This window comes from Zingiber officinale, unplaced genomic scaffold (genome assembly GCF_018446385.1).
Source record: "Zingiber officinale cultivar Zhangliang unplaced genomic scaffold, Zo_v1.1 ctg79, whole genome shotgun sequence".
In the NCBI taxonomy this organism is placed as follows: domain Eukaryota; kingdom Viridiplantae; phylum Streptophyta; class Magnoliopsida; order Zingiberales; family Zingiberaceae; genus Zingiber; species Zingiber officinale.
This window is the reverse complement of record NW_024589974.1, coordinates 91,778-162,398: the sequence shown is the minus strand read 5'-3', so window position 1 is coordinate 162,398 and position 70,621 is coordinate 91,778. Positions and strand designations below refer to the sequence as shown.

Genomic DNA, 70,621 nt, shown 5'->3' with positions numbered 1-70,621 from the left:
CGATTCAATCTAAGTGAACAGGATGTAGTTCAGGTGAAGCTCACTTTGTCTACTATCTATATTGATTTAGCATCCTCGATGACTTTCTACTGAGTCACGGTAACAAGCTTTCTCATCTTATGACACTATTACAATGAGTCTCCAGTGATGCTTTAGCAAGTATATGCCTCAGAAAAAACAAGCCCATAATTTTTTTTGTTTGCTAACAAAGTGTGGCTAACCACCCTCAAAATTTCATCATCGTCATCAGGTTGTGTTTAAGACAACTATTAGGAGTTGGCTACAAGGGGTTGACTACATAGATCTTATACCACCATTGAGCTCTATGCAGGCTTATATATTTGAAGCCTCAAATACAAGTATACAATGAAATTTCACTTTCTAGCTCTGGTGAGGGGGGTTTCTCAAGAGTTCCACTACAAATTTGAAATGATGAGGAGAGCGAGTGGAGCTACCCTAAACCATAAAGACTGCCAACCAAATATGTTGGTTTCATCATTCCTTTCTCGTATGTGATGCATGTGGGAAGCTAAACTAAGCTCAAACAAACAAGCATATTGCCATTATCCCTTTTTTTTTTAAGAAGAAGACTTGTTATTTCATGACTAAAAAATAGAAGCAGCAATTCAACCGAAACTATATCGAAGATTTTTAAGTTACGATGTTCAAAAATTGGTCTTTTTCTTGGGAACTTCAGGTTTTGGGGCAGGTGGTCATGAACCAACTTTATCATGTTAACAAAGCAAAGGTAATTTGTTCAAATTCAGCTTCTGCCAATAATATGTACCTGCAGTTCATGAGCTAGACTTGATGTTGTCGAATACCGTCAGTCTAGGGCCAACCATACATCCAAGGTGAGTGTTAAGGATATAAATCTATTGATTGATCTTTTTTCCTAACATTTTGGATTTTGGAATGCGTGGTTATCCAATCAACCTTTATAGACATGATAATTAAAATCAAAAGATTATTTCAACAAATTTATCTAGATAAGTATCATAGTTGCCTATGAGAGAAAACATACAGTTTAAAAACCAAAAAGGGAGGAAACTATATCACAGGACGAACCGAATTGAAGAACAAATCCAAAAAAAATACAGCTTAAGCGCTTTCTATGCTATGGCAAATAACGAACGCACGAAAGCGGAGAACAATCTCAAATCTCACTGCGACAAATATGTGAAACACGTTAAACACAAACGTTGACCCCCAAAATATAAACAAGTATCGCCCACGAGCCATCAGTATCAACAGAAACTTGCAAAACATAGAAGATCTAGCGAGTAAAAGATCCAGAACAGGATTCGAATTTTCGAAGGTTTAGAAAGCTCACGATCGCGCTCTGCGTTCGGTTGTGCCCCCATCCGCCAGAACCCCGAGAGAAAATCCCCACCATCGCCTTCCCTTCGTCCTCTGTCACCTCCACCTCCAGAACACATCGCCGGCAATAAATTGAAGGGCTCGAGGAGGAAGTAAAGGCGACACGCAGCCGCGCGTCGTGTGCGATAGAGCGACGCGTCTCAAGAGCGGTTAGCTGATCCGAGCCTGCAGTAGAAACTAGAGATCAGGTTACCGCTTTGGACTAGAGGTTTGTTTACTCGCCTAAAAGAAAAGGCGAGATTTTAATATCAAGGTCATTTTGATATTAGATAGACGGCTATTCGCCTATTGGATAAATTTATAAATTTAAAAGTCAATGTTTAAAATATTTATTTTTAATAAAATTTAAATTTTAATAGTTTTAATTAATTCTTTTGAATATTTTATCATATTATATTTGGAGATAAAATAAAACTTTTTTTATTAATAATTAAAAAGTAAACCCTCACTCATTTTTTGTATTCAACTTATTATTTTTATTTACTTGATCTAAATATATATAATTAAATAAACTATATATATATAATTCATAATTATTAATTAATATTAATTTGGGTTGAATAGATTGGAGTAAAGTGTTTTTTTTTCAAATTTTGTCCATTTTTTTATTTTCAATTGTTTTTTTAAAATATTCTTAAAATGTTTAAAAACAGCAATCTTCAATGCAATTTACAATTACTGGCTACCTAATTGCCCACCTCTTACGGGTTACCGTATCTTCTCAACTCTTTTTGGTTTCGGCTTTGGCTTCGGTTTCATTTCTCTAGAATTTCCTCTCGCCCAAGTAAACACAGCATGTTTCTGGTAGTCTTGACCATGTGGCATACCCAGGTGCATATCTCAACTGTTCGATTACCCAAACTGAGAACGTACGTCTCATTTTCCACATGCACCCCCAATCGCCTACTCCAATTAAAAGTTAAAACTAGCGTTCCGTCTCCAAGACTTGGTGCAATGGTAAGTGAACTCCCTCCCGTATGCATACGGATAAAATATCTTTATAATTTATTTATCTGTATTTAGTTATGGATCAATAATATTCAGAGCCCTCTCAAAGTTCCATGAGGTTCTAGGTCAAAAAAAATTTAAGTCTTTAATATTTTTTAATAAAATTTTCTCTCACTATTTTTCATTCGGACTTGGGACCGACAATGATGAGTTTAATTTTTTTTAAATAAAATATTAATTTAAAAATAGATTTTTATATAAAATTTAATTTTCTAACTTTTTAAGATGTAAAATTATTAATTAAAATTTTATATTCAAATTTTGATAATATTTTTTTTTCAATTGATAAAATTGTTAGATTATTTAATCTTTTCTTGAGACATTGTTGAACATAAATAAGACTTTATTAATTTTAATTTTGAAAAATCTCTTTATACTGGTATAGTTAATAATATTTTATAAGCATGCATTAAGAAAAGAATTTAATTTTTTTATAAGGTTTAATACCTAGTGCGGTTTTTAATTCTGGATTTGCTATTTCTTTTAAAATTTTTAATTCTAAAAATAAATCTAAACCATCAATATCAGATAACATGTATATGTTAAAAAGTTTTCAAGATTTAAACATTTTATTTTAAAAAAATTAAAATTATCTTCATATATTTTAAATTGTTCAAATCTACTTTGAAGTGAATAAATAGTATGGTCAATAATATAATTAAATAATTAATTTTAAAAGATTATTCAGGTGAAAGTTTCACCTCATTAATTTTATTCTCATCAAATCGTTTATTTCTTCTAATTACATGTTTTTCACGAAATTTTTATTCTATATTCATTTCATTTACAATTTCTTTGACAGAAATCGCAGTAGATATGAATCCATTTTCTCTATAATCATTAAAAAAAATAAAAAAAGATCTTTTAACTGATCTAATGCAATAGTAATGTTCATATATTTATATTGTAAAAATTTACTATCAGTATTAATTGCAAATAATATATCATACCAAATAATCATACCTAATAAAAATTTAAAATTTTCAAACCCATGTGTTTCTAAAGAATTTGCTTCACTTTTTGTTTTATGATCTTCACTAGTTTATGCAAATTTATATAAAGCTTCTCTTATATGTGGGGTTTGATATTTTATTACTTTAACGCTTTCAAGATGACTTTCCCAACGTGTTTGTGATAATGGTTTAAGAGTTAAATTAGAAACTTGGTATTGTAAAATTTTTCATCTTTTTATAAAAGAAGAAAATAATGAGTAAATATGTTGTATCATATCAAAAAATGTTATAGCACTAGGACAAGAATTAGTCCTATCACATAGTATTAAATTAAGACTATGATAACCACATGATGTATAAAAAACTTTAAAATTTAGATCTAACAATCTCTTTTATACGCCTTGTTGTTTACCTTTCATATTAGCCCCATTATCATATCCTTGTCCTCTTATATCATTTACATCCAGTTCAAATTTCTTTATTACATTAATAAGCGTATCAAAAAGACTTTTTCCTGATGTATCATCTTTTTTTAAAAATTCTATAAAATATTCTTCTATTTTGATTGGATTTGTTGAAATATCTACACATCTTAATATAAGAGACATTTGTTCTTGATGACTTATATCGGGAGTACAATATAAGTATAACTGAAAAATATTTTGCATCTTTTATTGTTTTAATTATAATATTGTTTACTTCTTTTCCTAATATATTTATTAACTCATTTTTTATATTATAACCAAGATAATGATTATGAATTTTACAATTTTTAATACATTTAAGGTGTTCTTGCATTATTTGATCAAATTCTGTAATCATTTAAATTAAACATAAAAAATTTCCATGGTTATCATGATAAATTTTCTCATTTGTATCAAATTATTTTTTGCAAGATTTTTGACTACAGCAATAATTATTCCAATGTTCCTTTTCCTTATTTATTTTTTCTTGTAAATTTTGATCAATGGTTTTATTTTTGAGCAATCTCATTTCAATATCAAATCAAATATATATTCATATTTATAATATGTTCACTGCTTATTTCATGATTTTTAAGCTTGACACTAAGATTTTTCTAATATCGACACCCTTCATTTGCTAATTGATTTTTGATTAAAAAATTTACAACAAAAATAAAATACTTTGTCTAATTCTTTTAAATATATTAATCATTTGCTATCATGTTTCTCTCTATTTGACAATTTTTGAATATAATAAATCATAGAAAAATATCTAGAATTTTTATCGTTTGGAAAAGACCCTCATAGAGACGGGAACAACAACGGTTTTAAATAAAAACCGATGTCTTTAAGTATTTTACACCGATTTTTCAAAAAACCGATGTCTATGAGCGTAGATTTTCGCTCATAGACATCGGTTTTTTAGCCGATGTCTATGAGCACTTTTTTTTCATTAATAGATATCGATTTTAATCGTGATTTTTAAAATCCTGTGTTTATGAACCAAATTTCTGACAGACTTTCTTAGCGCGCTTTCTTGTGGGCTTCTCGCCCACCATAAATAGAAACTCTAATCCTCGCATCCTCCTTTTAGGAGTTACCATTTGAAAGACGAGCAATAGATCTCTGGACGGCGGCGGTCGTCAGCGCTATCACGGTCTACTGGTTCGTGTGGGTGATGAGCTCGGCGGAAGTGAAAGGTAAGCGGGCAGTGAACCTTAAGATGGGATCGATCATGCAGGATAAGGTGCAGGACAAGTACAAGCAGTACTGGTCCTTCTTTCTCCGCTCTAAGGAGGGCATTGTCGCCGCGTCCGATGACGATAACGTCCCTGCCTTCATCGACACCTTCTACAACCTCGTCACAGACATCTACGAGTGGGGATGGGGGCAGTCCTTCCACTTCTCGCCCTCACTTCCCGGCCGCTCCCACCGGGAAGCCACACGCATCCACGAGGAGCCCGCCGCTGATCTGAGAGATGGGGATCTCATCTCTCAGAGAAGCCAGAGAAGCCACCGCAGCGATCTAGCAATCGAAGGCTCGCCTTCTCCATTAACGATGTGCGACGAGTCGCCTTAGGGCTTCAAAGGCCTCCTGATCGGTCTAATCTTGTTCAATCCGATGCCAATCTCTCGTCGATGGAGGACCAGCTTGGGGATGGGTCGGCGCCTAGTTCCAGTCCCATGTTGCTGAAGGCTAAAACAGTCCTTCCTGAAAAGTATGCTCTTCTTTTTACCCCTTTGACTTCACATGTGCGATTCTAATCAAGATAGCTTTCTCTGATTCTAGTATATACAGATTAATAGGAAACGCAATCGTCTTATATTTTTAATTTTTTAGAGTAATCATGCTTGAGTGGCATTTATCTTAGAATCTCAGTTATAATTAATTAGTTCATTTTGTGATTAGATACGAGTTGCTGTGTGAATTTTTCAATGCCATGGAGGCCTCCATTCGTTTACATAGGCTAAAAGGGGCATCGATGCTTACCTTTTCCAACGTCTGCAACACTATGCAACATTTGACAGAAAGGTAAAAAAAATTCTGGCACTATGAATTGGGCACTTCAATTTTGTCATGAAGTGGTTTAATTGCTTATTCAATTGTGTTTTTAGTTTTCTTATGAGGTTGTTCTTCAAAGGTTCAGGCATTTCACCTACACGCATTTAGCACAGTTAAAATACATTCTACCTGAAGCTATAAGTCTCAAGAAGATTCTTGTTCATGATGAGCATACTTGCTGCATGAAGCCAGAGCTTCAAGTTAATTTGCAAGTTGATGCTGTCGAAAAGATCATCAAGGGAAAAAGTGAAACTGGGTATACAGTCTTAATGACTGTTTTCAGAGAAAGGCTTCTTGGTTTCGTCAATGAACATCCAGAGGTAATGGAACCAAGTTTGTCCCTTTCCTTCTGCTAAATTTAGATATATTTTTTTTTTCAATTTTCAATCAAGTGTTTAAGTTAATAAATGATCATCATAGTGTTCAGTTCTTCCTTGAATTTACATGGTATAGCACCCAATGATTATATTATCTGTATTGAGGATTGTTCTAGAACCATTTCTGATTGTAAGTTTTGTACATCAGGGAGATGCGGTGCCAGAGGAGGTACATCTGATCCTTTGCTTCCTTCTTCCAGTATTGTTGTTGCTGAGATGTAGGAAGCGATTTGTCGTGTTTGATCCAGCTGTTCTATGAGTCCTTTGACGAGTCGTTTGAGGGCCGGTGGATCATTTCCGACAAGGCGGACTACCAAGGTAGATTGCTTCTGGATCTATTATTAATTCTCAGTAGATCGTTCATTATCAGATTAAATATTCATCTTTCAGTTTCTTCTTCATATTATCATGATCGGATAGATGAGTCTGTGGACAATGTCCACAAATCTAGAAATGACGAACAAGAAGCATGAGGGATTAGGGAATCTGCAAGCTCTGATCCATCAATGGTTTGGGATCAGCCGAAATCTGGCCATTTCCAGTGAGTCCTGGTCAAATCTTGAAAACCATTTATATGCTTATCAGATCCTCATGAATCCTCTTGAATTTATTCTTTCCAGACTAAACAAGGAGATGATTGATACTTTGTTTGGCAGAAAGACAACAATGGCCACAAAGGGGATTGCTGGTGGTCCATTAGATCCTTCCTTGGCCCAAGAAAGCAGGATCCTTGATCCTAACAAATCTCAGAACATTTCAAATTTGCTAAAGGATTTTAATTTGACGAAAGAAAATGTCTGTGAGGCTAGCTTAGAAGGTATCAAACCACCCTTTGACATGTGCAACTGGAAATTCTGTTAAGTCTATGCTCTATCTGTTTGCCTGATCTGCTTTACTTATTGCTTATGCTAAGGCTAGCTAGTTGGTGAATAATATCATCATTTTTAGCTCATTTCGGGATGAATTTCTTAATATAAATTTCTCTTTAAATCTTATGATTTGGTAGGTGGCATTATTAATTACTTTATAAGAGATCTTTTCTTTTAAAGTATATTGTGTATGACCTTATCTTGTGTTTGCCTTAAGTGTATTTTCTGAATTTTGAGAACCAATTTTTTTTTTTTGTACATCTACCATCAAGTATGACCCAACTTTATTAGATGCTATCATGTTTTCATTAACATTATATCTGTAAAGGTAAAGCTGAGCAAACAACTAAAAATTACCAGCAAAAGGTTACTTATCTCATTTTCAATCTCTATTTGAGTAGAATTTACAGCATCTTTAATTTTCCTTATGTAAGCAACAAACTGCTTTATATCCATATTGACTATTTTATTCTATTCAGGTAAGAGAACTGGAGAATCAATTAAATGGTGAGAGGATAACCAAGAAAGATGTTGCAAAGTTCCCAAAGCCTCCAGTGACTCCTTTAAGATGGAGGCCTCCTTTACAAAGAATCACCAATCAGTTGTCACCCTCAGGACATCAAACAAGCAGACGTGCCCATGCAGTAATAGATAAAGAGAATTGTCTATTAACAAATAAAACTACTGGGGAAGATTTAGTTAAATCTTTGCACAGAGCAAGAAGGATAACGTTGGCACCAGTAAGAAGAATATTTGAGTACTATCTATTACCTTTTGATGTTGTAAGAAGAATAGTTATGTGTAATTTGTGGATACTGACTTGATGTGCACAATATATATTATCTTTTTTATGTTGTAAGAAGAATATTTATGTGTTGGTTATATAGATATTGACTTGGTGTGTTTAGATACATCGGTGTATTTTTATTTATGATTTTCTTAGTGAATTAATAATATTAACTTAATTTTATGATTTGCTTGGTGATAATATTGATTTTTCACTATTTCGAAAATTGAATTTGTGTCGTTAAACAATACTGATATTACATCGGTTTTCCACCGCTGCAAAACCGGTGTCATTAACTAATATTACATCGATCGTATACCGCTGTCAAAACTGGTGTTATTAACATATAATATTACATCGGTTTTACACCCGATGTCATTAAGTGATACTATACCGGTTATAACCCGATGTCTAAAATGACAGACCTTTTACATCGCCTTCATAGACATCGGTCGAAAATGTAATAGACACCGGTGGAAAACCGATGTCTATAAGGATTTTTGTTGTAGTGACACATCTTAATATAAGAGACATTTGTTCTTGATGACTTATATCGAGAGTACAATATAAGTATAACTGAAAAGTATTTTGCATCTTTTATTGTTTTAATTATAATATTGTTTACTTCTTTTCCTAATATATTTATTAACTCATTTTTTATATTATAACCAAGATAATGATTATGAATTTTACAATTTTTAATACGTTTAAGGTGTTCTTGCATTATTTGATCAAATTCTGTAATCATTTAAATTAAACATAAAAAATTTCCATGGTTATCTTGATAAATTTTCTCATTTGTATCACGAAATGACAAATTATTTTTTGCAAGATTTTTTACTACAACAATAATTATTCCAATGTTCTTTTTCCTTATTTATTTTTTCTTATAAATTTTGATCAATGGTTTTATTTTTAAGCAATCTCATTTTAATATCAAATCAAATATTCATATTTATAATATGTTCACTACTTGTTTCATGACTTTTAAACTTGACACTAAGATTTTTCTAATCTCGACACCCTTCATTTGCTAATTGATTTTTGATTAAATAATTTACAACAAAAATAAAATACTTTGTCTAATTCTTTTGAATATATTAATCATTTGCTATCATGTTTCTCTCTATTTGACAATTTTCGAACATAATAAATCATAGAAAAATATCTAGAATTTTTATCGTTTGGAAAAGAAATATTGATTTCTCTAATTAAACTATTTTCAACTAATAAATCTATTAAATTTGTATTTATATTTTTTTTTCTATTGTGCTAAATTATATATATTTTGAATAATAGTTCATCAATATTATTAAAAAATTATCTTCATAATCTATTAGAGCATCTACATCAGTTTCCCTATCAATATTTATAAAATTTAAGGTAAATCATCAACTTTATTAATCAAGGAATTTTTTTAGGTAAAATATAAAATTTAATGTAAAATGTATATTTAGAATACATCAATTACAATCATTTTCTTCGTTAATATTAATATTTTATAAATTTGATTTGTGATCTTTAGAAAGTTCTTGATTGATTTTTTTTCCTAAAGTATTATCTCATGTGGAAATTCAATTAGTTTTTGATTTAAATTTTCAATTTGATTATTTTCTAAGTTTTGATTTTGATTATTAATAATAAATCTATGCATCTTTTTGAGATTGAATAAATTCTTTTATTTTTTTTCATACGTTTTATATATTCAGAATCATATTTTTTTCACAGACATATTTATATTAAAATAATAATAAAAAAAATATAAGTTCCTACTATTTTATCAAAATAAAATTACGTATAATTAAATCAACAATAAAGCCTGATTTATGCCGATATTTCAAATTTTGACTATTACCTGCACAAATATAATAAGAAAATATAAAATATTGAATTTTGATTAATTTAAATAGTTTATAATAAACTGTACTTAACAAGTATATAACAAATCAGATAAGTGCACATAAAGAGTATTAAAAATCTATAAATCATATTTTATGATTTTTTAATTGCATAAATCAGGTTTGTAATTGTAGTAATTTGCTTGCAACGACAAAGAAAAAATGGGAAGAAAAAATTTCATATAATTACAAATAATCTATTTTTACAACGATATTGTTGGTGCAATTTCCAGTAGGTCAAGGTTGACCTAGTTGACCAAGCGTAAACCTTGGTCATGGTTTCGATGTTTGACCATACAGAAAGACATGTAGATGGACAATGCAGGTGCAGTTGTCCATGCGGAGAGATATTGATCAGGGTCTGATCAGGTTGGATGAAGAAGAGTCAAGTAGGTCAAGGTTGACCAGATACTTGACTGGGAAGTCCTAACTGGGATGTTAGGCAGTTCGGAAAGTCCTGGTGAGTGAAGCCAGGCAGTTCGGAAAGTCCTGGTGAGTGAAGCTAGGCAGTCGGGAAATCCTGGTGAATGAAGCCAGGTGAAAATCCTAGTGAGTGAAGCTAGGTGAAAGTGAAAGTCCTGGTGAGTGAAGGCAGGCAGTGGGAAAGTCCTGGTGAGTGAAGCAGGGCAGATTAGAAATCCTGGTGAGTGAAGCCAGGTGAAAACCCTAGTGAGTGAAGCTAGGTGAAAGTCCTGGTGAGTGAAGCCGGGCAAGGGAAAATCCAGATGGATCAAGGGTGATCAGACATCTGGTGTTGTGAAGGTCAAGTAGGTCAAGGGAGTGACCGGATACTTGGCACGAAGAGAAAAGTCCAAGTGGGTCAAAGAGATTGACCGGACACTTGGTGGGGAGTCTTAGCAGGTCAAGGGAGTGACCGGATGCTAAGCATGATGTGCCAACAGGTCAAGGTTGACCGGATGTTGGTTTGGAAGGTTTGGAACTTGGTTTGGGCAAAAACCAAGCTCTGGATCGATCAGTGGATCAATCTAGTGATACACTGGATATCTGGATCGGTCTGGTGACCGATCAGTAACCAAACAGTTGCCTATTGAGTGTTATCTGATCGGTCTGCAGACCGATCAGGAAACAACGATCAGAAGGCAAGAAGTTCGGGAGAAAAGGAAGGGAATGCATGTTGATCGGTCCCTGGACCGATCAGAGGAAGCTCTGATCGGTCCCCAGGACCGATCAGAGGTACCCTGGACCGATCAGGCTTCAGCCTGATCGGTCCAGAACTATCCGTTGTGAGCCAACGGTCTTCTGTCTTCTGGCTTCTTCTTCGCAGGTGGATGCAGGTATAAGAGGGCTGAGGGATTCTACAGTGCAGTAACTCTCTCACTCTTTTTCTGGTCCGAAGCTTCTGCTTCTTCAATGCTGTGCTCTTGAGCTTTGCTGAGCTCCGAAGCTTCGGGTGAGCTTCTACGACTGAGTTGCTTGTTGGCATTCGTTCGTGAAGTTGGTGCTTCATCCGGGACTTCAGTCGACGAGAAGGCAAGCGAGTATTTGTACATTCATTGTGTATTTTGTTCTTGCTCTTCTTTGTATTTCCATATTGCTGTTGCAAGTTATTGTGGCGAGGTTTCTCCACCCACAAGGAGAACTTATTAGCCGGTTCTCCGGGGACTCATCCACCGATGGATTGATAGGGCTCGTCCACCTTACGGACACACCGAGGAGTAGGAGTATCACCTCCGAACCTCGTTACATCATTGTGTTGAGGTTTGCTCTTCCTTATTTTCGTTTCTATTGTCTTATTTTCCGCTGCGCTAACCTGATTTGTAGAAAGAAACGAACGATTTGGGGCGGCTATTCACACCTCCCCTCTCTAGCCGAGTACATCGATCCTAACAGATATTTGGGTTCATTTCATCCATAATTTATTATTTATATAGAACAATAAAGATTATTTCAATAAAAAAGAAAAGATCGAAAAAAATATTACCAGGCGATTAAGAAAGGCGAAGGACGTCTTTTGAGATTGAGAGAATCACCGAGAAGGATAAAAAATATAGAAGGCAAAGGATATCTTCTGAGATTGAGAGAATCATCGAGAAGGATAAAAAATTTAAAGGATGAGATTTGAAAAAAAATGAATGAGAATATGAGAAGAAAAATGTGATGAAAAAAAATTAAAATTCGAAAGAGATTTATATAGGATTATAAGAGAATATATAATACAAAATTATAATGAATGTATGTATACGTTGCAATTAATTGTTGTTGACTCTTGTACACGGACATCAAAGAGTCCAAAATTTCAACAGCGGTTATAACAGAATGTATACATTGGAATTAATTGTTGTTGACTCTGGTACAACATGGAAGAGTCCAAAACTTCAACAGCTGTTATTAACTATTATGATGGAGAATTAAGTTTTAATTATTAAATCTATCCAAAATTTTTTAATACAAGTAGGCCCCAATAAACTTCAACAACTACTATGCCTTAAGTCGGGCCTATAATATTGAATCGTCTGAAATGAGTATTTTTACCTTTTATATTCATGGAAAGCAAACTGACTAAATGGTTGTGATTTCGAATCACTCGTAATATTGAGTTGTCCTTTATGATTTATTTATGTTTCTCAAAATTATCCAATAGCCTATGAGAAATTTTTATAAGATAGGATTAATTATCTCTAGGTGAATGAAGAAATACTTAGACGATCCCGTGCTTCTCGTATCGGTAAGGCGATATGGACGTACATTAGAAGACCACAGTTCAATCTTGGAGAATGAGTTAGTGCTGAATTTATTGAAAAACTTGGACTAGGCGACTATGGACCGACTACACTGGAGGAAACCGTCCACCAATTTATCTTTCTACACAGAGTACTCAGTTCAACGTTTAAATCTTCAAGAGCACTGCCATGGCTTTATCGGGATTTACTCACATGTTTCGATAGAAATTTCTATGGGCCGAACAGGCCTCCAGGATTTCTCGAATGGTAAGAATTGAAACCTGAGTTATAGAAAAACAAAAAAAATTCTTAGACAGCAGATTTAGGGCTTTCCAGTTAAAATCAAATTCCCGCCTTGGCTAACAGAAACCTGACTCTGCTGAAACACCAATCAAGAAATGGTTTCTTCCTATTGGACATGACGCGATCTTTCGGTTGATTCGGTGTGCGATCGTCATCCAATGACGTCTAAATTTTCTGTCCGTCCAAGTTAAAAGGACAGGAGATCCGATCCACTTATCAAGGTTTTCGATCCCGCTCCTCACTTTGCGGAACCCTAAGAACCCTAATTCCCCACTTGATCACTCTCCTCCTCTTATCTTCTTGTCGCCTCGGCGTCGGCCGAAATGGTGGGAAGTCCTTCCCCGGCCGGATCGCCAAGGACCGTCTCGTGCCGCCGTTCCACCTCGAGCTCCCCGGCTGCGCCTACTGAAGGGAATTCCTTCAGTTGTGACCATGGGGATTTGTTACCGCGGATACTGAGGTCGTCTAAGGCGCCTACGGATACTTCTGGCAGTCATTCCTGCGTTTCCCGTCGGAATGCGAAGCATAGTCGCCCGCCAAAGGCACCGAAGCTCTTGAAATCGCCCGTGCTTGGCTCGGAGTGCTTATCTCCGTCTGGAAATGGGGACTCCGAGATGCACTCCTCTAATTCGGTGGTTCAGGATATGGAAATCGGCATCCCTCCCAGCTTTCTTCCGTTCTCCAACAAACCTGACACCGGATTGGACCGCGCTCCTGCCAACAACCAGGGTTACGAGGCCAATCTTCTGACTTCAGACGCACAGGAGGTTGAAAATGACGACTTGCTCGACTCACGGTTGACATCTACAGCTGAAAACTCTATCTCAAAAGCCGAAGCAAGCATGGGTGAACTTTCCATTTCCCACAACTTTGATGCTTCTTCTGCTAACCAAGAGGCTGTCGAGCTTGCTGGTTCTTCGATGAAGAGGCACAAATTGTCAGAGCCATCAGTAGAGTCTTTGGATAGCCTGCAGCGGAAGCCATCTAAGATATCAGGATTGGCTAGCCATGGGCAAGGTCCTGATCCAGTGAGCAATTGTGATCGAGAAAATGGTTTTGCAGTTCATAGGAAACGAGAAAATGGCAAAGGCGACTTACGCCATTCACCAAGGCTATCCTCTGTAGATAATTCTAGTTCAGATACTACAGTGAACAATAGTGTTCGCACTGTCAAACATAGGCATAAGAGGTCAATTCAGAAAGGCAGATTAAGGTCACCAAAGAAGTTTGAGAGTAGCGAGGACACTGATAAGTGCTTCTTTGTTGGGGAGCCCATACCCGAGGAGGAAGCAAGGGAAAGGTGGCCCTATCGCTTTGTGTACCAGGTATTTGTAGTGGTGTCCGTCTTTGCGTATGTAATTTTTGCAAAATTTTGACATAGGAATGCCTTTTACTATATTCAAATTATTTTTCTTTGCCTCTATTCACCTTTGAAAATAAAACTTCAACAAGATGGATGTAAGCATGATTTTATTGGAATAAAGGAGGCGACATTCAGAATCTTCTTTTTGTAGGGAAAAGTTCCCCAATCTACCTGTGTCGGTTGCACAAGTTGACTGCTAAGAAGGATTTCTTCTTTTTTCTTCTTTTGTTTTTTTTTGAAGATGCTATAAAATATTATTGCCGATTTCCTTGTGTCTTGCTAAATGCTGTTCCAAAAGCATTCATTTTGACATACTTTCCCAGCAGTTTATCTTTAAAATCATTTATTTTTGTGAATTTATGGATCTTTTTGTTTAATCAAAGATAAGAATTATTATTTGCTTGGGCTGATAACCTGGCAATTTCCATGACTTGCCAACAAAAGTTCTGCTTCTCTTTGCTTTTGCTACGTTTCCAGGATCTTGGGTATTTATCATTATTTCTAACTTGGATTTTGTAAGATGTAGTTTGCTGCTTAGAATGCCCATCCTTCCTTTATTTATTCTTTAATGGGATTGATGAGTTCCTTTTGATTTACTACAATCATATTTAGGTGTATGATTTATTGCTGCACCTCTTACATTGCTAAAGGTTTGTATATAATCTATTTATTCTAACTACCTATGAGCTATTAGTTAGACTGTTGGTGGCTTAACAAATCATTCTCCCAATCAATTCCAATTTTTTTCTTCTTCTGAAAGTTCACTTTGCCTATCTTCTTTGGTTAGCAAGCCACTTTTAGCAGTCACTGATGAAATTGCACTACTCTTTTCTTGCATCTTTGTCATGTGTAGGCAACATCAGTATGGTAAGTTATGGTTTGTTGGGATACTTTTTAATTTTGATTACTCTTCACAGTAGGATTTTATTGTCCTTTTATTGGTCTAGTCTTTCCCATCATTGACGATCAGTTTCTTATTTTTCTTTCAATGTATTGGTTTTGCAGGACAAGAACCCAAAGAGACAGAGAAGTGCCTCTAGGTCTATTTACTGTAGATACTTCCATGGAAGGTGCGTTTAACCTATTTATGTCAATGTTTCTGACAGGTATTTGTTTTCTTTTTGATTCAGCATTGAAGATGATGATGAAATTCCCCTTGATGTTAAATGGCACTACATGCAAGCAAGCATATTGGGGTGTTTATTTGATATTGGAGATTGTGCATATATTAAGGTGAGTGATTGTTTATAGTCTATCAATTATTTGAATCATAATTCACTTTTTGTCGTTTCACAACATTTCATTTTGTTTTTAGTTTATGGAAAATATTCGAGTGGGTGTTACTTAGTTGTCATACATTTAACTGTTCTGGCAATCATGTAAATCAGCAACCATTTTATTCAGATAAACTGATGGTTCTTGTCCATACTTAATCTGCATGGTTGAAAAGGTGTTGTCTGCTTTGATCGCTTGGCAGAGAATGAAATGATTCCATGACACATTAAAGGAATGCATCTCTTTGATAATAATTTCCATCATATTGGATGTAACATTACCCACGTCAAAATCTGAAAGCAGACAACATAGATCTAGATTAATTATTTGTCTTCTCTTGGCAACTCAATTTGAGGGCATAACATTTGATGCTATCATTACTTTACACTTCTGCTATTTGTAAATCTGAAAGCACACAATGGAGATCTAGATAAACTATGTCTTCTCATGACAATTCAATTTGAGGGCATAATACTTGATGCTATTGTCACTTTACACTTCTGCTGCTTGTTCGGTCAAAGTACAATTGCCATTTTCTTTAAGATGCTCCAGACAATGCTATCTTGCAGGATCAGTGTCAGTACATACAGACATAAGAGAAGTGACTCAATAAATTGATGGGTTAATGATTTGCTCAAAATGCTTGGGTCCAAGTTATTAATGGCTCACTCAGATATTCTTCTGAAGCTTTTGTGTGCCGACAACTCATTATATGCAGCTAAACTAGGGTGTTGCTTTCTACCCCACTTAATGGCTCGATAGCCTTATTAAGATTGAACTCTAACTCAATGCCCACATTCATCTTAACCAACTACATGTGAGGCCTAATAGTGGCTCTTCTATCACACAGGCAATCCTTTTTTTACTAAATCTCACCATCGACAGGATTAAGTTCTACTGTCTAGATCCAAATAGATGAGATAATGACCCATTAACTTATTTTTCCATGAATCATTGGCCCAAAATGTATAAGCCCATGTCCATAATAGCACATTAATTTTTTCTTGTAAATCATCAATTTGGATATAGACAATAGTAAAGCACAAATGAAATGTTTGGGAAAAAAGATTTAGCATTTGTTTGGTTCCCAAAAATGTTTCATTTTTTTCACTTATGTGAATATGGAAGTTTGGAACTATGAAAGTATGAGAACATTTATAGCCTATATTTAATTTATGTTGAACTTGGACGAAGGTTTAAGATGTCAATATTTGAACTATTCTCAAATTTTGTCAAGATGATCTATATTAATACCTTTATATGCTGACATATAACATAGGAAGATCTATATAACTGACCTCATTTAGTGAGATAAAAGTTTGATTGTTATTGTTGTCATATAGCTAACACATACTATGAATTAGGTAACTTCAACTATGATATAATCCAATTTGGCTTTATCGAGTTACATATGGGTGCACAACGAAGGGGAGCCTTGGCGCAACGGTAAAGTTGTTACCATGTGACTAAAAGGTCACGGGTTCGAATCCTGGAAATAGCCTCTTGCAAAAAGCAGGGTAAGGCTGCGTACAATGGATCCTTTCCGGGTTCGAATCCTGGAAACAGCCTCTTGCAAAAAGTAGGGTAAGGCTGCGTACAATGGATCCTTCCCCGGGACCCCACATGGAGGGAACTTCGTGCACTGGGCTGTCTTTTTTTTTTTTTTTTTTTTTTATATATGGGTGCACAACGAATATCTTGAGCTTATCCATATTAACTTTGCCTATTAGTTCAATTATCATAATCAAGGTTATCACAATTGAAATCCTACCTAGGAACATGGTTCGTAGGTTTGAATCATAGGATCAAAGTGTATGATCGTAAAATTCTACAATTTTTAAAAAATATTTAAAACGATATTTTACATTTATCATTTATCACATATATTGACTTTCACTATATTTCAATATTATTACACTATATAATTAAAATTATTGCTATAGTAAATATATTGAAAATATAATAAATGCTTAAAATGTTCCATCTTTATATAATATGCATCAAGTAACAACTTGCTAAGATGAATGATAAATATAAGTAGCTGAAAATAACAATAGTTAAATATGAATGCTAAAATCAATAACTAAAAAGATTTGAGTCAAAAAGAATTTTATATAATTGATATCTTTCAAATGGTCATATGACATAGATTTTTTTTTCTATAATAAATGCCAATCCTTTTTAAATGTAAGTTTGTTCCAATCAAGGTTGAGGACAGAGTTCCTAATAGGAGCAATGAGAAAAATAAGGGTTGCATTGTATGGTTTTAAGATCCTAGCCCAGTTGAGATCCTATTTGAGATCTGGATTGTTGAGGTTCGTCTAGATTGTAGGATCATGGGATCTTAAGGTCCAGATTGCAATTTTACTACCATGTTTTCAATATCACTTGGAATAGACTAACAAGGAGATCTAATCCATTTGATATTTCATTTAGTCCATTTAGAAGTATCAAATAAAATTATAAAAGAATGATATCCTTTGATGGAAGAAACTGTTACAATTATAAAGAATGATCATTTGATGGAATGAATAAATAACACATGGAATGAGCTTCATCTGAATTTTAGACTTGAAGTTGAATAAGAATGAACTATTTCATGTTTTCAACCAAGGAGAACTTTCAGTTGCTCTTATTCTTCAGTTATTGAAACTGATTTTTCACATCTTGGTTAAGATGATGAATGTGAGGATGAAACTTACAAATATTTTAATGATGTTGTTTTTCATAAATATTACAAATTTTCACTTCAAAGGTTGTTGTTTTTCTCGCACGTATGCATTTTGCTATGTGTTAGAAATTTTAATTTTATTTTATTATGAAAAATATACATTCTGAGTATTTGGTTATTCACTGTGTCGTTGGTCTATTCTAATCTATTAAACACTTTTTTTAATAATGGTATTTTATGCATTTGCATATTCAAATAAACTGTGCAGTTTGACCCTTTTGCTTTCTGCTGTTTTGTAAAACCTTAATACTCTTGATATGTGTAATATGGGTGTTGTTTGAAGCTTTGATAGGATAAATCAATATTATGTCGTCTCAATATCCATCTAGATGACCAGATCTACAATAATTGTATGCTATGCTGTTTCAATTATTTACCTCCCAATTTCATAGTCATTTATACTTTTGAATTAAAAAAAAAACTTATCCAATGAATTCTGTATTGTATGCTCGTTCAGATATACATGCTAGTATTTTTTGCTTTCAAAACATACTCAGCTTCTACTTACCATCACTGTTTTGAGATGATAGAAGGGCTACTGTTGGGCAGTGCATGTGTTAGCTGATGTTTGACCGACCTATAATTGATGTCAATATCATGTCAAGGGATAGACCAGTTTCGCCTTGTTATTTCTTACTGATTTAGACAGCAGTTAAACTAATGATCAATTTCCTTTATAGGGTCCTATGGACAAGCCCAATTATATTGGCAGGATTTTGGAATTTTTTGAAACAAAAAATGGAGATCACTACTTCAGAGTGCAATGGTTTTTCAGAGCAGAAGATACTGTGAGAATATTGCCTTAACCTTACAGTTTGGAGTTGATTTATATTTCCTTAGTTTTCCATTTTTCCTAATTGAGATAGAGTTGGAAAATTGAAGTATCACATAAATAATGGAACATATTTATGTCTGTTACTCTTTGTCATAGGTTTTGAAAGATCATGCTGCAGGCCATGATAAAAAGAGGCTTTTTTACTCTGATCTACAAAATGATAACTTACTAGATTGCATTGTCTCTAAAGTTCAGATTACAGAAACTCATGCTGTAAGTGATAACTGTGTCTCTCTTTTATTTGAACATAAAACATTTGTTTTAGTTAGTGTAAATGCCTAATGTAACATCATCAATAGTTAAGTCTTTCTTTACATTATTATTTCTCACTTTTTGTTGCAGGAACCCTTGGAATCTAAATCAGTTCCTTCATGTTATTATTATTATAACATGAAATATTCAGTGGATTATTCTTCATTCTGTAATATTTGGAACAGTAAGTAGTGTTGTTTTTTTTCTACTGATTGTTGCATTAATTTTTGTTTGGATTTCTTCCATATATTTATTTACTGTATATTATAGGCATGTTATAAGGTGAGAACTTACAGTTGATCTTGCTTTACATTGTCTCTAGGCATCTACCATTGCATTGCAGCGGTGACATTTGTTTTATCTTTAGTTTTGTAAGATTGCTTTTTTACATATTGAAAGCCACATTCATTGGCCATTACATATTTTCGTCGTTAACTTTCCAACTCTGCTGGTATACTTATATTCCTTCATTTTTCACTCTTTGAATGATTTAGATTTCCATTTTTTTCTTATGCAAATCAACTAAACATTTTTTATATAAACTTATTTTCCCTTTATAAATTTAATTCCATATTTTACTTAATTTAATTATTTCCATTAGTAATAATTTAACAAACTTAGTCTGAGACCAGATTTATTTCAAGGCAGAGCATCATTTTTTTTATTGTTTTGTGCAATTCTATATTTTTTTGATTTGATTTCTTCAACTTGCAAGTTTGCTGATTGAGGTGTGCAGCCTTGTGAAATTTGGATGAGACACATGGTCTATCTTGGTGCTGTATCAATTATTATCAATCAATTCCCACTACTCTCATAGAGGATGATACCATGTATTACCAAAATTACCATTGGACCTAGATTTTATTGATTGCAATCTTACAACTGACAGTTTGCTGTGGGTTAAATATGTGAGATTTGGTCAAGTATTGGCATAGAGACTTTCAGTGAACATCGAACATCAATAAACATGGGGCCCTTTGTGAATGATAAACTAAACAGTAATCTTTCATAGATTGGATGATTCACTGGACTGACAAGATTTACTGGATACTAGTTGGGATATGATAATGATTCTATCAACAATTGTTATAGTGTCATCATGGACATTCTTAACAACAACAATCAAGATTTTATTTCACTAAGTGGGTTAGCTATATGGATCCTCCTACGTCATTAGGCTCAACTACCTATATATATATATATATATATCTAAAGGGCAACCCGGTGTGCGAAACTCTCGCCAATGTAGGTCCTGGGAAGGGTCTATTGTACGCAGCCTTATCTTGTTTTACATGAGGCTAGTTTCGAGACTCAAACTCATGACCACCAAGTCATACGACAACAATTTTGCCATTGCACCGAGATTCAATCACGCATCATTTATATTTAAATTATTTTTATTTTTTTTATCGTTGCTAATCAAGTCTTCTTTAGGCTCTCCCTTTCTCGATTAATGTGTATAATTATCACGATCTTATATCGCTTAATTGGGACATTTATTGGTTTATACCATCTTAAATCTGTCTCTCAAAGTTTTCCCTCAATAGTTGCAACATCGATATTTTCTCTAATGTTACCATTTCTTATTCTATTTATCCTCGTATATCCACACGTTAATATTCTCATCTATGTGACTCTCATCTTCTACTCGTGTGCTTGCTTCATGAATATTCTCATGATTCTTATAAAATTTGATTGGATTTAATTGTGTTGGCTGAGTTAAAGTGTAACACCTTTGACTTTCCATCTCAGCTAAAATCACATGACAAGATGATATACTTGGAATTTAGAATTTTTGTGATAATTCCCTTTAGCTTCGTATGTGAATCAACTAACTAAATCTTATTTTCAAAGGCTTGCTGTTGAAAATGCTAGGGCATCCCTGGGTTATATTGGCTATGGTATAAATGGTTGAAATTCTGGTTTGTTGATTATTTTCTTTCAGTTGTTTGATGACATTGTCATTTTTCTGCAACCCGAGGATGAACTTCTACCTATTAGCTACCCATTTATGTATTTGGATGTATCTTTCCCACATCTTCTGATCTATTTTTTCTCCAACTTTTGTTTGATTTTAAGAGTTTTTTCATGTTACATTTTATTTTTTGAGTTTATTGGCTGACACCATGATGCTTATACTTTGTTGTGAAGGGAATGACTTGTGCTAATATGATTTGTTTCAGCATCTGGCAATATGAGTAGCACTATGAAAGAATCTTTTGCAGGAAATATCAATAGTGAATCATTGGAAAAGGAAGACCTTGCTGTACTAGACCTATATTCTGGTTGTGGTGGAATGTCAACTGGGCTTTGCCTTGGAGCAGCGATGGCTGGGGTCAAACTTGTGACAGTAAGTACTTCCAGGAAAATAGCTATTAATGGAAACATTTTATTTTCTGTTGAGGTTTGACCTGTACTTATTATAGTTTTTTTCATAGAGATGGGCACTTGATTACAGTGAGCCTGCTTGCATCAGTTTTAAGTTAAATCATCCAGAAACTCAGGTATGCTGTTTTTCTGTCTCATTCATTGTATTGTCCTCAAGCAAAATCTTGATATAGATTCACTGGTGTATGCTGACCCTAATAGGTTAGGAATGAGACTGCTGATGATTTCTTTAACTTACTGAAAGAATGGGAAAAACTATGCAAAAGGTATAAAGTAAATGTTTCTACAGTAAGTGATTCTTGCTCAAAAACATCCAAAGTGAAAGATCCTCCAAGGAAGTCTGGCTCTCAGTCCAACATTTCAAAAGGTGAATATGAAGTATCAAAGATAGTTGACATTTGTTATGGAGATCCTGCTGATGAAGGAAAACCTGGATTAAAGTTCAAGGTACATTATAGTAGTTATTTGTGGATTTTATAGCCTTGGTACATGATGTTTGCCACAATGTTTTTTTATTTTATTTATTTATTTATTTATATTTTATGATCATTGTGTTTGATTTTTTACTTTCTGGATTTCTAGAGACCTTAGTTTGTTGAGCAATCTCTCTACCTTAATCCTTGTTGAAGAAGTCACTGTTGCTTTTGCAAAGTTTTAAATCTACTGAAATTCCATGTTAAAACATGGCCTAAGACATTCTTATGTTGGTACTTCCCTGAAAAAAATAATAGCACCCTGGACAAATGTACTAGGAACCTTTATTGTTTTGATTTTCTCTTGAGGTCTTGAGGATCTCATGTGTTTTCTTTTGGTTGTAGGGACAGTTGAATATCCTTTTAAGTTCACAATGCACTGAAGTTTCATGTCAAATTTTGGTCTAAGACTGTCATGTCATAAATTTCCTTAAAAGGTTACAGCAGCCATTTTGTTGAAAAAATATTAATTTGCAATGCCTATACTTTCAATATTGATTTGATTTTACCTGTTAGTGGCTTAGAATTAGATCACTTTCTTCCCATTATAGCCCTACTATATCTCATACCATAGCCAAGCTACTTAACTAAATCTGGATGACACTCATGATTCTAAATTTCTTTATGTAGTGTTGTACTAAATATCTTTTTGCAGTGTTGTACTCTTCTCTACTTGGTTGCTTGGAAGTTCAAGCGATTAGTCTATATAATCCGTGTTAATCAAATTCAATATTTCTTTGGCAAACTGGCATACTCTTGAGGTTTATGCATATTGTTTGATGTCTTTGGAAAATCTTCATTTTCTCCTCTTATATCTTTTGGCTATTATTATGATCATGAATGATCACTGCACTACTGTAATATTCCAGGTTCGCTGGAAAGGTTATGGCCCTAGTGAAGATACCTGGGAACCATTGCAGAATTTAAGGTATTTAGTGAATTGTTAAGATCTGACCTCATATTCTGGTTTCTCCGATGTGACTTATATGACACCTTGACAGAAATTGTGAAGAACTACTAAATGAATTTGTTTTAGAAGGATTCAAATCAAACATATTACCACTTCCTGTAAGTGTTGGTGATAGTTCTCTGCACTTTTTTTTATTATAAGGAAATATATAATATTAGCCATGCAAGTTGATTCTTGTGTTGAATGTAATAGGGGAGTGTAGATGTGGTGTGTGGAGGACCTCCATGTCAAGGAATTAGCGGTTATAATAGGTACAGAAATTTCAATGCACCGCTTGATGATGAAAGAAACCGACAAATCGTGGTCTTCATGGACATAGTACAATTTTTGAAGCCTAAATATGTTTTAATGGAAAATGTTGTGGATATACTGAACTTTGCTGACGCTACTCTTGGGCGATATGCTTTGAGTCGTTTAGTTTCTATGAGCTACCAAGCTAGACTTGGGATCATGGCTGCTGGTTGTTATGGTGTCCCTCAGTTTCGTTTGCGGGCCTTTCTGTGGGGAAGTCACCCCAAAGAGGCAAGTTCATTATTTGCTGTTGCTTTTTTAATCTAGTACATCTGTGGTAATTTTTTGACTTTTTGTGGGGAAGTCACCCCAATGAGGCAAGTTCATTTATTTGTTGTTGATTTATTAATATGGTACATCTGTGGTAATTTTTTGGTTCACTGTTTGTAGAAACTACCTCCATTTCCATTACCAACACACGAGGTGATTGTGAAGAATGGTTGTCCGCAAGAATTTGAGGTCCATCTTATTCCACATTTCCTTTTTGGTTTCAATGTGTCATAACGCACACTACCTTTTCCTTTATGTTGTCATTGTGTTTACTTGGAATAGAGGAAATAAGGGAGAAATGAAATAAATTTAAGTGAAAATGAAAACAAAGAAATGAACTGAAATGTTTTATTTCCATCCTATTTATTTTTTCTTATTCACTTGAATAACATCAAAAATGAGTTACTTGTGTTTATTAAATTCTTATTTCATTCCCCTCTATTTTCTCTTAATTTGGTCTAAATAAAATTAGATCGACTAGGCAAAATTGATTCCTTCTTATTCTTTATTTTTGTAAGTAAACAGGAGAAGTTAATAATTTTATTTCCTTTCTTTTATTCAATACTTTCATCTGAGTAAAAAAATAGCGATAATATATGTCACTAAGTCATGGTTGCATAAACTATTTGGAGTTTACTACATGAATCTTTTCCTTGCATTAAACTGTAACTACACAATATATCATTATATTTAAATATTAATATTTTCTTTTGTTTATATTAGTCATTTCAATAACATAATTATATTTTTTATTTCACACTAGGTAGGGTTGTAAATGAACATGATATCCATGAACAAGCTTGATACTCAATTGATAAGAGTTTAGTTATGTTTGTTCAATATCGTAAAATATATAAAATATACTTTATATATAAATTTTGTAGATTTTTTAATTTTAAATTATTTATAATTTGTTAAAATCGAGAATATATATAAAGTTATGTTTATTATATTAATGTTTCGACAATTACAAAGACAACAATGTTTCTAATTGAGATCATTAGGGCTGTAAATGAGCAAAGCTTAACCAAACTTTGTGTTGTTCATGCTTGTTTGATATGGTAATTGAGTCTAGCCAAGCGGAGCTTAAAATGGATTAAGTTGCTTAAATGATTGTTCAAGCTTGATTGATTTCTTTTTTCGAGCTTAAGCTCGATTCAAGCTTAGCTTGAGCTTTAGTTGTTATTGAGCTCTTAATTCAAGTTTGTTTAATTGATTGGAATTTGTACATTTTTAAGTTTTTTTTGGTTGGTTAGTTCACTTGATATTACAAGCTTATTTATTCATTTTGAGAGTTTTTATTTATTTATTTACAAGTTTTAAGAGGTTTGTTGATGAACATGATTTACAAGCTTTGTTTGTGGATATTGTTCATTAACATTGTTCATGAATTGTAAACATTAACGAATTGGACTCATATGTGGTTAAGCTTGTTTATTTAGTTAAATTAGCTGTTCAAACTTGCTTATTTAATTGATCTTGTGCATATTAAACGAATATAAAAAAACTCTTATCATGCTGAACGTGAAGCTTGTTCACGAACATTTAGTTTTTTACAACCCTTGTGAACATTGAGGAGATATTATGATTTTTAATGGTTCTTATAGTGTCCATCTAATATGTAGGCCAAAGCTTTCCTCAATGCGGTATAATACTATATATCACATTACAAATACCTATCAATATAGCCAAAACTTTAATGGTTCTTTCTCCTTTTATCCTCAGTTTTTTAAATTTTATCTGCTTTTTGAATGGTTATGAAATTAACTTGATATCACTGTAATCTGAGTGCACTATTTTCTTATAATGACAGCGCAATCTTGTTGGGTATGATGAAGGGCAGCCACGGGTGCTTGAAAAGCCCCTTCTTCTCGAAGATGCTATTGCTGATCTTCCACTAGTATGGCAATCTAAACTTTGCTTACTATCTTCCGTTATTCTTTTGTCTTTTGATGGCATAACTTGTGTTCTTGTTTTTATTCAGCATGTTATCACTTTGATTGTTTTCAGGTTACACATAAAGAAGAATGGGATGAAATGCCATATGGGAAGAGTGCTCAAACTGAGTTTCAAAAGTTCATTCGGACACCAAAACATGGTGTGCCATTACTTTGTTAGATATTTGTTTGAAATCAACTTCTTATTTGTCCTCTCCCTAATGCTCTTTTTATCTCAAAATTTTAGTTTGATTCATAATCCATAGCATGTCTTCTGCCTAATGTCTATCCATACATTTTGACATGTTAGAGAAAATTAAGAATGAGTGTTTGGATGAATTTTATTTTCTGATTCTTTTTAATAGAACATCTCCAGTAATTTCAATTTTCTTTTGTTATAATTAGAAATATTGGCATCTGCACAAAAACGTCCGAAGGTATCACACTCTACTTTGTATGACCATCGCACGACGCCGTTGGGAGATGATGATTATTTGCGAATATGCCAAATTCCACGGAGAAAGGTTTCATTCTCATTAAAAAAAATTGTGAAATATATAACTTTACCTGATTTTCTTTTTTCCCAATGTTTGATCTTTGGGACAATCTTGTAGGGAGCAAATTTTAGAGATCTTTCAGGTGTCACTGTTGGTCCTGATAATACTGTCCAGTTCGACCCCAAAATTGAGAGAATACTGCTACCTTCTGGGAGGCCACTGGTATTTTACCTCACTGATATAATTGCATCAAAAAGCCACATTAAGCTTCGAAACAATGAGTAAACTTTAGTATAGCCTAGTTGACCTCTCTTTATATTTTGCATAATTCAATTTGTAGACAGTTTGGTGCATGTGAAACTAGCCGTCATTTGCTTACCTTGAAGACATTCATTGCTTTAATATAGAAAACCACTGTTTAAGATATTTGCAATGATTTAAAACTCTATACGTAGGGCATAACATTATAATTATTAGACTGTCAAAAATCAGTGGTCAGGTCAGAAATCTTTATAAAGCCCTGTGACGGTAATCTTAACAAAGCAACATTTGGCAGATAACATTTCTCATGGGTTACATGCTTCCTCCTATTGGCGATGGAGTCTTGAATAGCTCAATTTCATAATTTCTAAACTGATTTTTTTTGGATAAATTGTCAAGGCATGCTCAATAGTTCTGAGGCCTCTAATGTGATAGGCTAGATGATAGCAGATAGCTTCATTTGACAAGCAAAATAGTACTTCAAATTTTCATCAATAAAAAAATGTGGGACGAGATTAAATTATTTATTTCTATTCCTGTTAAAGTATATATATATATATATATATATATATATTAGTTTCAGCTTTTCTTGATCCTTGTCCACCAAACCTTTCTCTCTCCAATATGAATAAAAGTGAAACCTCTCCTATTTATTTGATACATACGTTAAAATGATACAAAGATACAGTACTTAAATAAGGATATCCATAAATGATAACTGAGGAAGAGATTTACTCATCCAAAAGAGAGAGATTCCATCAATAAAAAAAATATGGGACAAGATACCAGCCCCAGTCTTCTTCCTTTAATGAAACTGTGAGTTCTGTCAAATCACTGTAAGAAAATGGGGTCAGGGCAAAATTTGCTTGGTGAAGCTCCATACATATCAAAAAGTATGGTTGTTGCATTACATAATGCAAATCATCAATGCTTTATGTCAAGAAGTTCCTAAATGTTGGGGAAAATGGTTTTGAGCTTAATGGTGATCATGATTTGGAGTTTGAATGGCCATTATAGAACAAAATTATTATTGTTGAAATGGCATTAAATTAGTCTTGACAATTTAAAGAATTACATGAACTAGATCACTATATGCCCTAAGAACAGTACTTTATATATATATATATATATATATATATATATATATATATATATATATTAGTTTATGCATGTTAATATGCAAGTTTTTTTTTTTTTTTTCCATTTCCTTTCAGGTTCCAGATTATGCCATGAATTTTTGTCACGGAAAGTCATCAAGGTTCATTCTATTACATATGTGGGTTCACGTATTTGAATTTCTTGTATGTCTTCAATTGGCTTCTCTTAATGTATGTAGACCTTTTGCTCGGCTTTGGTGGGATGAAATAGTACCAACTGTGATCACTATACCAAATTTTCGTTGCCAGGTTGTTAAATTTATTTGTTTCAATCTACATGGTTTATGTTTTACCATCATTCATGTCATGGACATCTATACTAGCCAAAACTTTCAGGCAATGCTACATCCTGAGCAAGAGCGAGCACTTACCATTCGAGAATGTGCAAGATTGCAAGGTTTTCCTGATTACTACAGATTCCATGGGACAGTGGAAGAAAGGTAGTGTATTTCAGAGTCTGGCTTGCATTAATTTAGCATTTCTTACATAAGTGTGATCGAGAATATCAATTTGAATCTTTCAAATTAATAACTTTAAAGAAAAAAAAATAGAATGATGTATGGGTAGAATGAAGCAAATGGTGATAACTTGGTTCCGTTATCAGTTGTTATCAGTTTCATGCTGTATGATACTATTGATATATTTTTATAATTAGATTTTGATTCACTTATTTTTTATCTACTCTTAACTAAAAATGAGTTTGCAGATATCGCCATGTTGGCAATGCTGTAGCTGTTCCAGTAGGTCGGGCTCTTGGATATGCTTTGGCTATGACATGGCTTAGAAAAAGTGGAGATGGACCCCTGATGACGCTGCCACCTAAGTTTGCATTCTCACACACACTTCAAGATCTTTCTACATCTACTAACAACCTGCATTGAACACTTACCTTAAACCCTACTGCTATTCTTCAAGATTCACTTGATCCTAAATCTATAAGGTGAGATCGCCCCGGTATTGTTCTTGTGAGGGCCTTGTTTAATTTATTTCATTCCTTTTCAAGCTAAATAATGCTCGGCAAAATCAACTTCGCATCTTAGGTCCCTCATTGACTCATTGTTTAGATTTGTATCTTAATTTAGAAATTGTCCTCTGAATTATAATCCACTCATTTGCCCTGATCCACCCTTTGGCAAGTCTATGCCTCTTGTATTTCCAAGCCATCTCCATCGTGGTTGCTGTTCTTGCACACTGGAAGATTAATTTAGTTATGATTTTTTAGCCATTTTTTAATTGCTCAAATCTGTATTACCAACCAACGTGTCATTTGCATTGCCTTGTTTCATGAAACACGGTGCCAAAATTTGGCAGCTGATCAAAAATTGCAATGTTATTTAAAGAGTTGGCTGTTGTAAACTGACTGCATTTTTATAATTTCCCAGGAAGTTGGAGCCGCAACCCATTGGCACTGGATCTTCTTATGATCTTTATAGTTGCATAACCTTTGAAATATCATTTCGTATATTTATTTTTACGATTTCTAATGTTTGAATGTTTAAGCCTTCAAATTGCTAAGCATTTAAAACCCAATATAATGAAGTGAAAATAATTTTTCGACTTTTCCTGAAATCCTTTTTTTGTTCATCTGGCGTTGTAGAGGTTATAAAATCTTAAAATCATGATAATCTTGACAACCATGATCGCGAATTTTGCAGACGAGTGAAGTAGTTATTTTAACCTGTAATTTAGAAAATATCAAACTTGTTGCACTACTCCGATTACGAGTTTTGCTAATTGCTACTGTTGTGGTAAAAAATTTTGTTCAAATTATTATAATGTAAACTAATTTTATAAAAATTGTTTACAAGTATTTTATTTTATTTTTGGTAGACATTATTTTATGCCGATTAATGTTAGGAATGAATTTATCAGTGCAGTCAACCATTACAGGTAATAAGTATTTTAATATTGAATGTGTAATAATTTTAATTAAATAAGATTAATTTAATTTTATGTTGTAGAAAAACTATACTAGGTAACGTCGGACGTTATTACCTTACCGTTCAATACGACTGTTATATATAGATTTATATCGGGTTTTGCATCCGTTATAGGCTGTCCATCAAGGTCTCGTGCTTCGCTCAGTCACATCGGCCGATCGGCGATGGCTTCCCTACTCTCGCGCCGATCCAAAACCCTACCTCTCCATCGCTTCCTCCTTCGCCCTTCTGCGTTAAGTGAGCCGTTCGCCTCCGCCCAGTTCCTTCGGGGCCTCGGCTGCGGTGCTTCCCGCCCGCTGTCGGGCGCCGGATCCGCTGCTCCATGGACGGATCGCGCCGCACAAGCTACTCCTACACTAGCCCCGCCTAGGGTGATCGACAACCTTGGTTCAGAGAAGGTGACCCTTTTCTTTCCCTTTCCCTTTCCCTTTTTTTGCTTTGCAGTTGAGTCACCAATTGGGTTTTCATCTTGACCTGTTTTCCCCCACTTCCTGGTACTATTAGTTATAGTAAGATCGATTCTTTCGCTTCTGGTACGTTGATCTGTGTAGAATGCTATAAGAGAAACTATAAATATAACTCTTGCTATTGTGATCTTTATCTTGAGCCTATACGCAGACCGCTGAGTAAAGCATAATCTTGCCTAGCCAGGCGGTGCCGCATGACCTGAAAGTTTATTCGTTTTAGGTAAAGTAGGAATTTGCACAGGAATTTCCCATCATATTCGTGCTTGTTTTGTTGCATTTTTTTGCGAAACTTCACATGAATTAAGTTGCATTTAGGAGGTTGATTGACAGGGGTTTATCTTTTTCTCTACTTCCATGTTACAGATTTTATTTTTAATGATTTATTAAAATCTCATGCTGGAATCCTTGACCGATATTACTAGATCATGTGTTTTACTTTCCACAAATATGGGATTATGAAACCATAAGAGGTTTCTTTGAATCCGATCACTTGGGGTTTTCAAGAGAAAAGTAGGCAACCTTGGTCTTATATACGTAAGGAAATATTTCTTTACGATGAGAAAAGTAATATTTCTTCTACATATCCAATATTTCTTTTTTATTTTCATAAAACCATAATTGATGAGAAATCACAATGGTGTTATTAAATATTTTGGTGTAAATAGGTGGTTTTACAGATTGAACGCATCTTTATTTTTTTTTTTTACTTGAGGAAATAAAAATTGTAGTTTCAGCACGAATTTATTGTAAACTATGCATTGGTGGGAGAGAGGAGTGAGCATGCACAAGGATGAAAAACAGTGGAGGAAGGAGGAAAGATTAAAGAAAGGTAAGAAGAAAAATAGCTGGGGTGTGGAGTGAGGGGTTGTTTTCTTTCTTCATTCTATTTTGTCACGTTGGGATGAAACAGAAAAACCAAGAAAAGTGAGCATGGAATACAGATTGCCTTTTTTATTTTGTTTTTGTTAAAAAATATGTAGTGAATTAAAATGTGTTCATGCAGTTCATATGCCATGCTTGACCATGTTGCATATGCTATTTGCATGTGTTCCCAGAGTTTTTTCTCTCTCAGTTTGCTTAAACAAATAGACGTATTAGCATTGTATAGTTATCAGTCAGGAGGGAACTAAATGAGCAGAACATGAACAATCTAGATTATGTGGTGCTACACAAGCAGACCTCAAGCAATCTAGGTTATGTTGTCAAGCACAGATAAGTGTAATGGTGTGATCATTTGGTACTTTCAGACCAAATCAACGAATCAAATGCAAAAAGAACAGATAAGTGCAAAGGAATGATCATCTGATATTTTTATAACAATTTTTTTTTCTTTCCCAAATCTTTATGTATGCACAAGTTTAAACTCAAATAGTACATGTTTCAGTTATCAATATACATCATCAATATAATTAATTTTAATAATAATTACATGAATGCAAATGTGCCCACTTAACATGCATAGAATATCCGTAGATTTAACTCCGTTTACCTTGTCTTTACATGTTTTATTTTTCAGTATATGTTTGATTGGGTATTTTTCATTTGTCTTTCTGATAATAAAAATTAATGATGTGGAGACAGATGTTAAATACATGACACCATACCTTCTCTTGTGTTTCTTGTTAAAACAATTCTAGGATTTTATTTATTATTTTCTATTTTGTAATTAGCCAAACTCATCACCTTTAGTGCCCAATTTTTAGCTTCATTTATCTTCTTTTTTAGCCGATTGTTGATGTTCAACGTTATATTGACCTAAAAAAGCTAGTCAAAACCTTGTTGAATACTGACTTCTCTGTAGTCACCAATTTGAATCTTTGATGTTTGTTATCACTATGCAGACTTCTGTCCGTAGCAAGATTCTCTCAAATTTCACTTTTAGTTCATTACATAGTAATCCACGATGGTTGGCTTGTTCCTTGCACACAAAAGCACACGTTGGAGAAATGAACTGTCCAGCAGATAATTTGAACTCTCAGCATAAGTATAATGAAGACTCAAAGGTTCTTGCTTTCAGTCCACTTGAGGGGACCCTTACTAGGGAAAGGAAAAGTGGATTAGTTAATGAAAGCTTGAAGGTGAAGAGAATGGAGCTCTCCATAAAGACTACATATGCGCTTATACCATTGTTGCTACTTGTATCAAAATCAAAGTTAACTACATCAATGCTGGTCTTGTGCACATACTGGCAAATCTATGGGTTTTACAAGGAGATCATTCTGGATTACATTCACCATGAAGTCACAAGGAAATGGGTTTTGATATATTTCAGCTTGCTGCTACTCATCTTGGCTAAGGACACCATCCTTGCTTTCAATCTAGTATGATGTCCTCTAAGGCTCATCTGCAAGATGTAGACTGGCGGATAAGGAAGTCGGATGATGACCAACGAATGACTTCTCGATTTCGCAATCCCCCTTTTCAATTAGGTTCAAGTTCATGATGGCATTTGGAGGTTATGTTTGACTTGCTTCTATTTTAATTTGCAATGACTTGATGGGAACCCTGGTGTCTGGATGATTGCCTTTTAATAAAGTCCCAGTTGAATCCGGTTTTGTTGGACTTGCCTATGAGAACAATTGAAGCTATGTGATTGTTTCAGGTGGTCGATTGTCTTTGTCGTTATATTGAAGTTTAGCTACTAACATGTTGCATTGCTGTTTCGTGTAATTTTATTGGAGTAAAAGGTCAAGTCATCATCTTAACTACCCCTCTTAAGGCAGCTTCATATCCTTTGGAAGAGAGTAAATTATGAGGGATATTTATCTTAATGCAGCAGTCTTTTACATGAAAAAAATCAGACACTCAGTCAGATATTTTATATATTGGGAATTGATCTCAGATCTATTGAATAATTATCTTGATCTATTGAGTAATATCCAGGGCGAGTGCCAATGTGGGGGCTTGTTACTGCTGGGGATGATATGTAGTGAACTCCGACTTCCCGTCACATAAAAGGACATCTTGTGGTCAAATATTCACAATATAGGGCAAAGCATAAAAAATTAGAATTGAAATAATGATAATAAAAATAATAAAATATTGAAAATGATGGTTTAAAATTGTGTTGGATTGTTTGATATGGGTGAAATATTTCGTTCCGTTGCCATTGGCATGCTTGAGTCTCTACGGCTGTTGTGGTCGCATCGGTATATATCAAAAAAGGGTATTCTATATATTTTTATATAAGTAATTATAAGTTACATCTAACGTAGGTGATATGACATGGTAAAAATATAATTTTTTTTCTCCCTCATTTACATGCAACAATTCTCTATTTTTCCCCAATAATTTTTATTTTGGGGAGAAGGGGGCCTAAATTTTTTATAGTATTATGTAATATAGACATGTAAATATATAGTTGGGGCCTTAAGTAGTTGGATCCAAATTTAGATTTTAGAATTTTTTTTCCTTATTTGCATTAATGACATTGTCTTTTCCTTGTACCCTTTTAAGTTGCAATTTGCAAAGTGAGGAATCGAAAATTGAAAATTTGTTGTAAAGTGAAACAAACGATATAAACTGTTGTTAGGTGAGTCGTTTCTTTCTTTTCATTTCAAGTCTTCCAAGCAATTTTTTTTGTTGTTATTGTTGTTGTTGCTTCCTCATTAATTTCTTTCCCTTCTCAAGATAATTTTTTACCATTATTTATAGAATTTTTAAGATATGACTTTTTTTTATTCACAGAGATGATACCTAAAAATATGTTTTTTTTCTATTCGTGCACTATAAAGTTAATCCCTTAACCCATAAAATCTAATTTTTAATCTCCATTTTTTTTTGCATATTTAAAATTTTAAACTTCCAAAAATTTAATTTTTTCATTCTAAGTTTCAGTTATCATTGTGAAAGTGCCCTAAAGTTTTTATTGATTTGATCCTTTGGAGAAGAATTTTCTTCCATCTGCGGTTTTAAATTTCTAGTGCATCTGTTACTTCCAAACTCATATTCCACCGGTGACTGGTCTACAAATTTCGGTAAGGTTCAGTTCTTCTCTCATATTTCGTATTTGGAATTTTTTTATTTTTTATTTTTTTAAATAACTTTCAGATTTATGAAATTGGAAACTTAATTGAAAAAGATATTTTGGAAAATCTTGAATCTCATAATATTATAGAAGATTTTATAAATAGAAATGTTTGAAGAAATAGTTGTAGATGAATTGTATATTATTAAAATATTATTTGGACCTCATTTATTATTTCGCCCGGGCCTCCTCCTGAGTCGAAGGAACGAGACTGTTTTCTCCTTTGATTGTATGTAAGGTGGTGCTGATTTCTAGAAATCAACATCACCGAACCAACATCATCTACTTTGATTTTGGGTTGTAGAAATTGACACCTTAGTGCTGGCTTCTAGAAACTAGCACCAAGGTAGATGATACTAGTTTGGTAGTGTCAGCACCATCAGTACCACCTTAGTGTTGGTTTATAGAAACCTGCAAGTACACTTTGCATGTAATAAAATGAGAGAGAAGTGAATTGTTGAATGCAGATAAGAGAGAAATAAAAAATTGAGTTTTGCCTCTGTTAGATCATCCACGTCAGATGTTGCCTACCCTCGCTCATGCAGGTATCATTCTTGTATATAATATTTTATTATTTTAAATATTTATTTTTAATTAATATATTTTATATTTAAAAAATATTAAAATCATATTGATATAATAAGATATCAAAACCGTATCATTCTAATTTAGAACTGAATTTTTAATACGGATCAAAATTTTAAATCATATTCTTTGTACATTCATTGTAAAACTCCCATCGGGCATAACCGAGCAGTATATGATAAATTTCCAGAATTGAAAAGTATTGAATTTTCACAAAGCCATTGAAATTATCTTTCCATATGAAAACCTGCTTTATTTACTTCTATCGATTCTTATTAGAGCTGTGTAAAATAATTGAAAATTTGAAAATTAGACCGAAATTGATAGGCTACCGGTTCTTGTTAATCGGTTTTAAACAGTTCGGGTTAACCGATTTTTACCGATTTGGTTCCGGTTTGAATTTTTTTTTGATCGGGTTGACCGATAAATTGGTTAACTGAAACTATTTAAAATCGGTTAACCGAACCGTTTAAAATTGTTAACCGATCTAGCTATTTCAGATAGACAGCACCAATGTAGCATATCTTCACCGATTGCGAAGTTACCTCAAGTACCTGCAATTAAGTGATTTATGAAAACGCTGACTATTTGTGAGGGATCTTTAAAAGCAGAATATCTACAAACCCAAACCAACTAACATGGCAAACTTCTTGATAAGACCTTAAATCAGTAATTCAAAATCTTTTTTATCTTGTAAAAGCTGGCAAAGTATAATGGAGAGAGCAAAATGTCATTCTAAAAGATAAGCCACACTAAGACAGTGAGCCTCTTGTTACATGAATAAAATAGACAATAATTTAAAAAGGAATTGACTTCAATATTATGTAACCATACAATGGTGGGAGCATTGCACTTGCTCTTTGAGAATTTTTATTTTTTAATTTTTTACATGATCTAATAGAAGAAGTGTTGCTTTTTTCCTTAAAAATATTTAAATTATTTTTTTCTTTTTATTATTGATGTTGAACAACTGCTGGACTTTATATATATATATATATATTTCATCAAAACTATATTGACCCGCACAATATTGAACATCAGTCAACAAGTTACCATGATAAACTATAGCTTTTTAAAAATAGAAGCATTTAACGTGTTTCATAGAAAATAATAATAAGAGAAAGAAGTCAAAATCTTGTTATTAAGTTTCCAGTGAACAAGTCGGACTATTAGGAGAATCTCCTAGAGATAAAAATGTGATAACCTTTTCAGAACCGAACTTCATGGTAGAGGTGACAAGATGGCATGCCACTGATAAAAATGCTAGCTTGTTGGTCACCACGATATCAAGTTGTGCAGCTCGTTCGACGATCAACTTTGCTTCTTTGTTGAAATACTGTGCCCAATTTCAGCACAGTAAGGGCTGTTGTGCATCATTAGCAATTCCAAATCAGCAACATTTTGTACCACAGTCCACAAACTTCTTATTCAGCAAACAATATTTTATAATTTTATTCAACAAGAAAAAATTTGTCCAAGTCTAACAATCTAACGTTACACTAACAAATAACAATAATCTTCATCTTCCAAATAACGATTAGCCATCATAACTAAAATTAACAAATAACAAGTTAACAACAATCTTCATCTTCCAAATAACCATTAACCATCATAACTAAAATTATTCCATTCGAAAATATCTTAAAAATACATCAACGCATGTTAAATATCAAACATTATCTCTTTGTCTAACACAAATTCAAGATTTCTAAAAGATTTAAAATTGAACTCTTTACTCTTCAGAGTTTAACTCTTCAACCTCAAATCCTAAAATCTGCAAATGTATCGAAACAGAAATGTTAACATGAGAATGAAAGATTCAAATAAAGATTACAAATAAAGCCAATTTTTAGATATAAAATAAAAAAATTGAGAATATATTTTAAAATTTTCATAAAATTTGACTTTCACTTGATTCGCCTAATCGTTTCTCAATTTTGCATAATGATCTTGGTAGAGAGAAATCACTATAAATTATCAAAAAAAGTACCATCCTTTTTTGATGGACTCAATTCTACAACCAAAAATATATGTTAATACTTTATTTTATATAAATTAAACATTACAAAAACTAAAATAGTCAAACATAATACCCGCTTCAAATTTTTATAACTCTAATAAATTTTCCTCAACTGTCATTGGAGACCCAGTAGGCCAAAGCCAATCTTGAGTACAAATCAACGCTTGAACGATTCTAGGAGTTCAAGAACTCCTAAAAAAACTAATACCCTACCTTCAGTGCTAAATGCTGATTATGAGGCTACAGTAGAAATTGGTATTGCAAGCAAATCACGAGCCATCTCAGAAAGTATAGGAAATCTTACCTTGTTATTCCTCCACCAAGATAAGATATCAAACCCTTTTGTATATGGATGGTCTGGCTTAGCCAAATCCCTTTGCAATTCTGAAGTTGATTCAGTTACAATATTGGCTTTCGATTTCTGATACTGTATTTCCAATCGATGTTTGATATTTTCTCTATTTCTTGCACAAACATAAGAATCTGTTGCATCTGAAACAGGAACATCTTGTGAACTTGAAGAAACAGAAGTTGATGATGAAGTTACAGAAGAATCTCCAGACCCATACAATCTCTTGTAATCATCATACATCTCCTCCATGGCTCGTTTTACACTATCAAATAAGGTTCCACCTTATCCTTCTCATACATATTTGTAAGCATGAAAGAAAGGTATCCCAACTTTCGTCTTGGATCCATAACAGCAGTCATATAAACAACTTTGTTCATTTTTGATACATCCCCCCAATACTTGTCAAATTTCTCACCCATAGAATATGCCATTGTACTTGTATTAAGATCAAGACTTTTATTCAATTCTTTTATCAAACCATCAATTTCACTAATATGAAATACAAAATCATTTGAAGTGACATAATTGCTGGCAGAAACTTCATTAGTGACATGATAAAAACTTTCCAAATAATCACACAAGGCATATTATGATCATCTTCTTTTAGAGCTACTACCATATCACCATGCTTCTTAGTATAAGATTGAAAAACTCGAATATAATTTAAAGATGAGGAAAGCATAATGTATGTGGAGTTCCATCTAGTTGGAACATCCAAAGCAAGGTGCTTCTTGTACTCAATGTTTTCAAGTAAAACTGTTTCTTTGAATTTTCCAATCCTAGCCGGAGACATTTTAATATACTTTATGGCTGCCCTTACATTCTCCACTGATTCATCTGTTATTTTCAACTCATCTTTGACAATCAAATTCAGAATATATGCTAAACACCTAACATGAGACATTTGCCCACCTAATATGCAATTAGGCCAATTCATATTTTTCTTTTCAAATACAGAATTGTTGTGTCATTTGAACTTGCATTGTCAACTGTCACGATGAACATATTATTAATGCCCAATCTAGCAAGCATTTATAAATCAATTCACCAATATCATTGCCTTCATGACTAGAGACAGGACAAAAATTCAAAATTCACTTATGCATCTTAAAGTCAGTATCAATAAAATGAGTAGTTAGGCACATATAACATTTCTTTTGTTTTAAAGTCCAAGTATCAGTCATCAAACAAATCCTACCACTTTCATTTTTAATAAACGACTTCAATTTATCCTTTTCTTTCATATATAACTTAACAATCCCTAGTAACAGTAGACCGAGATAGAATAGAAAATGAAGGACAAGCCACACTCATTAAGTATTGAAAATCCTTACTCTCCACAAATCTAAAAGGCAACTCATCTACTATGATCATATAAGAAACAACATTTCTAATTGTGGTTTGATCGAATTTCTAAGCCTGTAAATTGACTTTTACTTTGCCAGACACCTCATTAACTTTGTTTTCAAACAAAAGTTAATTGATTTTATATTATCTTTAAGTCCTTTCTGTTGAGAGGATTGTTTGGACACTTAGGAATATGTTGTCTCAGAGATGTAGTGCCATTTTTGCTTGGATCCGCATAGTAAACATGACTGCAATGCAAACACCTTGCCCTTTGAATTCCATCATCTTTATCAATATAAGTTTCAAAATGCTCCCAGACGACTGAATGTTTCTTTCGAGAACCAACACCACCCCCAGCTCTTTTTCGTTTGTTCTTGATATCTTTAGTTGATCATGAGCCAGAGTCGTCGTCACTCTCAGTGTTCTTGTTAGATTCTTCAGTTACCATTGGGTCATTCTACAATATATCGAGCACAATTAATTCTTCACGTTGTCGCTTCTGTTTTGAAGTCCAAGTTTCAAAAAGAAAAAACAACTTTTTCAATTCTTTTGCTACGGTGATAATGGTGCTACCTGTGTGAGTGTGACTGCTTCTGCGCGCTCTGACGGAGTCGGTGACGATGACCGGCGATGCCATGGTGGCCTCTGATTGGATGTGATTGGAGTTTCTTGTTCCTTCTGCTTGTAAGAAGGTTGAACCATTGTCGACTACGTCTGCAACACAACAGCATGCCAGCATCGATCAACACAGTAGCACAAGATGGCGGGGTGGCGGAGACTGCTCTTGGACAATGTCGGTGACTCGACGTCTGCGACGATGCCTACCAGTCGGCTAGGGCAAAAATTGAGAATTTTGACGGAGTCGAGGAGAGAGAAAGAGAGAGGGGGCACGGTAGGAGTTTTGGCTTGAGTTTTCTTTTAATTTGTTTGTATTTTTTTTTACAAAAAGACCCAATAACTAGCCCACATCCCACTTACCTAGGCCCACCGGTTCTCGGTTGGAACCGGTTAACCGACCGAAACCAGTTCAATCTGGAAGAATATCAGTTGATTAATCGGTTCTACATAACCAACGGTAAATCAAAATTAATCGGAACCAATAAACTGGTAAACCGACGGATTGAACAAACCTAATTCTTATCTTCGAGGGCACACATTTCTATAGAACAATATGTTTTTTTACTAGGGGATCATGCATCGAAGAGAACCTTTAAAGCTAAAACATTAAGTATGATCCATGAGACTTTGTATCGAATAGGAATCTGAAAGGATCGCACGAAGTGCAGCAAGAAATATAACTATATAATCTCTCGACAGTCCCGGAGATAATATTCTAACAACATTTTTTTTCCAGTAATCAAATTATCCAGTTCATCGAAACCGTGGAGACTCATCTAAATAGCCAACCCTTTTCACTAATATTATCCCTTGTCAAAAGTCGATTGGAATTACAGGAGTAGAATCCCTAAGAAAGTGCAAGCAAACTTTTAAGTGTAAGATATGAATTATTTGAAATGCAAATACATTGATAGGTTTCCAGTAGCTGTGTCATCCTCTGACAGTCGTCAAATCTTACATCAAGTAGTCACTTTCCTCTGGAACAGTTAATGGGGTTTTAAGAGATGATGATACTTGCAAGTTTTGCAGAATCAGGTTTATTAGCTCTCCGAGCTATAAGAAGTTCCAGAAATAGAAAGACCATCTTCTTGCTTGCGTTTGATCTCGTAGGCCCATTCAAGTCCAGGACAGTAATGGAGGGGTGGATTGAACCGGTTGTCATTCATATCTGGTGGCAGGAACGCACCATTTTCAACGAGGAACTTGATAGCTTTCTTATTTCTTTCCTTGGCTGCAATATGGAGAGGAGTCCCTGATTCATCAGAACAAAGTACACAAATGAGCCTATTAGTACAACAGCAAGCACATCTTGAAGATGGATATTATTATTATAATATATATAATCACAAAATACAAAAAGTCTCCAATTAGATTATGGATATTATTATTTTTGCAATTGCAATTGCTTCCGGTGCCAGTCAAATGCACATACATTATGAGGCCTTTATATTCGACAGAAGAAATATAATTCACTGTGGGTGGGCAAAAACCCAATATATCCAAGCCAAATCAAATTGACCCCGTTCCACCTACTACTGTTCCATGATCTTACGAGATTGATCAATTAGTTTTAAAGATCCACCCTTTGCCATCTTCCCCTTGCCCTCTCTTGCCTCCAATTCTTTAACTTCAATGTCAGCAACTCCATGCCACTTCCACTTTTCATGTCCCCTTAAACATCACTATTGTGTTCCACGATCTCACAAGACAACAACAACAACAACAACAACCAAGTCTTTTCCCACTAGGTGGGGTCGGCTGTATGAATCCTTTTACGCCATTGAGCTCTATCTCCTATTATATCATCATCTATATTTAAATATATTTTATCTTGTTTTATTATTGCTAACCAAGTCTTTTTTGGTCTTCCTCTTCTTCGTTTGATATGCATATTTATCATAGTTTCACATCACCTAACTGGAGCATTTATTGGTCGTCTAAGTACATGTTCGTACCATCTTAAACGTGTCTCTCGAAGTTTTCCCTCAATAGATGCAACTCCGATTTTCTCTTTAATGCTCTCATTTCTTATTTTGTTCATCTTTGTATGTCCACACATCCACCTTAACATCCTCATCTCTGCAACTCTCATCTTCTGCTCGTGTGCTCGAGTCATAGCCCAACATTCAGCTCCATATAACATAGTAGGTCTAACTGCGGTTTTATAGAACTTACCTTTAAGTTTAAGAGGTACTTTACGGTCAGATAAAACACTCGACGCTCCCCTCCATTTCACTCATCCTGCTTGTATTCTATGTAAGACATCTCTCTCAATCCCTCCATCATTTTCTAAAAATGATCCTAAATATTTAAATCGCTCGGTTCTAGGCAACTCGTCCTCTCCTATCTTAACAATTGTTTCATTACTTCTAATATTGCTAAACTTAAATTCCATATATTCTGTCTTTAATCTACTAAGCTTAAAACCTTTCCCTTCTAGTGTTTCCCTCCAAGATTCTAGCTTAGCATTTACTCCTTCACGTGTCTCATCTACCAAAATAATATCATCTGCAAACAACATGCACCACGGTACAGTGTCTTGAATGTACGCAGTGAGTTCATCCATAATTAGTGTAAAAAGATAGAGGCTTAGAGCTGATCCTTGATATAACCCTATCTTTATTGGAAATGCTTCAGTTACTCCACCTGAAGTCTTTACTCTGGTCGTTACATCCTCGTACATATCCTTAATTAGTTCAATATATGTTACGCTAACACCTCTCTTTTCTAAAATTCGCCATATAATTTCTCTTGGGACTCTATCATACGCTTTTTCTAAGTCAATGAATACCATGTGTAGATCTTGTTTTTGCTCCCGATATTTTTCAATTAATTGTCTAAGAAGATGTATAGCTTCTATTGTCGACCTTCCAGGCATAAACCCAAATTGATTTTCTGTCACTGTGGTCTCCTTCCTTAATCTTTTTTCTATTACTTTTTCCCAAAGTTTCATAGTATGACTCATTAGTTTAATACCCCTATAGTTTGCACAATTTTGTACGTCTCCCTTATTCTTATATAAGGGAACTAGAGTACTTATCCTCCATTGATCAGACATTTTTTTCGTTTTCAATATCATGTTAAATAATTTTGTAAGCCATTCAATACCTTGTTTTCCTAAGCACTTCCACACCTCTATCGGAATATCATCTGGTCCAACGGCTTTTCCATTGTACATCTCATTTAAAGTTTGTTTTACTTCTGAAGTTTGAATTCTACGATAAAAATTAAAATTTCGATGCTCATTTGACCTAATTAAATTACCCAAGTTAAGTTGGTCTCCTAAACCTTCATTAAAAAGTTGATGAAAATACTTCTTCCACCGCTCTTTTATTTCTCCATCGCTTACTAATACCCTATTACATTCATCTTTAATACATTTTATTTGACTAAGATATCTTGTTTTTCTTTCTCTCACTTTAGCTATTCTATAAATGTCTCTTTCCCCTTCTTTTGTATCCAATTTTTGATATAACCGTTCAAAAGTTCCACGATCTCACAAGGATATTTTTTTTTTGTGTTTGTCCCTTCTAACATCCCTTCCAGTGTTATCCTTTTTTCCTTCCACATTATTTTTAACCTTCATTGTCCTCTCTTCCAGATTAGCCACACAAATCTCTGTGGCATCCCTTCTGACATCCCTTCTTAACAGTTCCTTTTAAAATAGTTAGGGTCCATGTTTAATAGTAAATAATGTTATTTCTTTGAAGCTTTCATTTAGTCACACTTGGGATGGTTGATATTAGTAAGAAGAATAATTGTACAAATTCTTTAGAGTTATAGGTGTTGGTGTTTTCTTAATGCATATTGTTCTGATATAGTTCTTATGAATTATTGGTCTTTATTCAATTTCATAATTTTGTTTAGTTTGTATCAATGTAAATTTCTTATATATTTTTTACTAATTCTACTGCTAGACTCTTCATATGATATGATTTTTTGTATCACACCTTATAGTTTGTGTCTCTAAAGTTTAGTGGAACTAGTATAAAAATTCAAAATCCCCCAAATCCTTGAAAGTTAAATATCCCTGAAACCAAACCAAACCAAACTGAATCAAATAAAAAATTTTACTTTCAGTTTTCTTTTTTAAGAGAAAAAAAATCAGATATAGGTTTGTATATCGGTATTTTTTTAACCCGAATCCAACTCAGGTTGGATCAATATTTTGTTATAAATAAGCCCAAAGCTAACCTACGCCCACCCCTAGAATTCCCAGCTAAATAGGCTACATGCGATCTATGAGTTTGGGGAGAGATGGAAGTAGGGTAGTAACAAGAAATGTCAGTTGTACCTACCAGAAAAATTTAAAAAGGGCACATAAAAGCTAAGCCACATAAGAGGAAAAGTTCACTAGGAGCAATCATAACTCGAGAGAAGCTAAAAGTGATATAAACTACAGCAAATAATAATATACTTGCTTAACTTTAAGTCAATAATAATGAACCAATGGTTGTTTGATGGGTAGTCTTTCCATACACCTAACTGTCTCAGATAAGACCACTCTGACACAAGCCTATCATGAAAAACCCAGCTAAAAGAACTGATAAATTTTGTTAGGCCTCATTGACCCAATATACTTGAGCCCTAATCAATAGTAGTTTCCTCTTCTAGCCTATCAACCTTCTTAACCTACAACTTGATATGGGGGCCTAAATTAGGTTCTCATGTCTGAGAGACATGGGAGACAAAAGAAATGACACTACCAAAGAAAAAATAACCATCATAACAGATGGTTTCCAAGCAAGGAAAGAATCCATGTTTAAACAGCTCATTTATCATTTTGAGACAAAGGGACATGGTACAGTAAAAAGTTACAAAACCATGAAAAGGAATAGTAATATAATAAGCTATAGTTCAAGACATAAATCTTACATCCACAAGCTCCCTTTGTTCGTGCATCAATGTTAGCACCCCGCTCCAGTAACTCATCCATAACCTTGATGTGCCCACCTTGTGCAGCAAGATGAAGAGGAGTTACACCATGAGCCTTGGGACCGAAAGTAGTGACATTGACATCCATTCCTCCATCCAAAAGATGCTTAACCTACAAAGATGAATTGTGACAACAAATCAAATAATAAAGGTTGATGCTATAATGGCTAAAACTACTAATGAAAAATGATGTAATAAGGTAAGACATTCGTGCTCACTATTACCTTCAAACAATGATCTGAAAAATAAATGATTAACAAGCGAATTTATAGCAATACCTATCACTTCATTGTCATCATTATCATCACCAAGTGGTGTTTGTACCAATTCAGCTACATGAGTTTTCTCCCTTTACTGAGCAGTATGCAAGGCAACACTCTTCAAACTAATTATATCAGTTTCTTATTATCACCAGAAAATTTCTTTTCATACTCCACTTTAATAGATTCGACTCTAAAATATATTGCTTGTCTTTGAATGAGTCAATGTCATCTGAGCTACACCTAATTGCTTTCTGATATGAAATATCTTTTATCTTATCCTTTCTAGTAATGGAATATGTCATAATATAATTTTTCTTTTAGTCTAAAGGGGCAACAATTACTTAACACTCCAAAGTCAAGATCTATATCCTTCATAAGAATAAGGAGATGTTTGTAAGTTTGGATACCAAGATCAATAAGAGATACCAAGAATGATATCATGAAAATAATTAAAATTATTCACATAGAAAATATATGGGCATTGCAATATAATTCTTGAAACATTGAATCCTTATGTAACAAGAAGCAACTAGCACCTTTGGCATTATATATATATGTGTGTGTGTGTGTGATTTGCTCTCTCTCTCTCTCTCTCTCTCTCTCTCTCTCTCTCAGAGATAATCCATATCCACCTAGGGGTGTAATCGAGCCGAGCCGAACTCTTGAATGTTTGAGTTTAGTTCGTTTATAATCGAGCCAAGCTCAAGCTTTATTTAACGAATATATTCATAACTCACGAGCTTATTCGAGCTTTTATCGAGCCTAAACGAGTTTAATAAATATAAATTATAAATTTAAATATTCATTAAAAACTAAATTATATATTTAGAGAAAATTATAATATTTTTATTAAAATTTATAATTTTATTCTAATAAATAAATTTAATACATTTATCTATATGTTTCACAAGTAGAGTGTAACATTTATAAATTCAATATCAAAACTATTTTTTTTTTATTTAAAAGTTGATTCATGAGCTTAACGAACATATTCACGAGCTAATGAGTCGAATATTATGAAGTTTGAGTTTGATTTGTTTATCTTAACGAGCCTCATTAAACGAGCTCAACGAACTTTTATCGAATCGAGCTTCGAATAATTCATGAGCGGCTTAGTTCATTTATATCCCTATATCCACCTAACAGATGATCAATACTGCATAAGGTCATTCTTGTTGAATAAGGAATTCAAATACTCACTAATGTTAGTAGCAATGTAGCATAATGGGACCATGAAACCTTAGATAAATTTTCTGTTACAAGTAAGAACTAACTTAAACAGTTAACATCAAAGAAATAATTTTTTAAGAAAATACATTCCAATATAATCTTGTTATGATCATATTAATTAACAAGAATAAAACCCATAAACCAGGTGCAAGAATACATCATTCACATGTAACACAATACAAATACATGCAGGAAAAAGCAAAATATGAGTTAACCATTTCTGTGTTAAGTTAGCAGAAGTCGGTAACAAACAATCCAAAAAAAACTAATGATAACTAGCATTCGTACGACAGATCAATGCATTTTATAATATTCAAAGAATTTTAAAAAGATACTAAAGAGTTATGTTAAATGAACTATGATAGTTATTTTAATTTTCTGAATCATAACCTGAAGTTTCAATAAAATTTACCTAAAAATCTATCTAACCACAGATATAATATCCAAAAAAATGAATTATCAAAATCCATACAAAGTGAGTGCTACATGTTGACAAGATATAATAGTTTCATGATGATACAGAAAATATTTGACAAGAATACAACAATCCTACATCTATGATGAGTAAAGTATAAAACAATATCTGATCAGGTTAAGAATATAGTTTAATTTATATTTAATAGTTATTTCATAGACTTGGTTGCTATTGTTGTTGTTGTCGTTTCATAGACTATGAACAAAATTTCAGCCACTTTAAGTAATTGATAGAGTTCTGACATAGTCTATCACAATTATTTACTATAGTGTTATTTACAAACTCCTATGGCTAAGATGTTCATTTTTTACAAGTTTTAATTATGTCTTTGATTCATGTATTGAATGAATTTGCCTAAACTTGAACAATAACCAAACATCAAATGGAACAAAAACACTCCAATTGTTTTCCCATTTGAAGTCCATTGTTGAGATTGTTTTCACTTAAAGTTGAATGGCTGATCTTGTATCCCAATAGTCTGATTGCGACTCCATTTTAATGGTGTTTTTAGTTAAAGTTGAACACTGACACACATCCAAAAGTCGGATTGCCCATCCAAAAACTTGAGGAACCCATCTAGACTTTATAATACAAAAAATTTCAAGTGAAGATTAATTAGGTTGCTACCTTAAAAAAAATGTAAGAGGTTGGGACTTGTTGACTTTCCCAGACCTATTCAATAGGGGCATATTGAATATCAAACACAATAATATCATGCTTGCATCACCTGCTATATCCAAGCCCCGATTAGACATTTTGCATAATTATTTGCTAATAAAAACTAGGCCATACCGACAAGTCTAGCTGCATGACCATGTAATTTCCCCATTTCCTAGAAACCGGAATTACTCACTAACCTGAGTAGCACATTAATTCATAACAAAAATCAGAAAACGCCAAAAAGAAAAAGTTTTCTGATTATATGTATAAGAAGCAATTAATAAGTTACTTATCAGTAGATGAGTTAAACGGCAAGTCAAGGACACCAACCTCTTTCAAGTCACCCTTTCTGGCACCAATGTGTAGCAATGTCCAGCCCCTGTCATCCCTTTCCCTGCTCCTCTGCTTGAAAAGATGTCTACTTGACAAGCAACTCCGAGTCTTCACCTGCTGCTGCTCAGGAGGCATATCTCAAGATCCCAATTATCAAACACCGCAATGAAGAGAATAAATTACAGTTTTATTTCTAGAAAACCACTAGAAACAACGGTCTTCTTTCTGAGCAAAAAGAGAACCAAGATCTGGTCCTTCCAAGTAAGCGACAGAAGATGCAAACTTCGAATCAAGGCAGAAGCTTTACATAATAGCAAGGGCAGTCAAGGAAGCAAAAGAACTTAGCGGGAGGCGGAGTAGTTTCCCATGCCGAAGGGTGCGAAAGGATTGAGTCCAGGGCCAAAGGCACGGAGGCTATTGAGGAAGGAGATCGGAGCGATGATACTTGAAGAAAGAATCATAGTTAAAGACGCCTGTTCGCTCCGATCGAATAGCACGAAAAACCCTAAACGGAACTGAAGAACGAAGGCAACGTTCGAGAAGAAATCGGCAACGCAAGAGATCAAAGTGACGGCCACATGCCGAAACCGATTTCTAGGGATTGATTCTTTCCCTGCCCCCGTCCACACAAAAGGAATTTATAGGTGGGGTGGAATAAAAAAAACCCGAATCAAGCGGGCCGACAGGTTCTGAATTGAAGATGTAGTGCGCTTTCTAGCATGGGTCGACCGGATCATCTCCCGTCAAATTCCGCATGGTGGCATTAGAAGAGCGCTCTATTTCAAAAAAACAAAAAAATTAAAAAAAATTAAATGGATAATTTTTTTATGATTTTATTTCAAAAATATTCTTGGATGTAGAAGTTATTGGATAACTTCTGCACTATATAGAAAATACTTAGTCGCTATTACACTATATTTAAAATGAATTTAGAATTTATAATTTAGGATTTAAGATTCAGCGGATACATAATAGTCTCTATAACAGTTTAAAATAATTTTAATGAAATTTAAATATTTTTGATAAATTAATAAATAATATTTTGATATAATAATATTTAAAGATCTTAAAACTTAAATCTTAAATTCAAAATTATAAATCCTAATTTAATACTAAACATGTTGTATTAGTTATCCAGTAATTCCTATACATTATAATAGCTACTAGATAATTTTTACAATATATAAATTTTAAATCTTAAATTCATTATAAATAAATTATAATTGAGTAACTTTTATACATTATAAAAGTTACCTGTTAGTTGCTATATTACCACATTGAGTCAAAGGATATTTTTAAAGGAAAATATAAGAGGGATGCCTATTTAATGTTTTTTTAAAAAAAACTCACTTGATTATCTATAAAAATTTGAGGCGCATTTTTACCAAATTTTCGGTTAAGAGATATTTTTGAAATAAAGTTATGGGAGGACTTTCATTTGATTTTTTTTTAAAAAACAGTGTCTTTTTTTTATGATCCCTAAAATTTAGGACGTTTTTGCTGAATTTGATAATGTTTTTACTAAAATGAATGGTTATATTTCTTTATTTATAAAAAGATCATTCTAATTTTAAAATTATAAAAAAAATATTAAAAATATCCCATTCTTATCTCTCCTGTTAATCTTTTAAATCTCTTCTTTCCGGATGTTATTTTTCAATACATCTCCTGATATAAATTTGATATGGAAAAATATCATGTACGAAAGATTCATTAGAAAAAGGTAAAAGAGAGGATTTAGGAGATTCTGGAGAAGGGTGAGAATAAATAATATTATTTTTAATTTTTTTTTTGGTAATTTTGAAATTAAAATGATCCTTTACTAAATAAGAAAAAGTGGCCGTCTCTCTTTTTTTTGGTAAAAAACTGATTTATCAATGTTATATACTATAAAATAAAAAATATATATGTTAATATTTAAGCTATTTTAGTAAAATTAGGTAAATGTGTAATATTTTTCATATATATATATAAAATATCCGGACAATAATATAATTTTTATTAGGGGACGCAATAAAGTCACACAAGCCACAACGGTCGCATATCTAACCAGATAACAACAATAATATAATAATTGCATCATAATAACTTTACGATTTTACCCCTGATCTTCTTAAAACCCTCACTCCGCCCCTCGTCTTCCTCCCATCGTCTCTCTCATGGCTTCCTCCTTTCCTCGCTTCTCCGGCATAGGCGAGGATGGCCACGCCGCGGCCGTCGACGCCATCATCGCCGAGGCTTCCGATCTCTGCGCCCTCGAGCAGATCGCCGCTCTCAACACCGCCCACCTCTCCGACTCCAACCTCCTCCCCTCCCATCTCGAATCGCGCTTCCGCAAGCTCAAGTCCCTCCCTAATTCGTTCCCCGATCCCTCCAATCCCTCCACCACCCTTACACCTCGTTTCCCTCCTGAGAACGGGGAGGATAAGGAGAATTTCCCCGATCCCCCTAAAATGAATCGCGCCCGGACCTTGCCCGCCCCCACGGTCAACCCCCAGAAACCAGATGTTTCGATTCCTCGAGAAGAGGATGCTTTACCTACCGAGAACGAATGTATTACTAGGACTAAGAAGGAGGAACTGAAATCGAACTGGGCTTTTGGCTCCTCGCCCTCGTTCTTGGCCGATTCCTCCGGGGAGTCTTCGCCTTCGCCGCCGCGGCAGAGGTGTTGTCTGTGTTTCTCACCAAAGAGGGCCCAGAGGAAGAGTAAGGGAGACGAGATTCTATCCGAGCTAGGCATCCCGTCGCTGAAGGAGGAGCACCGAAAGTTGAAGAAGGCTTTGAAGGAGCAGGAGAAGATGACGCGGGAGACGGAAAAGATAGTGAAGTGGGTGAAAAAGGCATCAGCAAGGATGAACTCGGCCTCGGTTGATGATTTGCTGAGCGATGCTGAGGACGAAGAGCTCAAGTGACCCGACTCGTATAAGAGACCGGTTAGTATTTCTTTTACTTTTTCAGTTGAAGAGAATCGTGTCCGATCTTAGTGTTTTTTCTACTTCTTTCAAGTGCAGAAAAATGTAATAGAAGAAACATATATCTGATCTTTTACGATAGCAAATAGATGAATAAATTCGTGCAAATCATATCAATTGTCATTACACTGTCAATACATTTCTGTTTCAGTAAGTGTTTGATTGCTACTGAGAAAAATTGTTAACTAAACATCACATTTTGACTGCTTGAGACATTGCTAATCTTGTTTCTGATGATTTATCCATCAATTATGTACTTTTGTTTGTCAATTGCACATTTGTAGGCGTCGCATTCCTTGTCCAAAGATCCTTAGAATCATGCTTTGAGACTTTATTTGTTTTTTTATGAATATGTTATACCAATTAAGAATCCAGAAGTTGAAATTTTTTGTTGTTAGGATGTTAGCCTTACACTATCAGTCCACAGGTTGATCCTTTACTAATGGACCTATGTGCGGATGTCTAGTAACCAGGAAAGTTCAGGATTCAAAATGGTTTTATCATGTATAAGATGGCAATGCATGCATGATATCAGCATTCTATGGAAAATCGATATCCTGATTTCTTTTACAGAAATTTGTCTCACTTAGTAGATGATTCCATAGTGAATTGTGGACCAGATGCAGATTTGCAACTGGAGAATAGTATGCTTTAGGTTTGTATCTTGTAACATACGCGGTATAGCTGACCAACATAATCTAGTTTCAACTACTGAGTCCACACAGCATTTGAAGTCGATGCTAGCCAGCAACTAATGATAGTTATGACAAAAAACCGAGTTCTGGCACACGGCTGTTCTATCCCAGGGATATTTGTCCTCCGAGTCATTTGATTGTTAATCCTAGGAAACTCTGTTGTTGTGACTTCATTAGTTTCTCATAAACATACTATGCCCATTAAAGTCGACATAACTCTTTGGGTACGTTTAGTTGGGGGTTATCTTTGATAACCTTGGTTATTCACCCAAGGTTATCAATGAAAATCCTGTTTGATTTAGGTAATCAATGATTCCTGAGTAATGTTCTATGCCTAATACGTCAGCAAAAGGGGAATGCAACCCGGAATCGAAAAATCTTAGAAAACTGAGATTTTTCTTGATTCTGGAGTTAATTGTGTATCTGGTTTTTGAAATTGGGTTAGTTTCTGAGAGCAATTCTTTTTTGTTTTCGATGGATTCCCATATACAGATAGACTCCTGCTTAGTTACTTGAGAAAGAGTGGTGTTGATTGATCGCTTATGTTGGAATCAATTGCTCGATAGATGCTCTCTCCCAAAACCCTTTCTTTAGTACGACAAAGTTGCAGATGTAGCCTTTCAATTTGATTTTGCTTGACATTGGTTTCCCATTTTCCATTTGTTTCTTGATGAACTAGTCTAGGTTTCTTTGCCTAAACCATTAATCTCCGAGCGCCAAGGAAGCACATCGGCAGGGTGGGACAAGACCTAACGATGTTCGTCGAGAGCATCCACGAAAACATCACCTACAGGAGTGACAATAAAAAGTCTCCGATGAAGATCGAGGCGGTGGCGTGGGGGCTCATCCGACGACAGGGGCAAAGGGGCTCTAGCACGGGACAGCCACATGGCTCATCCGATGGCAGAGGCAGAGGGAGTGTGAGCGAGAGGCGGGGGAGGCGGCTACGGGGGAGATGTTAGGGTTGTGGAGGGTAATTTTGGGATTTTTTTTTTTAAAAAAATCTTGGAATCATAAACACCTTATGGTATGTTTGGTTTGTGCGTTTTTCATTTTCATTTCTGAAAAATGTGCATTTTCTAGAAAATAAAAAATAACTTTTAGTCATTCTCTATTTTTCTATAAAATACTATATATATTTTTAGAAAATAGACAAGAAAATGTAAATCAAATATCATTTTCAGAAACATGTGTTTTTCATAAAATAAAAATGAAAAACGTGCAAACGCACCTTTAGACTTCCAAAGTTTTCTAATTCCGAATTATATTCTCAAATTGCTGACATGGTGGAAGCCGTTCATTATTAGGAATCGCTCATTAACTAAATCAAATAAGATTTTCAATCTATCAAGGTTATCAATGATAACCCTCAACCAAACACCCGACACTAGTGTATTCCCTCCGTAGGATTCGATCTCTTCTTGCTCACTGTGGTAACAAGTGATACCTTGGCAAAATCTTGTATATGAAAATTTGAATTCTAGCTTGGTTGAAGAGTTAATGGTAGGTAGTTCCTGGCATGATAGCAATAATAAGGTGTCCTAACAATGCCACAATAACTCCTTGTCAGTGGTATCATTCATACTGAGCCTCAGGCTCACTATGATGGACAGAAACTGTGTGAGGTTAGTCAATAAAGAAAAGACAGTACAGAATTGAAACGGCGGAAGCTTCAGCCACTAATGTTATCCCCTTTTACCAATACTAGTTTGCATCATTCACCTAGGTATAGGTTAGCCATAACACCACTATTTAGTTAAACTACAAGTAGTTTGATACTATTTAGTTTAACATTTTTTGTAACGTGGGGCAAAAGATGAATATGTTTGTCCTCAGCGTCCCTGTCAATCTGTTTCAGGTTCAACACGGAAGAGATAATCACGGACGATTATTAATTTTTGAAATAGTAACTAATATATAAGAGAGACAGTTTTTGCAACGTGCATCTTGCACAAAATGTTGTGTACAAAACGGTATGCTTACCATGAACTGTCCGTAAGTTGATTTCCAGGTGTGTTTTTGGATAGTACTCTATGTCTATAAGGTGCCTTTTGTACAAGGATGATCCTTGTGAGATTACCTTGTTTTTTTGAGTCTGGACATTGATGGCCTTGTGTAGAGAACAAATTCTTCCAATTATAACCCGTACGTCCATGGGTTATGACTGAAGGTAGTACAATAACTTTGGAAGATCCACCAGTATCCAGCAGAAATCAATCATTGTCTCTTCTTGAGTTGTTAAGTCCCAAGTTTGCAGGAAATATGAGGAAACCTTGGCATGTGCCATAAAAAAATTGAAGTTCCCAAACAAAATATAGTGTATTGGCCATCACGTAACATGCTTTCAGTCTAAATTAAACAACTCATCAACTGAAGTTTCTGTATCTGCAAACACTGGAATGTCAGCATTTGTAGTTCCTTCAGCTTCGCACCATTTTGCTAACCATCTCCTTGCTCCATCACATAAGATGCTTGCTTTTCATCTGGTGCACCGCCCCACTGAGCTATCAAATTTATATTATTGAAGAGATATTAGTGTGATATCATATGGATAAATATAAAACAAATTGATTGAATTGAAACATACAGTGTCAATTAAAATTCAACTCTAGGCTTGATAGCTGGTGAGTGCTTTATCAAGTCGAGAAAGACACAGGCAAATCTTTTCAATATCATACCTAAAATTTCAACAATATTCTACTTAAGTTTTTTTCCTCAGCCCTCGGTGGAAATAGTATCCTGGGAATTGGATGTAATTGTGCCCATATTACTGCCAATGACATTGTAGAGCTGTCTCAAATTAGAGCAAGACAACATTAATCAGGGGAAAATAAGCATATACAAAAGAAAGACAACTTGTATAAATGTTCTAGTGATTTTTCCACAGGAGCAGCAATGAAGCATAATACTATGAATAGAAAAGCATGATGTCTTTGTTTTGTTGGACACCTCAAGCATCCAAATGACAAAAATGACTTTCAATCAAACTATTCATTACGTAGTTGGAATTATTTACAAAGAGGCAGCATGCCATATAGTCATTAGAAGGAAGGCACCAAAGTCAATTCTTGAAAGAATTGGAAATAAGAGTGCAAAGCGATAACAATCATTCAAATGGCCTGGTATATAGTTTATTAGATCAGACAAAAACATAGTCAAATATTAAATGCTCCTATAACTAAACAATCTACATTTGTTTCCCTCGCTTTGAAGAAATCGATTGTTTTAGCGGGCCATGTTATGTTGCCTCATACAACATGCCCTTGCAGGATAGAAGAAACCATATTCTTGTACATTAAGTTTAACATTAATTCCATAATATACAAAGAAATAAATAAGATTTCAACATCTGGAAACTCGAACAATATTAGGTCGCCTTTGATGTCGTAGAGAACCAAGAAATCAAATCAATGAAAGGAACAGACGATGAAAGAAACAAGATTTTTTTAAAAAAAAAATCCAAAGGCGAAGCGTCGATCTGACCTCCAATCATCGAGATCTGCAAATTGGCAGCCGGGAGGAGGAGGAAGGGGGGAGGGCGCGGAGATCGTCACTCTCGCCTCCGATTCAGTTGATGCAAGGCGGGAAGCAGCTCATCCGCCGGCGGATCCCGACGTTCCCGACCTGCACCAAGCGAACCAGAGGCGACCGCGACCGCGACAGCGAGGAGAAGCAACTGGAAAGCGTCGAGAAAGGGCGACCCTCGACTCGAGTTGGGATCTGGCACTGGACGGGTGTTGGTATTTATGCGGATCAACAGCGAACACGACTGCGCCACGCAGAATCAGTAAACTGCCTCGGGATCCAACGGCTCCCCTGACCGCTAAATCCATGACAGCCAATATGTGATTACATTCCCAGGAATTCGGTTTTTTTTTTTTTTTTAAAAAAAAACTGTAATCGAATGCACGAGAGTAAACTCGTACCCTCTAGGAACGGTGCGAGATAGTTAAGATATAAGGGAAAATTTGCATGTAGTTCTTGTTGGTAAATATAATTTTGTATGTAGTCCTTATTTTTCAAATTCTTTGTTTTTATTTTTTATTCAAATATATTTATCTAATTATTCATAATATTTTTAGGTATAAAAAATTCAAAAATCAGTATAATTCATCTTAAATTCAGTATATTAAATTTAAAATCTAATATATTTTTTATCAAATTGAGTACAATTCTTTTTTCATCTTAATTGGATGTAAAATATATTAGATTTTCTTTAAATGGTACTCAATTGGATAAAAAATATATTAAATTTTCTTTAAATGATAAATAGTGCTGAATTTAGTAGGAATTATATTAAGAAAAAAATTGTGCTCAATTTAATAGAAAATATACTCAATTTTAGTTTAAAGTGCTGAATTTAATAGGAATTATACTCGTTTTTAAAAATATATACGATTTTCTTTAAATGGTACTCAATTGGATGAAAATATACTAAATTTTGTTTAAATGGTACTGAATTTAGGAGAAATTATATTAAATAAGGAAAAAATCATGCTCAATTTAATAGAAAATATACTTGATTCTAATGTAAAATACTGAATTTAACAGTAATTATACTCGTTTTTAGATTTTTTATACCTAAAAAATATGAGAGATAATTTTGATAGAAAATATACTCGATTCTAGTATAAAATGATGACTTTAAGAAGAATTATACTTATTCTTGGACTTTTTATACCTAAAAAATTTAAGGGCAATTAGGTCATGATATTTACATGAGGGGAGTTGAAGCAAAGGAAATTTTGCATGTATGGAGTGGAAAAAAAGATTTTTTGGATAGAAGGACTGCATGCAAAATTAAGAATGAGATTAGAGATTTTTCTTCACTTTACCGAAGATATAAAGTATTTTCATATAAAATTTTAGAATCGAAATTATATTTAAATATATCATTTTTCATAATTTGGTTATTTATATCAATGATTAATAATTATCTATAATTTATTTTTTTTATGTTGATCTAGGTATAAATTAACGAGGGTGTTGAGATGAATAAATCATCTTTTACCACACGACAGTAAAATCACAGCACCAACAAAACCGCAGCGAGTCGGGTTTATCCAAGCTCGGGGAGGAAGAATAACTGATCTACTGTCTTCAGTCACATGGCTGAAGAATAGAAAGAAAAAAGAAACTACTATTTTATAAGTTAATTTTTAAAAATATATAAATTATATTTCGAACCCTCTACTCTAAAATTAATAGTCCAAACTTGTGAATTACTAAAAATAAGCTTGAAAATGATAGACTCAGCAAAGCTTCTCAGCGAAATGGAACGCGAACGACGTGGAGTTGCATACGTGGACTCTCTAACTCGGCAGCCAAGGAAAAAAACCAAAAGCTTCTCGGTAAAAAATTAAATTTCGAACGACGTGGAGTTGTAGACGTGGACTCTCTAGCTAGGCAATGAATGAAAAAAATCAGAAACTTCTCAGCGAAAAAATAAATTTCAAAGCGATTCTTCTCTCTCCTCTCTTATTCCTCAGCAACCTGCACCAACAGGATGATCATTAATTGGTCAGTCATATGAAAGATACCATAATATTTTTATTCTCTCTATGCAAGTAAATCATGTTTATTAGTCGATTGGGATTGGTATTAAGTAGTTGAGGTGTAAAGGTTAATTTTCTATAGAGATCAATTAATTGATTTTATCAGTCGATTAGTAGCGGTAAAATAGTTTGAATATTTTTTCCCAATCTCTATATAATTATGGTAAAAAGATAAATACGCTTGCCCCCAGCATCCCCGTCAACCCGTTCCAAGGCCAATACGGAGGAGGTAAATCACGAGCGACTACTAGCCTTTGGAATAACGCCTAGCACATAAATGAGGTATTTATCTCGGCTTTGCCGAGATTCGAATCCCAAATTTCATTGTGACAACACCTCATGCGCTAGCCACTAGACCCATCCGAGGGGACCCCAATCTCTATATAATGAAGCTTGGGATGATTGACTTGGGTGACAAAATTAGAAGTGGTTAACCCCTAATTAAAGTCTCCAAGCTCTTGTGATCAAAGTGCGCATGTTCAAGTATGTGGCGAAGTTTTTCCATCGAGAATGAGTCATTTACTAGCCGGAGTTTGCCGGGAATTGATCCATCGAAGAATCACAGGGACTGTCCACCTTACGGGCATGTCGTGAAGTAGGAGCATCATCTCAAAATCACGTTAAACGAAACGTGTTAGGGTTTATTTGTTTTCTTTCTTATTCTTGGCTTTTGTATTCGTATTAATTTTGTATTTCCGTCGTGCACTAACGAATACGTATGAAGTCAATGAAATGAGTGATCGGCTATTCACCCACTCTAACAATGTCAAAGTCACTCTACATGCCCTTTCAATTTAGATGATCTTTCCTGTTCAACTGTTTACTCATAAAAATTTCCAATTTCAAAGGTCTGAGAGTTGAATAGTCATACAACGTCTGGATTAAATGAATCCATTACCAAAACCATTCAGCACAAAGGCATTAAACAAAAACCATTACTTTAAACAATGGCGAGGAGAAAGCACGCTGGGAGAATTTTGCTCAAGCAAGTGGCCAAACCTTTCAAGAAGGTGCGGAAGGTTGTGATACTTTTGGCAGGATAAGAAGGTGGTCATCGTCCAAACGACATCTTCCTGGAGGGTTAGCCAAAATATCCGGCCAGGAGTATCTTTCGAGTTAACGCACGGTCGTCCGGATGGCCTTCGCAGGAACCTTGGTGCACCTCCCGCAGAATGTATTCGACATCTTCTGATCCGACGCACTTGAGTAGGGGCCTGGAGAAGTCTCTCTTATAAAGTTGGTCCCCGACCAAAGTAAATCGTCCGACCCTCTTCTTCAGTAAATGAGCTTCTTCCTGATTAGCAGATGTTATTCTTGACCACAGAAATTCTGTTAGAGTCGTCTTCCAGTCGTTCGGGAAGGTTATTCCTTCCATTCGGTCAATATGCGCCACTAGCGAGACCTGTTCGATCGGCGGCCCTATGACGATCGGCGATAACAAACTGACTAATTTTGCCAACTCATTTGTCGCCTAGTTCTCCAATCGGGGTATCTTTTGTATAATGTCCTCCTGAAAGTTGGTCTTCAACTTCTCGAAGGCCTCCGCATAAAGCCTGAGTCGGGTGTTGCTTATCTCGAATGTCCCGGATAGCTACTGGGCGGCCAATTGAGAGTCCGAGTGGATGAGGACTCTAACGGCTCCCACATGCGGGGTTGTCTGTAGGTCGGCTATCAATACCTCATACTCTGCTTCATTATTGGTGGTGCGATAGTCCAGTCGAATGGAAAGCTGCATCCGGTCTTCCCGTGGTGAGATGAGCAATATGTCGATTTCGCTACCTTGTCGAGTGGACGAGCCGTCAACATATATCTTCCACGTTGCCTCCTGTTCGTCATTCTGGACCTCTATGATGAAATCTGCCAAGGCATGAGCCTTGATTGTCGTTAGTGGTTGATATTATATGTCAAATTCGCTCAGTTCGGTCGTCCATTTGATCAGTCTTCCTGATGCCTCAGGGTTGAGAAGAACTCGTCCTAAAGAATTGTTAGTTAGCACGATGATTGAGTGTGCAAGGAAATATGGTCAAAGCCTCCAAGCGACGAGAATCAAAGCATAAGCTAACTTTTACAGACCGGTGTAGCGAGACTCTGCACCCTTCAATATATGACTTAAAAAGTATACAGGATGTTGCTCTTAGTCATTTTGCCTAATTAAAGCCGACCCAACCGCATACTCGTTGGATGATAAGTATATCCAGAGCGGCTCACCAACCATTGGCTTAGTTAATACAAGCAAGAAGTTAAGATATTCCTTAAGCTCTTCCAATGTCCGATCGCACTCGACGCCCCACTGGAATTCTGTGGCTCGGCGAAGCACTTTGAAGACTAGCAGGCTCCGGTCGGATGACTTGGATATGAATCTGGACAGCGCCATGATCCGACTGGTCAGCAGTTGAACTTCCTTCAAGTTCCGAGGCGGCGACATGTCTTGCAACGCTTTGACTTTGCTTGGATTGGCTTCAATGCAACGCTCGGTGACGATGTAACCCAGGAACGACCACTCTTCATGCTGAACAGACACTTGCTTGGGTTCGGCTTTATTCCATAAGCCCTTAGCGTTTGACAGTTCTTCTCAATATCTGCGCATAGGTCAGCAGGTCGGAGGGATTTAATTAATATGTTGTCGACGTATACCTCCATATTACGACCAATCTGTCATCGGAACACCTTGTTCATCAGCTTTTGGTAAGTGGCTCCGACATTCTTGAGTCCGAACGGTATGACGTTATAGCAATATGTTCCGTCTGTCATAATGAAGTTGGCCTTCTCCTGGTCTTCTCAGGCGAGCGGCACTTAGTGATACCCTTGGTATGCATCGAGCATACAGATCAGCTCGCAACCCGCCGTCGAGTCGAGTTCGGATCCTCTGTCCCCGTGTCCCCTTGCTGATCGGACGGACCAGATTACATCTCAAGGATGCCTTGCACATCACGAGGATACTGTACACATCTTAAGGATGTCATGATGCCTTGAGATGTAATCTGGTCCATCCGATCGACAAGGGATACGGGGACAGAGAAATTTAGGGACAGAGGATCCGAACTCCACCATCTGGTCTAGCCTGGGCAATGAATAGAAGTCTTTTCGGCATGCCTTGTTCAAATCATGGAAGTCGATGCAGACCCGCTATTTATTGCCCATCTTGGAGACTAACACGACATTGGCTAGCCAGCTTGGGAATTGAACTTCCCTATGGCCAGCCTCTAGCAACTTCTCTATCTCCATCGAGATGATCAAATTTTGCTCCGCACTGAAATCCCTCTTTCTTTACGTCATTGGCCGAGCGTCCGGTCGGACATGAAGCTCATGTTGAGCCACACTCGGGGAGATATCGGGAAGCTCGTGTGTCGACCACGCGAACACCTCATAATTTTGTCTAAGGCAGGCGATCAACTCTTCCTTCTTCTCCACCTCCAGGTCGGCGACAATAAAGGTGGTTGCTTCTGCTCAGCTAGGGTGGATCTAAACCTCCTCCTTTTCTTCGTACACCAATGTAGGAGGTTTCTCGGTGATTGCGTTCGCCTCCAAGCGCGGATTCTTCTGAGCTCTTCTTGCTTCAGACTTGACCATCTCGATCTAGCATCGCCGAGCGACCAGTTGATCACCTTTGACTTCACCCACCAGGTCGTCCATCGGGAACTTGATCTTTTGGTAGTATTTAGACACCACCGTCCAGAATTCGTTGAGGGTCGGTCGACCCAAGATGACATTGTAGGCCGACTATGCATTCACCACGATCAAGTTTGTGGTCCTGGTTCTCCTTAGTGGCCACTACAAAAATAGTCGCGAATAACGACTAAATATTCTGTCGGCATTCCGTCAGTAAATGAGCTTTCCGACGGAATACCGACGGAATTTTTGATATTGGGAAGAATTGGGTCGGGGCTCAATTTACCGACTGGAAATATATTCAGTCGGAATTTACCAACGGAATGTATGAATTCCGTCGGTATACATTAACGACAGAAAACTTACCCGTCGGCAAAGGGCAAACGGCGTGTAACGGAGCTTACCGACTGAACCATATTCCGTCGGTAAATCACCAACGGAATTCATTATTCTGTCGGGAATCACAAACGGAATTTAAATTTCCGTCGGTGATTCCCGACGGAATTAACATTTCCGTCGGCAATGTATCATAAATATCCTGGTGCAGTTCGATAGATTACCGACGGAATGCGAAATTCCATCGGTAATTTCCAGTAAAAATTTTGAAATGTCTACTCTGCATTTCCCTCTTATCATATATACAATTTTTATACAATAAAAAACATCACAAACGATAGTAACACAAACACAAATCATATATAATCACAATCAACAACCAACACAACATACAATATGCTCACAAACAAATGATAAAACTGTCTAAAAAACAATACAAAACATACTAACATGTAGCCATATCTCCAAAATTCAATACAAAATAAAACATAACCAAATATCAAGTACTGACAATCATAAACATCCAAAAGTACTGACAAGTCAACGTCAAATACAAAATATCCAAACTTACCATGATACATCACCTACACATATATCCAAATATAATCCTGTAAAAGTCAAATATAAGATATTATAATCAGACTGAATCGATATAAATGTAATATATAACTCAAGAATTGTAATATATAACTAATTTTGCATGTAATAAAATACCTGGATTATATTGTAGATATCCAATGATAGTACGGTGGTGAATGTATCAATATGAACTCCTGCAAAATGCAATACAATTTAAGATAAATATCTAAATTTGTTAAGAATCTGAAACCTAATAAGAATATGAACTTGTAATGGCTACTCTATCTTAAAAGAGATAAGGAATCAATGAATCACATTCAAGCATAGTGGAAAGCAAGATGGATGCAACATGCTCATGGTAGTGTGAGCTTTATTTTCAGCATGCATTTGGTATTTGGAATTTGAAAATACACTAGACGAAGCAAAAACTTAGAAGTGCCCAGCAGACATACAATAGTGCAGGAACAAATGATGAGAAGAGAGTAATATAGCAACAAACTGAAAGTTGAAAGTGTACTGTGGAAAAAGATGAGAAGTAGATGGAATGCACAACTCATGCTTTATCTAAAAACGAAACTTAAGTTGTACACTGCACATGAGTAGAACATGAGAAGAAAAATTAAAAATACAATAAAGAAACATTAGAATAAGACAAATGACAGAAAAAAAATAATAAAGTAAATAAGAATGAAATTAAAAATGAACTTGAACAAGTAAAAAATAGAGGACTAGAAAAAACATTAAAAAAAATAAGGTAGATGATAAAAAAAATAAAAAGGAAATTATAACAAAAGCAACACAAAATAATTAAAATAAAGGATGAAAAAGTCTGGTGAATTAAAAAGAAAAAAATTAAACATATTAGAGAAGAACAAGAGAAAGAGACTAAGCAAAAGTTGCGAGAAGTGCTTTTACAGAAACACTCATTCTTAATAGTTAATACTATAATTTAAAAATATAAACAATTAATCCAAATGGTTATGCAATGATTATGAGAAATTTTATGATGGAGAAAGTAAACCAGATGTAGTACCAGTAATGCAGACTCTTTCTTTAAATTTTTTTGTAATATATGTGGATACTCGATGGTCGTCAGGAGTAAATCTGCATATAAATAATTTTAAAACATAAGCTATATGTTTAAAAAAAGAACATGAATTACTAATAATGAAAAAATACTTACGACTCTCCAACAATCCTAAGAACTGTAGATCCACGAAGTGGTGGTGCTGGATGATCTGCCATGAGATATCATATCTACAAAATAGTATTACAACACACCATAATAAAGTTTACAAACATGATAATGCAAAACAAGTTACATTTCACAGGAAGAAGAATCTCCAGTACTATGAGATTTCAGCAAAGAGCAATTATAATTTTGAGAAGTCATTCCTTTATCTTGCCAGAAAACTTGTAGGGTTAGTATGATTTGGTTCTGATATCAATTAAAGATTATCTAATCAAGAATTAGAAGTAATGATAAATGTGGTTCCAGGGACCCTAACCTTCACTTTGTCGAATCACCTGCACTGGCACCTCAAGTTGATTGACTGCACAGCAACAGTATGTTCAATTATATGTTTCTGTCTAAAATTTTGTTTCCCTATCTACATTGTGATTCCAATAACTTTTTGATTATTGCTTGCGATATTAAGTTTGGTTTTTATATTTTTGGAGGTTTCTTGGATTTTTTTTGTAGGTGGATGATGTTAAATGTATACATTCAATTGCCATATACTCAACTTAGGTTTGCTTATGTTATACAGCATAGAGAATGATCCATATGAACTCATTATAGGACCAAATTTACATTGTTATTATTGGTAGATCTGATTTTCTATTACAAAAAAATTGACTTAGATGTGCAAGTAGCTGATGATCCTTGATTGTGTAATAAGTAGATAACTGCTGCATCCATGAACTGACATGTTCTTTGTGCAAACATCAATTGTAATAGCATATCGTCTGATTTATGCCCAATGAAAACAGGGCCTTGCGGCGCCACCGGCCTGCAGTGAACAAGGCCCTGCGGCACCGGCCTGCAGCAAGCAGGTGCCAGTGGCGGACGACTGCCGCGAGTAGGCGCCTGGGGAGAAGGCGCCGGCGTAGCAGGAGGCGTGCGCATCAAACAGAAGAGAAGAGAGAGGAGAGGAGCATACCAGAGTCGCATGTTGCTGATCATCGAGAATGGGAGAGGACATGAGGCTGGACACCGAGATCGCCGGTTGCCAGTTGCCGATCGCCGAGGATGCGGAGAGGAGAGGAGATTGAGTTCGCGCAGAGAGGAAAGTCGCACCGTGCCCTAATTTTTATCCTGTTTTACCGACGGAATTCAATTCCGTCGGTAATTATCGACGGAATCACAATTCCGTCGGTAATTACCTACGGAATCACAATTGCGTCGGTAATTACCGACTGAATTATGGTTCCGTCGATAATTATCGACTGGACGGAATGTTACAATCCGTCGGTAACCCCTAACACTAATCGGAGCGGCCGAATACTGGTATTAACCAACAGAATTAACATTTCGTCGGTAAACATCAATACCCGAACCCGTTAAAGGATTTGCCGACTGAATATTATATTCAGTCAGTAAATACCGACTGAAATATATATTCAGTCGGAATATTACGGACTGAATTTAATTCAGTCGGTAAATCCCGACTGAATTAAGTTCAGTCGGTAAACACCGACTGAATTAAATTTCAGTCGGTATTTCCCGATTGAATTAAATTCAGTCGGGAATGTCGTCGGTATTTGCAGGTTTTTTTGTAGTGGGCCCTTCCCTGAGCGAGATGGTCAGTCGGGCCTGTCCGAGTGGCAGTACTTCGTTACCCATGAAACCGTAAAGATGGGTTGTCATGGCCAGCAACTCATTTCGATTGATTTGTAATTGATCGAATGTCTTCTTGAAGATGATGTTCACCGAACTCCATGTATCAACAAAAGTTTGATGAATAGTGTAATTAGCAATTATCGCCCGGATGATCAGCGTGTCGTCGTGAGGGATCTGCACTCCCTCCAAATCACTGGGGCCGAAGCTGATCTCGGACCCTTTGGCTTTCTCCCTGCTGCATCCCACGGCATGGATCTCCAGTCACCGAGCGTGCGTCTTCCTTGCTTTGTTGGTGTCGTCGTCGGTTGGTCCACTGGCGATCATACCTATTTCTCCTCGGGCGGCGTTGCTTCTGTTTTCTTCTTCCCGAATGGAGAGTCTATGTCGCTCGGCCGGGACTCGAGAGGGATCAGTGTTATCCCTCTGCTGATGCTGATGGTGCCGCTCGGGCACCCTTCTTTCATCTTGTCGCTCGGTAAATCATTGTCTGTGTCACCGATTGGGTGTTGGAGATCGGCGGCGATATCCTCTTGGCGTCGGTTGGTTCTCGATCAGTGTTAAATCGTAATAGTCGCGTGTGTTGTGCGTCGCCGACTGGTGGAAGGAGCAGAACATTGGCGTCCATACCTTGCCTCTCGTCATCTTTTGCCGACCGGCGACCACATGCTGCATGGCATGTGTCCTAGCCTCTTGGTGTGGCCGCGCTCCCTCCGCTCGTGGCCCTTTGGGTGGTTGGTGGCAGCTCGTCGGTCGCCGCTCGAGCACTAGCGCGGGCTCAACTGACGTTTCCTTCTTCCTCACTACTTGGGCTTCTTCAACATTTATGTATTCATTGGTCTTCCTAAGCAAGTGGTCGAAGTCCCTAGGCGGCTTCCTGATGAGTGACCGGAAGAATTCCCTTTCGACCAAACCTTGAGTGAAGGCGTTCATCATCATCTTGATTGAAACACCTGATGTACGCTCGGAGCGCTTCCTTGGACCCCTGATTTAGGGCAAAGAGGATGACGCTCGTCTTGTGATAGCGTTAGCGGCTGACGAAATGGTGCTTGAATGCAACCCGGAAGTCCTTGAAGCTACGTATTGAGCCGTCCGACAGTCTTTGCAACCAGCGCTGCATCGAGTCGGAGAGAGTAGTGAGAAAGACTCAGCACTTCACTCCGTCTGTGTATTGGTGCAACGTGGCCGCATTATCAAACTTATTCAAATGATCGTCTAGATCGGTCGTTCCGTTGTATTCCTCAATCGTTAGTGGGGTATAGTGTCTGGGTAGAGGGGCACTCAAGATCACCTGAGAGAACTGTAGATTGATTCGCTTGGGCGATGCATGACTTCTAGGCACCTTTCCTTTTTGTGCATCCCGAATGAGAGCGTCGTTCGAAGATGACCCCCTCTCTTGATTCGCCTGAGCTATTTCTATGGGGGTTTGGAACAAGGCGCGATGAAAGGGGATGGGCGCGGGTGACGCTTCCTGTGTGCCGGTCGGACCTCTATTCTGCTCCCATATGGAAACTGGTTCCGGTCGGTCTTCCAATCCCGCTCACCCTCCTGCTACCGACGTCGTCGGTTGTTGTACTAGCCGATCGGCTAGTGCCTGCTGTTGCTGCTGCTCGAACATCTTCGCCACTCGGGTTTGCACAAGCATGTCGAGCTCCTCTTGGTGAGCGTCACGATGGTGAGTCGTCCAGCATCCACTATTTTTTCAACTCGGATGCAGGTTGAGTTCCCACAGACGACGCTAAATATGATCTTGTTCGAAAGTCGAAAAGATGGAAAACTGGGGATGTGGCGCTCCCACTGACCGCCTATAGACTCCGCTCAGACCTGCAACACAAATTATGTCAGTGCTGAGCCAGGAAAGGGGTCCTTGGCGTTAGCCCTTCGACGTTGGCCCTCCGACGCTCAAGTCAGTCACCATCGATGAAGTAGAAGGTGGAGCAACAAGAATGAACAGTAGCAAGAATAGTGTCTATCGCGTATTGCGTACCTCCGCCGATACTTGGACCCTCTCTTTATATAGAGCTCCTGTAGCACGCGTGCACACCCCCCCAAGGTGAGCATGCTTCCTAAAGTTTTCCCTGAAAAGACTTGTCAATAAAGTGTCCCTGACACAATATCTCAACAGGCCAAGCATATTTTCTGAAGTGACAGTGGAAGCTTCCGCCGTACGATCTTCTCGTTATCTATGCCTTATGTCGGTGGCACTAACTCTCAAAGGGATGCCGATGGATACCAGAGAGAGTATGCCGCTAGGCCGAGCAGGCTGGCCGCTCGACCAAAACTTCGCTGTTCCTGTATCTCGTCCGCGCTATCGGAACTCAACCGTGATTGTGCCACGTCCACTCAGCCGAAACTCCACTTTGTTTATGTCACGTCCGCTCCGTCGAAGTTCCACTCTTCTTATACCATGTCCTTCTGCCTGGCCGAGCGAGGTAGCCGTTCGGGCCGACTTCTGCACATCGACTCCTTCTTCGTCCGGCGTCCCCTACTCAATTGAGCATCGGTCGTTTGACACCTCCCCGTGTCAAAGGCAGGATCGGACTGGGACCTTCTCCCCCCGGTCAGGGCATGCTCGTCCGATCGACCGATGCTATCTGCGCTTTGACCACCTTGACTTTAACCTCCACTGTAATCGCTATCCTCTGCGGGGTGGGACCCCTCCTTATCATTGTATCAGTATAGTTTTCTTGAAAAGTTACATCCTGAGGGTCTCAAGGGACTCTGCCGAGTTTGTTGATCCAAGTTACAAGAAAATACATCTCTTTCAATCAATCTACTAAAGATCAGATAGCATTTTCTAGGTTACCACTACTTGCGTACATGTTAACCATAGATATTCCAATGAAAGAATCACCAGCGAGATCATTCTTCAAAATATGAGCATGAACTCGGGATCCACAAGTGCTATCTCTCAGTCTAGTGCAAGATCTTAACACACTGATGTATATATAACTGTTAGGAACGATATTCTTTGTTAGCATGTGTTTGAAGATTCTTAGCCCTTTATCACAGGCATTCCCACTGTGAAATCCAGAGAGAAGGCAATTCCAGGATATAGTGTCGTGGTCCAACATAGTGTCAAACATCACACACCCATCGCCTACAGCCACATTCTTCATGTACATGTTTAATATAGCATTGCCACCTTCTATTCTTGTTTCAAATCTATTTTTCAAAATGTTTGCATGAAGACTTGCACATAGAGCTAGATCACCTAACTCAAAAGCAACACTTGCCACACTCACAAGAGTACGATGATTTGCTTTGACTCCTACGCTCTCTATAGTTCTAAACAATTTGACTGCCTCAATGCTCAATCCTAGTTGAGTAAAGCATGATATAATCGCACTCCAAATAACAATATCAGGATCAATAGTTCTAATGAAGACCTTATGAGCTTCCATAGCCAAACCATATTTTGAGTACATATCCACTAGACTACTACTTTAGAACTCATCTTGTTCCAACCCACTCTTGATCATAAAACAATGAACTGACAAACCTTGTCTAACATCATCCAAACCCCCACAACACTTTATAACTGAAGGCAAAGTGGATTCACTGATTGTTTCTCTAGACTGCATCAATTGACAAAAAATCTTAAAGGCTGTAATGTCTTCACCCACAAAGATGTATCCACCTAGGATTGTGTTTCTCCATGTTTTCAATTGAGAAAGATTGAAGAAGAGTTTCTCAGCAAGATACATCCGCTCACACTTTACATATACATAAAAAAGCGAAGATCCAACAAATAGATCACAAAAGGGCTGCATTTTTACAACAACCCCGTGCAACTGCTGCCCGAAATCCAAGTCTCCACAAAGCTAACAAGATTTCAGACAGGAGGCAAGAGCAAAAGCGTTTGGCTAGCTCCATCCATCACCATCTCGCAGAGCTACATGCATACGCTGACATGAGGGTCGTCCTCTAGACATCATCGCGCTAGGCATTTCGTCGAACAACGATCGAGCGACTTCCATGCAACCGCATTGTGAATACAGATTGATGTGGTGATGAAGAGAAGCCTATCTGGCATGAGATCAACTGTCAGGGTAAAAGCCAAAGTCAAGGGGGTCAATGCCCAGATATCAAAGGGTCGAACGAAGGACAATTACAATAGTTGGTCGGGCGGTCAGGCCCTGACCGATAGGAGACGGGTCCGAGCTAATCTCCACTCAGACTCAGGATGATACGTATGACAGTTGACGCTCGAAACAGAGTGGCAGAACATCATACGAGACCTGGCTAGAGATGCAGTGGAGTCCCGGCCGAGCGACTTCATCGTTCGGCCAAGCAACAGAACCTGGTCATGGACGGAGCGGAGTCCCGACCGAACGACTACCCTGCTTGGCCAAGCAATGAGACCTGGACATGGACAGAGCGGAGTCCTATCCGAGTGGCTACCCCGCTCAGTCAAACAATGGGACCACTATAGTATCTCTCGACATCATTTTGGGAGATAGTGCCGCTGACCCAAGATATGGTCGACAGGAGGATTGTACGACCGAAGCTTTTACTGTCGCATCAAGGATATGCATGCCTTGCTAAGATATGGTGTCAGAGATACTTTTTTGACAAGACTCTTTCATGGGACATAAGGGAGAGCGTGTCATGCCTCGAGAAGCATGCACACTACCCACTAGGGCTCTATATAAAGGAGGTCCTTCATCGGCGGAGGTACGCGTTATTATTGAGTTTTACTGTTGATACTGTTGCTCCGCCTTTCTCCATATTCTGGTGACCGACTTGAGCGTCTGAGGGCCAACGTCGGGGATTCCTTCCCTATCCCGACACTGATGTCATTTGTTTTGCAGAGTAGAGCGAAGTCCACGTACGGTCAGCAAAGCTGCCACGTCCCAGCTTTCCAGCTTTACGATTTCGAACAGGATCATTTTGGCACCGTCTGTGGGAACGCAACCTACATCCGAACGGGAAGATGGAAGACGCTGGACGATTCACAACGGTGGCGCTGACGCAAGAGGAGCTCAACATCCTGATACAAGCCCAAGCGACGAAGATAGTGGAGCAACAACAACAACAACAGGAATTGGCCAAGTGCCAACAGGCAATGACCGAATGCCAAGCGCAGGAGCCCGCGACCTCAGCTGTAGGTCGCTCGGTTGAGCAATGTGATCGAGCGGATCGAGTATCCACTCGAGGTAATAGCAGGAAATCGGTTGACACGTATGGGTGTTAGAGTGTATACTAAAAGCCTAGCTTTTGTAAACATTTGTTTTGAAATAAAGAATCACATTGGTCAAAAATGTCTACATTTATACTAAGTGTAGTTGTTCAATTAATTTATATTGTAGATAACATGATGTATGGTGTCACACACAGAAGATCATGTTATCGGTTCTTTATAAATTATAAATAGTAGCTTGCAACTAAGATGGAAAGGAACAAACCATTGGAATAGTTGTAGTGTAATTAGGTATTAGTTTATCTTGACTAATAAATTACACTAGTACACTCTAAGTGTATTGAGCAGGACCATTTAAGGTAAGTTCTTTTTATACTGACTTAATAAAAGAACAAGACCTTAGTTATTATAGAAGTATGTACTCTTAATCCTAATATAATAATAAGCACATATATTTAGTATTTATTTCTTTAACTTATCAAAGGGTGAGATTTAGCTCGATAAATCAAAAAGCCCGATAAGTTGGGAAATGATATTACTTATAGTGTGTATTGTTAATTCTAGAAAAAACTATGTCCTAGTAATGTAGGTTGATAATGTCCCCAAGAGGAGCTCATAAGGATTGCCATGTTAAACCCTGCAGGTGGACTTAGTCCGATATGACGATAAGGTTGAGTGGTACTACTCTTGGACTAAGATATTAATTAAAGAGAGTTGTTAGTAACTCATTTAATTAGTGGACATTCAACATCTTAAACATAGGGAGACTAACACACTCATAATAAGAAGGAGCCCAAAATGTAATTTGAGATTGGTGCGGTAGTTCAATAATAATTCTTTAGTGGATGCCCTCCAGCAGTAACTTATGGATATGGTACTTTTGACCGGCCAAGCTTGAAGCTGCGTGGAGGTAATCCGATCGTCTCTTGTATTTCTTGAACTTCGGAGGGTTTAGCACTTCTAACTGCTAATTGGTCGGAAAGTTCGACCGCTCGGGAAAGCGAACAAAGAAGAAGTAGTCATTCCAATACTTGTTAAAGGACGACATTTTATCAAAGAAGACTAGGGTCACTCGGACTTGGAAGAGAAAAGTCTCCGACTAGGATAATTTGGGATAGTAGAAATAGTGGAAGAGCCAAGGAGTAAGAGGAATGTCGTGTAGGTAGGACAAGACGACAACCCCGTACAGCAGCCGAAAGGAGTTTGACACGAATTGATGGAGAGAAATGCGAAAATATTTACAAATGACAGAAAAGAAAGGATGGATCGGAAACTGCAGACCGGCAGTGAACTGGTCCCTAAAGAAACAAAGAGTACCCTACGGTGGTTCATGTGGCTGGTCGAAAGCAGAAGGAAGAACGATTTGGTAATCAAGGGGAAGTTCATAAGCGGATTTCAAGCTTTCAGTGTTGCTCCTGTCGAACTTGGACTCGATGGAAGTGTACCAGAGCCCAGGGACGGAGGCATGAGATTGTGAAGAGCTTGCCATCGAAAGAGAGGACGACGACGCAGAACAAAGAAAAGGAAGGAAGGGATGAAGAGGCTTACAAAAAGAATCACCGGAGAAGGAGAAGCAGCGAGACGTCGCTGGAGAACTTGAAGATGAAGGTGTGCGAAGTAAGGAAGAAGGCGATGCACGTGAGATTTATAAATCTCGCGGTCGATCGATCTGAGTCATCTGATCTAGGGTCGCGAAAAACTAGGAGGAGATCCGGCCATTGAATTCGAAAAGGTGCCTATCACATTGCCAGCGGATATCCACCTATCACGTTAAACGTGCGGCGGCAAAAGGAGGATACATGGCGCTCAATCATCGGACGACATTAATGAGGCTTAATTAAAAGGTATGGCCACGTGTTCGACCATAATGGTCAGGGATTTGCATGGTCTTTGAGAAATTTGGATGACGTAAGTGCTCTCGGCCGAGGAGCATAGGAAAAGGAATTTTTTCACCAAATGTTGTCGCTCATTGCCCGAGCGACGCGAGTAAGCAATTATCACACAATCGAACGGTCGAAACACAATCGCTTCATAGGAATTAGGTCGAGTGGTGTTTATATACTTGGTTGGGCCATGCAACGTCGAACGACAAAATCGTGAAAGTCATCGAAGACTACTAGTCTAGTCAGTCGGACTTGCAACCTCCTTCGATTAGACTT

The 70,621-nt window shown here is 36.1% G+C and overlaps 7 protein-coding genes and 1 long non-coding RNA gene across 13 annotated transcripts in view; 5 read left to right on the top strand and 3 right to left on the bottom strand.

Moving 5' to 3' along the window:
* The window catches only part of LOC122037778, a 2,560-nt gene extending 996 nt beyond the window's left edge, over positions 1 to 1,564 (bottom strand). The window contains exon 1 of the mRNA XM_042597229.1: positions 1,334 to 1,564. Within this exon, the coding sequence (XP_042453163.1) occupies positions 1,334 to 1,396 (63 nt within the window). The 5' untranslated portion in view covers positions 1,397 to 1,564. The remainder of the gene's footprint in view (positions 1 to 1,333) is intronic.
* A 770-nt stretch (positions 1,565 to 2,334) lies between these two features.
* On the top strand, positions 2,335 to 5,834 carry LOC122037761 (24-methylenesterol C-methyltransferase 2-like). Its single transcript, XM_042597204.1, has 3 exons — positions 2,335 to 2,355; positions 4,899 to 5,523; positions 5,715 to 5,834. Exons 1-2 carry the CDS (start codon positions 2,335 to 2,337, stop codon positions 5,382 to 5,384), a joined length of 507 nt encoding a protein of 168 aa, XP_042453138.1. The 3' UTR covers positions 5,385 to 5,523; positions 5,715 to 5,834.
* A 118-nt stretch (positions 5,835 to 5,952) lies between these two features.
* LOC122037777 (formin-like protein 2) lies at positions 5,953 to 7,814 on the top strand. Of its 3 annotated transcripts, XR_006127746.1 has the most exons (5): positions 5,953 to 6,187; positions 6,393 to 6,562; positions 6,665 to 6,785; positions 6,865 to 7,061; positions 7,593 to 7,814. XR_006127746.1 is itself a non-coding variant. In XM_042597227.1 (4 exons), the coding sequence occupies exons 2-4, from the start codon at positions 6,751 to 6,753 to the stop codon at positions 7,622 to 7,624; spliced, it is 264 nt and encodes an 87-aa protein (XP_042453161.1). In that variant the 5' UTR covers positions 6,256 to 6,562; positions 6,665 to 6,750; the 3' UTR covers positions 7,625 to 7,809. The 3 variants fall into 3 exon arrangements, 2 of the variants coding, with proteins under 2 accessions (XP_042453161.1, XP_042453162.1); XM_042597227.1 differs by lacking the exon at positions 5,953 to 6,187 and having other exon boundaries at positions 6,256 to 6,562; positions 7,593 to 7,809; XM_042597228.1 differs by lacking the exons at positions 5,953 to 6,187; positions 6,393 to 6,562 and having other exon boundaries at positions 6,648 to 6,785; positions 7,593 to 7,809.
* A 5,185-nt stretch (positions 7,815 to 12,999) lies between these two features.
* Positions 13,000 to 28,880, top strand: LOC122037765 (DNA (cytosine-5)-methyltransferase CMT2-like). Of its 2 annotated transcripts, none has more exons than XM_042597209.1 (21): positions 13,000 to 14,107; positions 15,151 to 15,185; positions 15,276 to 15,378; positions 18,832 to 18,939; positions 19,083 to 19,199; positions 19,329 to 19,422; positions 21,464 to 21,588; positions 21,677 to 21,742; positions 21,828 to 22,073; positions 22,969 to 23,027; positions 23,101 to 23,167; positions 23,262 to 23,591; positions 23,751 to 23,819; positions 25,444 to 25,530; positions 25,641 to 25,728; positions 25,973 to 26,091; positions 26,182 to 26,286; positions 27,540 to 27,583; positions 27,662 to 27,731; positions 27,819 to 27,922; positions 28,189 to 28,880. In XM_042597209.1, the coding sequence occupies exons 1-21, from the start codon at positions 13,106 to 13,108 to the stop codon at positions 28,361 to 28,363; spliced, it is 3,213 nt and encodes a 1,070-aa protein (XP_042453143.1). In that variant the 5' UTR covers positions 13,000 to 13,105; the 3' UTR covers positions 28,364 to 28,880. The 2 variants fall into 2 exon arrangements, with proteins under 2 accessions (XP_042453143.1, XP_042453142.1); XM_042597208.1 differs by having other exon boundaries at positions 21,422 to 21,588.
* A 645-nt stretch (positions 28,881 to 29,525) lies between these two features.
* Positions 29,526 to 32,451, top strand: LOC122037772 (succinate dehydrogenase subunit 4, mitochondrial-like). Its single transcript, XM_042597219.1, has 2 exons — positions 29,526 to 29,820; positions 31,731 to 32,451. Exons 1-2 carry the CDS (start codon positions 29,587 to 29,589, stop codon positions 32,214 to 32,216), a joined length of 720 nt encoding a protein of 239 aa, XP_042453153.1. The 5' UTR covers positions 29,526 to 29,586; the 3' UTR covers positions 32,217 to 32,451.
* A 7,168-nt stretch (positions 32,452 to 39,619) lies between these two features.
* On the bottom strand, positions 39,620 to 47,354 carry LOC122037770 (phytochrome-interacting ankyrin-repeat protein 1-like). Its single transcript, XM_042597217.1, has 3 exons — positions 46,732 to 47,354; positions 43,714 to 43,885; positions 39,620 to 40,090 (listed from the first exon to the last, which is right to left on the bottom strand). Exons 1-3 carry the CDS (start codon positions 46,867 to 46,869, stop codon positions 39,879 to 39,881), a joined length of 522 nt encoding a protein of 173 aa, XP_042453151.1. The 5' UTR covers positions 46,870 to 47,354; the 3' UTR covers positions 39,620 to 39,878.
* Positions 47,355 to 48,858: 1,504 nt separating this feature from the next.
* On the top strand, positions 48,859 to 51,311 carry LOC122037782. 2 transcript variants are annotated; one of them, XM_042597234.1, is made up of 2 exons: positions 48,859 to 49,667; positions 51,081 to 51,311. In XM_042597234.1, the coding sequence occupies exon 1, from the start codon at positions 48,894 to 48,896 to the stop codon at positions 49,644 to 49,646; it is 753 nt and encodes a 250-aa protein (XP_042453168.1). In that variant the 5' UTR covers positions 48,859 to 48,893; the 3' UTR covers positions 49,647 to 49,667; positions 51,081 to 51,311. The 2 variants fall into 2 exon arrangements, with proteins under 2 accessions (XP_042453168.1, XP_042453167.1); XM_042597233.1 differs by having other exon boundaries at positions 51,086 to 51,310.
* A 1,353-nt stretch (positions 51,312 to 52,664) lies between these two features.
* On the bottom strand, positions 52,665 to 54,137 carry LOC122037768. Of its 2 annotated transcripts, none has more exons than XR_006127740.1 (3): positions 53,885 to 54,137; positions 52,989 to 53,191; positions 52,665 to 52,905 (listed from the first exon to the last, which is right to left on the bottom strand). It is a non-coding gene; the product is annotated as an uncharacterized LOC122037768 (long non-coding RNA). The 2 variants fall into 2 exon arrangements; XR_006127739.1 differs by having other exon boundaries at positions 52,665 to 52,900; positions 53,885 to 54,136.
* Positions 54,138 to 70,621: the final 16,484 nt, after the last annotated feature.

Excerpts from the sequence above, each read along its gene's own strand:
- LOC122037761 (XM_042597204.1), top strand. The coding sequence starts at position 2,335 with ATGGTAAGTGAACTCCCTCCC. Across the intron at positions 2,356-4,898 it reads TGGTAAGTGAACTCCCTCCC|GAGTTACCATTTGAAAGACG; the intron begins GTATGCATACGG and ends TCCTCCTTTTAG.
- LOC122037777 (XM_042597227.1), top strand. The coding sequence starts at position 6,751 with ATGGTTTGGGATCAGCCGAAATCTGGCCATTTCCA. Across the intron at positions 6,786-6,864 it reads CCGAAATCTGGCCATTTCCA|ACTAAACAAGGAGATGATTG; the intron begins GTGAGTCCTGGT and ends TATTCTTTCCAG. Across the intron at positions 7,062-7,592 it reads CTGTGAGGCTAGCTTAGAAG|GTAAGAGAACTGGAGAATCA; the intron begins GTATCAAACCAC and ends TATTCTATTCAG.
- LOC122037765 (XM_042597208.1), top strand. The coding sequence starts at position 13,106 with ATGGTGGGAAGTCCTTCCCCGGCCGGATCGCCAAGGACCGTCTCGTGC. Across the intron at positions 19,200-19,328 it reads AGATTACAGAAACTCATGCT|GAACCCTTGGAATCTAAATC; the intron begins GTAAGTGATAAC and ends TTTTTGTTGCAG. Across the intron at positions 26,287-27,539 it reads TACCTTCTGGGAGGCCACTG|GTTCCAGATTATGCCATGAA; the intron begins GTATTTTACCTC and ends ATTTCCTTTCAG.
- LOC122037772 (XM_042597219.1), top strand. The coding sequence starts at position 29,587 with ATGGCTTCCCTACTCTCGCGCCGATCCAAAACCCTACCTCTCCATCGC. Across the intron at positions 29,821-31,730 it reads ACAACCTTGGTTCAGAGAAG|ACTTCTGTCCGTAGCAAGAT; the intron begins GTGACCCTTTTC and ends ATCACTATGCAG.
- LOC122037770 (XM_042597217.1), bottom strand. The coding sequence starts at position 46,869 with ATGCCTCCTGAGCAGCAGCAGGTGAAGACTCGGAGTTGCTTGTCAAGT. Across the intron at positions 43,886-46,731 it reads GAAAGGGTGACTTGAAAGAG|GTTAAGCATCTTTTGGATGG; the intron begins GTTGGTGTCCTT and ends TCATCTTTGTAG. Across the intron at positions 40,091-43,713 it reads AACAAAGGGAGCTTGTGGAT|GGACTCCTCTCCATATTGCA; the intron begins GTAAGATTTATG and ends CTGATGAATCAG.
- LOC122037782 (XM_042597234.1), top strand. The coding sequence starts at position 48,894 with ATGGCTTCCTCCTTTCCTCGCTTCTCCGGCATAGGCGAGGATGGCCAC.